We start from the raw sequence: 72089 nt of genomic DNA, 5'->3' as shown, positions 1-72089 counted from the left end.
TACACATATCATAAACGCGAAAATAACCCTGTCTGTTATCTTTTCACGTTTAATCTGCTGAACCGATTTAGATGAAATTTCGTGTTGTTTGAGTCCCGGGAAAGGAAATAGGCAACTTTTTTTGATTCATCCCTCGAGAGGATAAACGGGTGTGACGGTTTGTGTGCTATTTATATAAAACTTTACCAATAAGGTTTTGTAAATTTAAATCAGGGTTTAGCTAGTATTATATATGTGACGATTATCAAATGTTATCAAATTTAAGTAGGTATTATAGGAATTAAACTTGTGATTGTGAGTGTGACGTATACGTATGACGTGCTCGTTTAATTTATGTATGCGTGACCTTTTGGCACGTTGTAAACGTAGCTACGTATGATAAGCTTAAATTAAACGAAATGTACTAAATTAAATGTAATTTAAACAAATACATATAATATATATTTATATATATATATATATTGTAACCGATCATATTGTAAATATATACGTATCATTAGTATAGTTTCATATATAGTATACCGTCTTCAAAAAAGTGAAAATATATTGATAGAATATTTTGACTCTTTCTTATAAACAAATCAAAATTTAATTTTAAATTAAACTTTATATACTGTAAATATTACAAGGTATAAAATTATATACACTACTGATACTACAGTACTTATTCAACTTTAATTCACTCGAATCAAAGTTTCTTACATTTTAAATGTAATTTACACAACGCCTTTCTACAGTAAGCCCCACAACGGTACGCCAACTCGTAAAACATTAAATTGATCTTAAATAATTCCTCTCGTAGCAAATTTTAGATCCGTTTTTCACTTCTTTACCAACGTTTTTGCCCATTTGGATTCCGGACGGTATCCAACTGAGCCTGTTATCCTTAACTTTGCGTTCTCGCTGAAAAACTCCGGCTATTACCGTAAATATCAATTTGTATGAAACTAGAGGGTGGAGTCGTATGCCCGTCTGCAGCGTACACAAATTGAAATAGCAACTTATAAAAATATATAGCTTATATTACATTTAAGAAGAAATTATTTGTCTCTTTGCTTTTCTTAAACTCATCTCTTAATATATAATCATAATATCGTTAATAAGTGTGATTTTTAAATCGGACTTTTTATAACATACAGTTTCTGTCAAAAATTTTCGATACAGCTCTCGTGCTTGCTTATTTACGCCAGAAACCTTCACGCAAGCACGAATCAAACGGTGAAGGGTCACTATCTTTGACGCTCAAAACAGCAAAAACTAAGGCCCAAAAAAATGTCTACACCCTGAACCTTAAACCTGAAAATTGAACTCACACACTCATTAACAAACTAATATTCAGTATTAACTCAATTCGTTAATCAATGCGTAAATCGTAAACATATACGGAAGAATACGAAATTACAGCCTTAATCATTATTTTATACCGTAAGATTTCACTAAAATATTCATACACCCAAGCAAAAAAAATAGGTTATAAATACAGTATGTTGTTAAGCCTAGCAGTTGCTGCAATGAATTTTATCTTAGTCAGTCACTAAAGCTATCTAAGCATTTAATGTAAGCTGAACGATATCAAAGAGTATAAACTTATGAACACGATACATGCAATCTGCATTTCTAATTTAAAATTCCATTTCAAATGATAGTACATTTACTTGTACGCCGTGATTATTTTAATTGCGCAGCCATCGTAAATATAGTACAGATAATACTACACTTTTACGTAAACAAAGTGTACTCGGTAATTTTGTATGGGAAACGTTAAAACATGTAATACTTTTTAATGCTGACGTATTTTACATATTTGATGTATGGGGTAATATTTTTAAAGTTAAAGGATTAACATTTTGCAGTTCCCTTACATTTTAAACGTACCGCTAGAATTGTGATCTTTGCGCGGTCAACTTTTCCACTTAATTTAAGTTCTATACTTAAATTGTTCATAATGGCGCAAAGTTGGGGACTCCAAAAAGAATTAACAATGCTTGTTTTGAAAGGTCTTTTCCTTTCGCTTTTTTTATTCATTTCGAACAAAGCTTTTGTATTACTGAGACGTTATAGAATTTTTAAAATGGAAACGATAAACTCGACCCATTTATATAAAAATGAAACGATTTAGTTTTTAATTTAAGTAAAGTAATTTTTACTCTTAGTAAATTTTCCTTTTATTAATGTTATCCGCCACAACTTAGACGTCAATAGATTGTAGCATTAAATTTAATAAGGGTAGCGACGAGAGTAATTTCAATAGTATAATAAAGCAGGATTGCCATGTTTAATTATGAAGTTAATTAGGTTGGTAGATGAAAATTTTTAATCTTCACTTGAGTTAATTTCCTTGGAATCTTACGATCCATTTTCTTCTTACTGACAAATTTAATTGAAGCGCAAATTCTTTGAAATTATTCAAATTACATTTTATATTGTATTAAGCGTACGTTAATATTAATATATTTTGTACTGTACGTGTCAATTTAAAATTAATTGTGGTATATGTGTGGTGTAATGTGAATAATTATTGCACTTTCAATAAAATTACTGGTTGATGACAAAAAAAAATATTAAAATATCTAGAGAATTGCTTAAAATATTTATCTTTAAAATATATTTATACAACCTTTTTCATTCAAAGCCTTATATTATCAGGGGTAAGATATTTTTTAAAATATTTAACAAGAAATAAGAAGAGCTGATGGTAAATTCCGATGAGCAGAACTAAGATTATCCGCTGTTCCTGTAATAATTATACTAACTCACTCTGCCTTTAAACTGTAAAACGGCTACATAAATTAGACCTTTGGCAAAAGTTGCGCTTTAAATGGTACCTACCAAAACAGAGCCGAGAGCCGAGAGCCGAGAGCCGAGATGGCCCAGTAGTTAGAACGCGTGCATCTTAACCGATGATTTCGGGTTCAAACCCAGGCAGGCACCACTAAATTTTCATGTGCTTAATTTGTGTTTATAATTCATCTCGTGCTCGGCGGTGAAGGAAAACATCGTGAGGAAACCTGCATGTGTGTAATTTCAACGAAATTCTGCCACATGTGTATTCCACCAACCCGCATTGGAGCAGCGTGGTGGAATATGCTCCATACCGTTCTCCTCAACGGGAGAGGAGGCCTTAGCCCAGCAGTGCGAAATTTACAGGCTGATTATGTTATGTTATGTACCAAAACAGTCTCGAATAAATCCCAAAACAAGTAATACACGAAGTAATCTAATTCATCATCAATTATCGTCACTTATTTTACCGCAAAACAGCAAACCGTATTTAGAATTTTTATGTTCCGTGTTGAACTATGAGTGACCCAGTATAATTATAGACACAGGGGACATCACTTCTTTAGTGGCCAAAGTTCGTGGTGCATTGACGATATAAGAAATACGGTCTAAGTATCCTGGCGGTGGTGGTCACCTACCATCAGGTACCTACCACCGATTTGCCAGTGCACTTATTCTATTAAAATTATAGGATACGGATATGATAGTTTAAAAAAGGCCTTTAGTTGCACAAAATTAAAGACAAACTATATTTACTTATAATAAATATATTAACTCAAGTAAGTTATAGCAACGCTTTACGGCTCAAATAGACTTTTAAAAATAGCTATATTTGTAAAAGTCTATTTGATTACATTTGTCCAATTGTGAAATTTATTTGCAATGAATCGTTTTCGTTTGGGGCTAATTAAATGAAGTTCAACATTTTTTACAATAATATCTGTTTATTTCTCTATGTTTATGTCTCTCTCTCTCTTATTATTCTACTTTCTCTTTCTCTCCCTTCCTCTTTGAGTGTAAGTATCGGTGTAATCTATGTATATGAATCATCTACTTAAACAAAATAATGTGGAAATATTTTTTTAACTAATAATATTCTAGGCTTTATTTGGTCAGTATATAATGTGACATTATATCAGCATAATGTTTAGTAAATGCAGTGGATCTTGCATTTAGCATATAAACGAGCAATTCCACGCTTCATGTATTTTCAGGTAAGCCTGGTACATTAGGCTACAAGATTTATACAATTATAGTTCTTAAATATATAGACATAAAGACTACAATATGATATACCGTAAATCCTAAAGGTAAGTACCTCACGATCATGTCTACAAAATATCCTTTAAGCTAAGCTTAACTAAAGCCTACTATAATCATATCGTATAAGTGGTATGCGGAAAGCGACCCTTCAAAATCTTTGATTCTTATAAACAGCCAGACAGAAAACTTATTTATATAAGTTACATATTTACATCATATGACTTTAAAAAAACATTAAATATATTCTATTAATAAAATAGAACAGTTTTATTTTCTCAATCAGGTACATCTGATTGAAAAATTATATTGTTATTTCGCCGTACATGAAAGTGTTCTGGACTTTTCTGCAGATCTTTTTGAAATCTACAGTTTTCCAATACAAAGTTTTAGTGAATCTTTAATAGTTTTTCCATTCTACACAAAAGCTTCAGAGTTACTATTTATACCAATAGTGTGCACACGTATCTGATTTTCATCCGGCACATGCAGGTTTTCTCACAATGTTTTCAATATCCGCTGAGGACGAGACGAAAATTTTAACTACAAATTAATTACAAAAAAAAATTGATCAGGTTCGACCCCACAATTATCGGTTAACATTTACTTGTTAAATTTACTAATGTGCCATCTCAGCTTTTGAATATTAACTACGTTTTAATATAAATAAACTTAATATATTGAACAAATATTATGTTATATGGAGCTTAAAAATAGAACGTCGAGAGAATATACATTCGAAATTAACAAATTACCTTTAACTTTTCTTACACCCATCTCACAGCATCAACACTTCACAACGGCAACGCAATAAAAAAATATATCGACTGTTCAAAAACGGGTTATTACACGAAATTAATTCAACTGGGGCTCATATTAATTCAGTGTAACGACATCTTTATGAGCTGTGACTCAATGTAGGACGTGGATACGAAGAATAAATCTGTCACCAGCGTTAACGCCCGGTTACAAATTGTAATTTACCGTCACGTGTTCACGAATCGTTAGCGTTTGAATTGTTAGACTATTAGATATTAAATGACGTTAACACTATCTATTTCGGATTATAATTAACTGTTATATTAAATATAAAACGAAAACATATATTTCCGCATTGCATTGCTAGTCATTGTCTTTTTATTTTATTGTTCGCAATTTGATTTAGGTCTTACTTTAAATAACATTTAATTGATCTGAATTAGCCGCATAGTATAATTTTCTTGATCGCACCGCCAAAAAGAGGAATTATCTACTAGCACACGTGTTCCACTCCTTCCTCTTGTAACCTGGGTTCCTTCAAACGTGGCGTGAAGAGGCGAAGGCGAGGCGACATGGCGATGGCGTCTAGTGCTCCATTCTCCTTGACTGTACTGGCCGTCTACGCATTTGGACTCCTCTACCACTCATGGTAAGTGTACCATCACGTGCAATGGAGTCATATGCCGACCGGGAAAATATAATAATTTTAATGCTTTTATTAACTTCTAATTAAAAGTATTGTTGAAAATCTCATATTAATGGATCACACTAGACTACTGTTCTCGTCATTGGGTTTTTGTGGCTAATTAATTGGCGTTTCTTAAATCAATAAATAAATTAATAATATAGTATATTATTATTCATACCTGCGACTTCCTTTACTTACATTTCAGAAATAAACGCGTACATTATACGTAGTACATTGTGTACAAGTGCCTTTATGTCATGCGTCGTAGTCTATAAATTTCTGTTGTTATTATTTTCGATATTGCCCTGCGACGAGTCTGAATTATAACGAGATAAATTTATACTTTAAAATATTTGTCAGATAGTCCCTTAATTATTTAATCACTCGAACTGAAGTTGAATTTATATTTCAAGAAATTTTAAAATATTCCGAGTCTAATATTATATTCACTGAAATGGAATATTATAACGTCGCAACTGACACACGACAGATATACGTTTGTTAAAGTAGATTGAAAGTATATATATTTTTACTCTAAGTATCACTTTATGATACTCGTATATTCGATATAAGAAGTTAGGATCTTAGAAGCAGAATTTACTTTTAATCAACGCATCGATTCGAAACTTTGCAAGTGTCATTATTTTGAAGATGTATCCAGAACGTGAACAATGGAACTCAATATATAATAACTATTAGTAAATACCCGGCAAGATCGGGCCTGGACAAATACAATACAAAAATTGATTACAGACGAGTAAAACATATCATTCAATAAACTATGATAATATATTATAAAAATATAAAATAAAAAAAATAAAATAAACTAGATATAAAAAAATGGAAATCAATTGCAACCAATTCTACCTAATTTAATAGTAAGTTCTACAAAAACAAACATGATTAAGAATGAAGTTAAAAGGGTTCGCATATTTACTATAAAATAAAAAAGATATACTTTATTGTAAATCAAAAGAAAAAATACATACAATTATTAACAAAATATCATTAATGTACAATGAATAGCTCTAAAGTCTTTTTACTCGGAGAACGACGTACGAACGAGTAATGTACAATGAATTTGCATAAATGTACAGTTCGTTATAGATAATCATTATAAAATAATAAATGTTATAAGTATATATAGTATAGTATTATTATAATTAACAATGAAAACTTGACGTATCTAAATTCAGCATCTGGGATCAAATTGCTAACCAATTGTGAAGTGTCATTTCATCTAAATTGAAAGATAGAAGGAAATTGGTCGTCTTGAATCAAACGACCACTACACTTTGATTGTAGTTTGTCAACTTCAATATTTAACTTGGACCTTGCAGTTTCAAAGTTTCTTCTATCAAGAACACGACGGTTTTGTCAATTGTTCGTATTTTATTGAACTTCTTTCAAAATCACGATAGATACGGTTGTTTAATGTTACATAAAATAACATATGGTTTGATGAAACTGATTTACTTGAAACATAAGATATGTCACTCTGGGTCAAAAATTCATACAATACTTTTATAATATCATGCATTTAATTATACCTATTTACTTTTTTATTTTTGATTGGATTAAATATGTGATATATTTAATGCTTACTTTTCGCTCATTTCATTTACTTACAGTAGATTTTCCATTACTATATTTTAATTTAAAGCATCTATTAAAATACAGTATTAAACAGTGTGTTCTCTAAATTTAAATAGCAGAACTAGCCAATACGTCATATTGTAAATTATAAAACGTCTGGCATTCATAGCAATCCAATTTAAACTACAGTTATGTTTAAACGATAATATAATCGTCTGTACTAATAACTTTAATATGTCTGACTACACTAACAGTTTATACTTCAGGTAAGAAAATGTATACTTGTTTAAATTGATGAAATATGAACCGGCGAAAGATTATGTGTTTTAATATTTACAATTATCACTATTAGACAGATACAACCAGGAGGCAACCAATGATACACAACGACTATCAAGTCTCGTACGATATTACTCCATACAGTGTATTGTATCGAAGACTAGACCACTAGTAATTCTCTTGACATTATGGCATCAGAACTTCTCCCCCATTCGTTTTGAAATCGATGCAAAAGTGAAACCGGCGCGGTCCCGTGCGACATCTAATGAGCTCTCCAGGGAACCGACGCTTCCAATTTTCAGGACAATCACAGTTTGAAATTGTGAAAGAACTGATTTATATCTGCATCGCAAAAATAGTTAGGTTTTAATTATGTTAACAAGCATTTTAACGATTCATTATTATTATTTTTTTTGTTTCACACCTTACTTACAACATTTTAAAAGATTTTGAGCTCGGCTGGTGGACTGGCTTGGCCAGGGTTAAGCCTACATATTGTGCAATGTATATTTTTGTGCATCAAAGTGCATATATAATATGTATATAATAAATATAAACAACACTGTTTTGAATTTTAATTTTATTATACTTAATAATTTAGTGTCATTCCATTTAACTCAGATATTAACGCATCATGACTATAAAAAATCTAAATAAAAAACCAATATCTATATGTAATAAAAATAATAAAACTGTATAAGTCGAGTTGAATGGTGGCTGGAACGCTAGCAGCATTTCCCCGTTGAATTGCAATTTCGATTCTCTGAGCGAAAAATGAGCCAGCCCTCCTGTCACCAGTGGAGCCAATAAGACGGGGGTTAAATCAATAGTAAAATATTAGTAAGTTAATGTTTAGTTCATTATGATTTAATAGAGATAAGTTATGACAATATCAATATGTATTTGTATTAAAAAATATATTCATACCTACTTGATTTTTCACATCTTTTCTATAATTTCAAAAAATATTGATTATCTTGACCCTTTACGAAACTTCACTTCGAGGGTTAATTGTTCTTTAAGCTATATTAAGCTACATTTGAATAGAAAATAATTGTACGTACAAAAAGGCTTCTTCCATAATTGAAAATAAGAATAATATCAGAATAGTCATTGGATTAGGGCTCGGTAGGTTACAAATGTTAAGCAATTTAGATGATTTTATCACACAGTTTTTAAAGTTATTATCTGAACAAGACACAAATATAAATTATTTAATAAATTAACATTTTAATATTTTTATCACTTCGATTCAATATTAAAATGATAATGTCATGGGGTATGACTTACTTCCTCCACCGCGCTTAATCTTATTAGAGACTAGAGCAATACTGCAGAAGGTATGACCTTACCTTACAGACCTATGGACAGTAATACATATGTGCCCAACACACGTGCGGTACATGCACATCTCTCTCTCACTCTCAAGGCCCGATAAGACCGCCATGCGAATCGATCAAAGAGTTCAGGCGCACAATAAATAGCTTTCCTTGCTTTCTGAGTAAACACTACCAACTTCCAAACTCGAAGCTAATATTGACTTTTTTGGTAGCAAAACTGGGACATACGGGACAGATCTAATTTGTTTTGAACTGATGACATGTTAATCACTTAGAATATGGATGTAATTCAAAACAGTGTGGGTTCCTCCCTTCATAACTTTTCTGACTGTAACATTTAATGCTTTATTTTGATCAAAAATAACGTAAAAGAAATGTATATAACTTTTCCTTTAAAAAATTACATAAATATTACTTCACTACAGCAAAGATATTAAGGGCTAAGATGGACCAGTGACAAAACAAGTTGATAATCGAACGCCATAGGTTAAAGTTCGTACAAGCACCACTGAATTTTTGAAAAAATTACGGCAGTGAATGAAAACCATCACAATGAAATCTGAACATTTTGGAAGAAAATATCTGATGGAATACACCAAACGTTTTCGTTAATGTTGGATAATCACCAGACGAGGAACATTTACGACCTGCTATTGGAAAAGCATACATTATGATGCTTCGATGACATAAACTTTGACAAATAAGATTTAAGGAAAGTGAAAGTTCATAAGATATAAAACGACATCATATTTGTCACAGTATTATATAAAGTCAATCAATAAACCAACGAAGCAATAATCTATAATGAATATCGAACATATTCATTATATGACAAATCAGACTTAACGCGATCTCTTGTTATAAATTATGATTATTATGATATCTTAATAAAGATTTTAATCATCATTCTGATATAAAAATCATCAAAGTCAGCACGCTGAAAGGCTGTCAAGACTCAATGAATTCACTGATCCATATTCACAGAGATAGACAACAATGATCTCTAGAAATAGTGATCCAGGAAATTTCAATCCTTTATTTACCAAGTCGATATCAATGCTGATATTACTCTGCTATTGTATTCTTAGAAATTCATTCCGATCTGCCTTTGTTTTATAGTAAGGGAGCATTTAAACAAAAGAGTATAGATTTTCATCTAGCTGTATTGTGATAAAAATAAACAAGTAACTCTCGGCTCTCTTATCTCGTCCCATCGGGTATTAATATTATATATGGGGCTATTATCAAAACTCACGATTCAGACTACATGCCGAGGCGAGAAAATAACAGTAACAATTTTAGTATATCTTCTTGCGTACTGTTTGCCTTCTAACAAGGGAGTTGTTTTGTTAACATGTAAACTGAAATCACTCTAATATAAGTTTTCGCCAACTCAGTAAACAAAATGCTAATAAAAATGAATTGTAAAATACTACGCTTGAGTCTGAGTTATACACGCGGTGTATGCAGTTTTATTTTCAAATTTTAAATTATTTATTGCGAGCTTGGGTAACAGAAAATTTAGATGGAAATAATGAAATGCGCAACTGAAATTATATTTTAGTTCCAATTTTAACTATGCCATTATTATCTAAAGCTCTGTGTAAAATATATTCCTTAAATTTGAAAATCATTAATTATTTATTTTAATAAAATATCTATTTATACATGCAGTAACAGCCTGTTAATTTCCATTTTCTAGACTGACGAAAACTTTCTGCTTCAGAAATAGATTCATTCTCCCTAGGATTAACGTATGATAGAGTTTCATTTCCTCACCATCGAACAAGAAACGAATTATAAACAAAAATGTATTTAAAACTGAATAATACTTTTTCAAGTATGTATGCAATCGTTAGTTATGGTTTTCACTCATATAAACAAATTAAATGTTTCTTTGCAATATGGTATTTTACCGCCAAACAATTAGTACTATTATGTTCCGGTTTGAAGGGTTAGTGAGCCACAAGAGACATAAAATCTTATTTCGCGCTCTATGTAAGGAATGATTAATATTTCTTACAGCTCCGATGTCTATGGACGGTGGTGATCACTAACCATCATAAGGCCCATTTGTCGTCCGCCTACCTATATCATAAAAGAGTTATATCTTAAAAATGAAATCTCTGCATAGCCATATCTAAAATTCCGGTCCATTCTAAAAAGAGGTCAGTCGTTGTAAATTCATTCCGGAATTCAATAAAAAATTCACGTATGAATGAAAAAAGCGAGAAACAAAACGTACTCGTGTCCCAACGGGGTCAAAATATACACGAAATCAATTCCGTATTCTATATACGAGATCAGAGAATGAATCGGCACTCCATTTCCCCAGGGTCTTCGTTTCCTATCGCGGAAACGCTCACCTCCGCAATCATTTATAATCAGAAATGAAAATTGCGAGATATAATTGAAAAAAAGTTTAACGCAAATGAGGATTCTTTCATTCGTATATGCAAACATGGAATTAATCTATATGTTAAGAAGTTAAATAATCCAGGAAAAGGTTAATAACGAGATCCGAAAACTGATCTGCAAGATTATTGTTGAATTTCGTAATTGATATTGACAATTAATTTGGACTTATGTAAAATCACCTTGCTTATTTATTCTGACATTGGCCGCGTGACCGATTATTATGTGCGATTCGATTTATTGACTATCTATCGTTTATAGGTACTACACCTACTAACTGAACTGAAAAATTAGGTGCATTCTCTGTAATGTCCTACTGTAACAGTTACCAAACCAATATACATATAAACTTTTCCAATCGAAGATGATATAAAAAACCTTCTTAACCTTAAATATCCTATTCCATGCGATTTTCTAATATTTCAGCTGTATTATGTAAACAATTCTTTTATAATATTTTTATTAATATAAAATCAAATCAAATTATACTTTATTCAAGGCTTTTACAAGCATTTTTGAATCGTCATTTAACAAACTATTTTATGTATAGCTACCACCGGTTCGGAATGTAGATTCTACCGAGAAGAACCGGAACTCAGTAATTACTCTTTTTGAACATCTAAAAATGTACTTACAGTCATAATACTCTAAAATTTACTGAACTTCTTTTATCCACATTAATGTTACTTTTACAGATCTTATAACATTCAAAAAGGCATATTTACGCAAATCAATAAGGAATATCATTGATTATTCAATGTCTCGACCAATGATGTCGCGTCAACTTGATTACAAATGTTGTTCATTTGTCTTTTGTCACTTTGTGGTTGGAATAGACCGTTCAGAAAAGATTTTTAGTACTTAATATTATACGTATACATAGCTGCGCTTCACAGATTCATATGCTTAAAATTTAGATTATTGACTTGACAAGCGTGACTTTCATGTTGTTGCAAATAATAAACACTTAACACTCAAAATCTTTCAAAAGAAATGTAAGGGTAGTCCGGAAACACACATTGCATAAACCCAAACATTTATATAATTACATTACATAACATCAAACAAACGCATGGCCGATATCAATATTTTTTATTAGTGGACGTCGAAATCGTGGTCGTTAGCATGAGACGGCTCTATTACTACCGTCCCAATACGTACGTCGCAGCTAACTGGTCAAATTAGTCATTCAATGAAACGCCAAGCCACTTTACTAATCGTTACTGTTCAACCTGAATGGCATTAGCCAAATCATCTTTCGTTCATAGAATAATGTAAATTGCTTTACATTCTCCTTTATTTGTTTTTTTTTTTTTGATTGGTTATATAAAGTGACTGTAATAGTTCTTAAACTCTATGTGATCTTTTCAGTCTTACCCCTACAGTGATATTTAAGACACCCTTCGAGGAAAAAGGTAATTCAAAGTAAAAGTAAAGTAAATTAGCAACTTCTAAATATTCCACTGCTGGGCCAAAGCCTCCTCTTCCTCTTTTGAGAAGGTAAAGGGAAAAATTAAATTTTAACAATAGACTATTTGACAATGCGAAATTAAAGTGTCAATAGTTGTAATCAGTATATATTATGAGTTTAAAAATGTTTATATCAACGAAAGTTGAAAATAAAAATTAATTCATTCAAAAATCCATAAATAAAAATGCATTTTTTAAACGTTTGTCACGTGACACAAAACGCTCGTGATTGGTCGGGTTTATAATGACGTCACTTGCTTGTTAACCTCATTTGCCTACTGTATGTGGATTATATGTACCACAGATTACAATACAGGCAAGTGACGTCACCGACCCCATTACAGCGCCGTATTGTAAAAGTAACGTTTTCGCGCCCTATTTAAATGTGGAATTTATAATTTGACATTTTTCAGCAAACATGTACTAGAATTAAAAAAACAACTTTTACTGGGTTCCTTAACCTCTACTAAATAAAATAAAATGAATTTTAAAAATCAGTCAATTAGCCTATTACGAGTTTTATTTCTATGTAAGAACAGTAAATACATAAAAAAATATTATAATAGAGGTAGGCTGACGAGCAAATAGGCCACCTGATGGTAAGTGATCACAACAGCCCATAGACGATGGCGATGTATATTTAACCATTGTGCTTGTAGTTGGCTTACTCACCCTTCAAACCGGAACACAACAATACTGAGTACTGCTGTTTGGCGGTAGAATATCTGATGAGTGGGTGGTACCTACCCAGACGGGCTTGCCTAAAAGCCCTACCACCAAATATTATCTTAACTGGAATTATTTCATATACAAAACCTACATCGTTGACTTATTAAGTACATATGTACACATTTATCTAATGTATTGTTTTCAATATTGGATATCACGTACGTACATAGGAGTACGTTTCGCATTCAAATTCACAGTTTCGAATTTATTAATTCGGGACAGCCATAGAAATAGTAAATAATGGCATGGACATTGGCAATATCAGACATTTGGATATTGTTAGCGTCGTGTCCCAAGCGCTTGTAATTATACTGCACGTTCGTCCTTCACACAAGAATATAATTCCGACCATATGCCGAGAGAAGTAATTGTTACTGATATTATACGAATACTAGCAATTAAAATATTAATTCCTAGTTATAAAAGTTGAAAGATAGATTTCGCAATTGTGTCATAAAATCAAATTAAGCACACAAAGATTCAGTTATGTTTGCCTGAGGTTGAGATCTTCGGTTAAGATTTTCGTAACTTAATTCCATTTTCTGACCACTGGGCCATCGCGACTTTCGGTTATTTCGCACGATACGAACTAAAATCCTCCCTTTATGAAGGACGTAGGCTACATTTTCAGGAACGATTTCCCAAGATATACTTTTATTGCAAACAAAGGTGATTCATTTTCATACACTAAAACTTAATAGTATCGGGCCTATCTCCGAACGCGGTCTATTCATTCTTTATCTTTTACTACCAAATTTCGTCAGCATAAAAAGCGCTTTCTTGCCATTTGGCGCTGTTTTCATCCTTTTTTTACCTCAAAACCGTAGCTATAACACCTCTCTAGGGTGCGGTAATATTTGCATTTAGAGCGAACGACTGATATTCTGACCTTATCAGAGGAAGATTGTATTTAGGGGACGAATTCTGATGACGTAAGTAGAGTGAATCACTTGAAATGGGAATAAGACTACTATTTCCAATTAAATGTATCACTTCACAAACAATTATCATAATTCAATAAAAAATTTAATCGTATGTGAACGAAACATTATTAAAAAAAGGATTTTTTTTATTTAACAACGAATTAATCCTCGTTTATTGATTGGTCGCGTTTAAATAGATTTAAAAAGTAATATTAAGAATATATTATTCAAATAAATTACGACAAGGATAAAACTTTGTTTCTATAGTTTTTTGCAGAAGTAATAAACAATGAGGTTTAATTAAATATATAATATTATTATTTTTTTAATTTAAAATTACTGTTTTATTACACAATATATACGTTTTATCTACATTATTATAAATGCACTTACAAATATACTTGTACATTAACAGTAATTCCGTCCATAGCTATTATTATTCTTTTTAAATTATCTAAACCATAAATAAAAACATAATGAAAAATTTAAACCTAAAATGATATCAGTACAAAGTATAATAAAGCAATGAAAAACGTGGACGACACTAAAAAAATTTAAATTAAATTTCCACATAACAAAAGAGATAAGTAACAAAAATCTGAGGGCAAATTTTCTAGCAAAAATAACAAGCATTCAAATTAACCACGAAACAGGATGCTCGTTACGTGGGGGAACAGAAACTAAAAACATAACAGGTGAGGAAATTTGGAGGGAACAATAATCATTTCTCGATTAAATTTTTATCTCGCAATGTGTTATTCTATTTCAATTTGATCGTATTATAAATTTAAATAAACGAACAATAAGTAAGTTCGTTTCGAATTCTAAATTTAAATATACGAAATTATCTAAAAAGTTTTTATTTAAATTAAATGTAAAGTAATTTATTTATTATTAATAAAAACCGACAGAAACCATCGCTACTTTTCAAGGATCAAATTACGTAACATATAAACTGAAAACAATTACTTGAAAATCAACCCATTGGCTCCATGCTTTTTATAATACTTATATCATACGTATAAAGTACTACAAATGTAAATTATACAACAGAATTCAATACAATTATAATGATGATGCTCTCCGTCTAACTGCACGCGGTCTATTACAGCGGAAAAGTGTGTGTATGCAAACACAAGTGTACTCTCTGTTCCTTCACTCTCATAATATGATGGAAAGGCTTCAGTTGCTTTCAGATTCACGAGAGTGTAAACACTGCCTACTTCCAAAATCCGGGCTGCTATAGAGAATCTCTTGACAGAAAATCCAATAACTTTTTTATACGTGCGACCGGGATTGAAGCGAGCACCTCAATATTTAAAGCCTTATAAACTAACCAGCCTACACCAAAAAGACACTTAATTTGTATAAGATATACTAAAATTTAGCCTTGATATTCAAATATTCATGCATCAAAATTTACGATGATGTTATCTTTATACTTATTCCACTGTGTTGTAAATATTACCAACATTGGTACCATAAAAACCCGAAGAATATCAGTTTATATGAAGGAAAAAACCAAAAACGATATCTTTTAAATACAATTTTTATAAAATAGTCTAGCTATATTAAATAACAGTCGAAAGACAATTTAATAAAATATCTCACATATAATGTACGCATGCAAAATTATTTATTAAACAAGTAAATCCCACTTCTAAGCATATTACTAAAAAAAAACGTACACGGCCGTCTATCATACAAAACTATATAAATATTATATTGTTACCGATTGTAATCTGCATAGCTAAACATTTATACAAGCGGAATTTGAAGGAGGTCATAAAAATTTAGTACCTTATTACCATAGAAAAGAGTAGTCATAACGTTTAAATTTATGGCATAGTATTGTTTCAAATATCAGACGTAAATCAGTCGATAGACGATTTATAGTGTTGTTATTGTTAGACGTTTGAAAACGTGTTTTAAAAAATGTCTGACTCTCTGAATTAGGTCATTTTCGATAATAAACGCTGATTTGTGATGACAAAAATAATCTGTCAAATTCAGACAATCCTCACATCAGTAAAGAAACTAATTTCAACCGTATGTATAATTTATATAAATAAATACATAGAACATTACTGACACCTAATGTTTAAGGGACACCATACATTACAATAGTTTTAAATATATAGACGTATTCTGTTCAGCTTGAACGTACTTTATATTCGTTTAAGACGATATTTTTATCCAAAAAGTTGCAGATTCGAGAAATTTGCTTAACATGTCGTAAACGGCCTTACGTCTGGCATACGAAATCTGTAAGTGGTAATAGTGTATTTCGTATTCCAACCTCACCTCTTAGAAGTATTGCGAAGAATTTATTATATGCATCTCACTAGTGATCACTTATCGTATATAAACGTGACAGTTTTATCGATATAACAACTTGACTATTCATTGATAAATAATCATTGTTTAGTATATTGTGTATTATCTCCCATAGATTCATTGGAGGCGACCAATTCTCATATAATCAACAAATACTTAGGTAAACGTTCAAATACTTAATGGACAAAAATCTAATATTTGTTCAAAGGATATTCTATATGACCGATCTTATAGTACAAGTTTTCAAGAAAAGCTCAGTAATACAAGATTGTAGTATCCTACTCTATTTGATTCTATTTTACCTTTCCTCTACAATAATTAAGTTTACAAATTAGCCTATGTTCAATTACTCAATTAATTTAGAGCAACCCTTTTTCTCAAAATTAGCAGACAAAAGTGGCAGTGGACTGGTCAGGGATATCGAATAATAATTAATGAGCACTGGAAGGTGAAAAACTGGCATTGTTGACACTATGTCCAGTAGTGGCCTGCAATTGTCTAAATAATCAAATTATTTTAAGAAAGATATTACTTTTCTATCTCGCTGGATGTTAAAAATCAATAATACTATATTTTTCTTTTCCAATAATTCAAGCCTACATAAAGATATGATCTATATTATGAAGAATTTTATCTACCAAACCTTGTGTTTCCTTTATTAGATTAGAAGAAGAAATTAAACGCTTATAAAAACAAAACTATATTTAAGCGTATTAATAAAAGAAATATTATGTGAATACATTTTAATGAATTCATGAAAATGTAATACATATTAAAATGACGGGATAGCGCATTAAAAACCGCGGTGAAAATTTATTATAATCATTTCAATTTCATAACGAATTGCGATAATTTTCATTATTGTTGTATCGTTTAATTTTTATTCATTAACGACCTCAATGGGTCTGTGATTCGAGTCAATTATTAAATTCTACCGCAGTAGTAATTATTCATTGGAAAATAGGTATAATTACTGTATATGTACAAATTAATCAATTAGTTTTATTTAGGAGAATAATATAACTAGAAATAATAACAGTAAAACGAAGGAATAATCTGGGGAGATGTTTTTCTTTTAAATGTATCTGATGTATCCAAAACTGAAAATGGTTTGGGAATTGCTACTACAAAGATTTGACCATAATTCAACTATGGGAGATTTTGTCTTTTTTGCTCACACTGCTTGACGACGTACAATCCTCTGGAGACGGCTTCAAACTTATTTCATTACGCTACTCCAAAGTGGGATGGTGGATACACATGTTGTAAATTCACATGTGGCAATATTGGAATACTTGGTGAAATTTTTTTTCTTCTTTATTTATGCTTAGGTGGCAAAATGAACGGGAGGCTTACCTGATGGATAGTGACTACCACCGCCCATGGACATCTGAAACACCGACGGCTGGCAGAAGGGTTGCCGGCCTTTAAGAAATGTGTACGCTCTTTTCTTGAAGGTTCCCAAGTCGGTGTTATCGATTCGGAAAAAACGGCGAACTAGTAGTAACTTATAGTAGCATCCTGGTCATATGCTACCGCAGCAGCAAGTAACAAGGTTTATGTTTATGAAATTCAATTTTTTTATTTTTATATTTGTGTTGATTGAAAGAAAAGTAAATTGCGGTTTAGGATTTATGACGTATTGAAAAAAAAACGACTTACTAGATTTCGTTGGTATGTTACATGGTAATGGTAACGGTACATGGTAATGTACATCATATATTTTTTTTAGTTTTATCATTCTCTTATTTTCGAAGTTACAGGGGACGGGGACACATTCTACCAATTTGGAAGTGTCTCTCGCGCAAACTATTCAGTTAAGAAAAAAGTGATATTAGAAACCTCTATATCGTTTTTGAAGACCTATCCATAGGTACACCACACGTATGGGTTTGATGAAAATACATTTTTTTGAGTTTCAGTTCTAAGTATGGAGAAGCCCCAAAATTTATAGTTTGTTTTTTCTATTTTTGTCTGAAAATCTTAATGCGGGTCACAGAATACATCTACTTACCAAGTTTCAACAGTATAGTTCTTAGAGTTTCGGGAAAAAGTGGCTGTTACATACGGACGGACAAACAGACAGACAGACAGACAGACATAACGAATCTATAAGGGTTCAGTTTTTTGCCATTTGGCTACGGAACCCTAAAAATCATTCGACATGTAGGTTTATTTACTATGTTTTAAACAAATGAACACTCAATTCTTTTTAATTGACGCCATGCTCTTCGTTTAAGAACCTCATCATCTTGTTAACCGAGTTCAAAAAAGGAGAAGGTTAAAAATACGGTTGTATAGACATTTTTTTTATGTTGTTGACCTGCGAACTTTGTGAACCGATTTGGAAAATTATTTACTTGTTTGTTAACGTACGCTTCTCGTTTGGTCATCATTTGAACAATTAAGAAAAAAAAAGTCGAATATTTTTTTAAAATTGAAGTGCTAAAACATTTACCACAGTATTAATACATTTTAGAAAATTACATTGTTGGAACTTATATTTTAATAAATGTAACTCAAAATGCTCTGCATTTGAATTATCCAAAGACGTCCCCTTTTCAAAAGAATAGCGCCTGCATACGTGACACTATGCCTCAATGAAAAAAAAAATTGTACACAAAATATAACTTAGCTTGTAGCTTTAGTTCATTAAAATATGTTAATTAATTTTAACCAGAAAGTACTTTAATTAAAAGTGAATTTTTAAAAATTATCTTTACCTAGATACATCTTTACTATTAAATTAAAACCTAATTACGTAAATTGCTAATATATAAACGTAAGAGGCATAATATAATTTGATCTACACAAAGAGAATTATAAAACTTTACGCCCAAAATGTATAAGCTAATTAGAATACCTCGTTTTGTTTAAAAATTAACTTACCATTATTTCAAAGAATATTTGTAAATATTTGTGTATTAGTAAGTGTATACACATATAGATATATAATATACTGAAATTGTCATGTTATTTATATTATATATAAATTATGGAAAATAATAACTACTGAGTTTCTAGCTTTACATCTAATTTGTTCTGTAACATGACGATTTAAAAATACTTTTATGAGCCTACTTGAATAGAGAATATTTTGATTTTGATTACATAACCATTAATCATGTTCTAAATATGATTAACCAATTGCATCCATTTGACAGTTACAAATGGTTCCAAATGAACATTCCATCGAGAAGAACTAACAAGAAACACAGTAGTTACTCTTTTCAACCGATTGTTTTTTTAATTAAGCACGAAGTTAGTGCTAGGGTTGGGGACAACCCTCTGAGTGCGTGCGTAGGTTTAAAGCGGGGGAATCACTGAAGGGTTCCAACAACTTGATGGTAGAACGGTACACGCCGATCTTCGAAGCGTAGATAAAAAGTGTCATGGTTACCTGACCACTTCCAGCTAAAAAGCGAATGTTTTAGCAAATATAATTGTAAGATTGAACCGAGGTGACAATTATATAGGTGTCTAGGGGTGTGAACTGGTTACCACAGGATGGAGAATTTATATCAGATTCCAATCACTTTTTCTCCAGAATAAATCTTCTCTGCGAAACGATTGAAATGACGGAAGAACACTGGGCATGCTTAAACAATCCATTAGCCTCTCTGATCTCGGATATAATAGTTAATAAGCAATAAGTCGGATTTTTAAAACCATTAGTTAACCCTAGTTTTAAAACCCTTGTTTTAAAGGATAAAAAATCTGCCTTATTTCAGTTGCTCCCAGGAGCAGAATAAAAATCTCCAGTAATTAACATTAGTTCAAAATTTCGTGGTACATTGGCTTTCTTAGCCCAATCGTATTTAAAATCAAATTATTGGTGGTAAACTATTTTTTATGGTTGATAATGATTACTATCTATTAAAACATCATGATTTTTACAAACAAATAATACACAAATAATCCTAATAAAGAAAAAGATATCATTGAATATTATTTAGGCATATGAAAATAAGAAAAAATATTTTAATTTCATAGAGGACTTAATTCTATTTATAGACAATGGTTGACTCCGTTAATTAAGCTATAAAAATATTTCATTTAAGCGCTAACATTTACAACTGTAATGTTTTACGTGTTCTCAACAAGTTTTGATTGTTGAGCTTTAATTAAATTATTAAATTACACGACTAGCGTTTTGTGACGTCTCCTTTATATCGTATTATGGCTAATTAGCATAATTATATTTATAGCATCACATCATTATAAATATCTCGTGTGGCTTAACAAGCGTTGTCTGTAACGCTATTGATTTCAAATAAATAAAAAATTTATATATTAATTTGAATATTGGATTTAGTCCAATTTGTTCTAAGATTTGGTTAATGACAAAAGCATTAGAAGTAACACTTGGATATTGTTTCTAATGTTAAAATGTTAATACATTTACTGATATTTAATATATCAGAAAATTCCTCTTTTTACCTATATAGTGAAGTCAAGAATTGTTGAAAAAATTTGGATGGCTAGACCGAAGTTTTAAAGTCGGCAGAATAACACTCATTTGTCTCAAAATGGTCGTATTGGTTTGCCGTTCCATCAGTGAGACAGTACACCTGTTTGTGCTGTGTAAAATGTCATTGCTCATAGAACATATATTTTCGACGTATTATTGAAATAAAAACGGCTTTTCCTATTTTAAGTCATATAACCTTTACTTTTTGTGTGTAACTTTTATTAGTTCGTATAATATAAGTAAGTAAATATTACTTATCTAGTGTAATAAAATTATAAATAAAACTGAAACATTTCACAACAATGAAACGATGAATATAGACTAAATGAAAGTACAACCGCATTCCCCATCGTGGGTAAATTACGGATTTGCGAATTTGATTCAATACATAAAAACTAGAAGTGGTAATATAAATATTAAATTTAAATTGAAAAAAAAAATCTTGGTATTATTTTTGTCCTTTGGCATTAATTAGTTTATGACGTTCGTATAAATATATTTTCTAAGAATTTATTAAATTATTAGATTTTTATTTTTATTTGATGTCTATATCAATACATGTTAAGTTTAAATTAATTACTAAAAAAAGGTATAATAATATTAAGATTCGTAACACTTCCAGTATTTCTTTATAGCTAGTTTTATCCCATCACGATTCTCTCGGACGTCTGCTTGTCTCAATTCAATACGGCTCATATGCAAATTGTGTTGAATTGTTGATTGTCGTCTGGATCGGCAAATAATCGACCAGAGACTTCCTCGATGCTTTCCGAACAAGCTACTTTGTATCTAGTAACGATTCAATACATTAACTGATAGCAAATTAACATAAACATTTGTGATAAACTTGAAGTAAAAATAGACATATGTCTGTAAATTAAGTCAAATTATTTAATTATCTAATACATCATTATAGTCTTGAACTTGATTTTGACGCGGATTTGGTCATCCTTATCTTCTCAAATCATGTAACAGTGTAAAAAAAGTCGGATTAGTTAATAATGTACATTGGACTTAATACATTATTTACTGAACACTGATATAACACGATTCTAATTACTAAAATAAAAACTATTTAAACATTTACAAGACCTCATTCGTAATTAGATATTTAATTAAATATTAACTCAGATTATTCGTGTTTAGCAACTTGTACGTTTACCTTAATATTTAATTTAAAGAAAAGCAGTGTTACCTAAATGGATTTACCCTTCTAATCAAAATAGCGTGTGTATTACGAAGAGTATTATGCAACATCTTAAGTCCCTACATGCTTGTTCACGGCACGTATCTCTTATGAAAAGGATCAAAATTTTGAATAGGTCCAAGTTACATGAAATAATTATCGCCATATATATTCACAGGGGGAATATAACAAAAGATATTCTAAAAACTAAAAGAGTACACGTCTTATTAACTATAATTATTTCTAATAATATATAATTGTGAAATACAATCCTAATCTACCCTTAAATTGAAACTCTTTTCAAGTTTGACCTAAGTCCCAGCAAAAGCCCAGCATTGGGAAATTTACTGGTTATTACTCAACCATTACTTTTATTAATGTAATAAGAAAACTAAACTCTTTCTTACTATTTTTGTTCATAAAATAAAGCGATCAGGCGTCATTCAATAGTTCTTCTAACACTATTAACACTTTGAAAAGTAGATTTTCCTGAGAAAAGCCAATTCAGTTCGTTCTTTTCTTCAGACAGACGGAACACTCTATATCAATTTCATACCGCTATTCTTGTGCAGTTTATTAATAATATTTTTCTTGAGCACAATTCATCGAATACCGTTATTTTATTTGTTGGATATGTTTTGCGTTTCAATAATTTCTATACATTAAACATTATATTTGAAAATGATTAAAAATATACAATACTTAGTGTCATACGTAGTGAAATTAATCTGGGTCGAATCTAGATACTGAAATGTATCTAGATTCGATTTTAATAAAATAAAATCAACTTCTTCTTGAAAGTGTCTATCATAAAAGTGTGTATTTTTATAGTTGTTATAAAGAAGTGTTAGTTACGGAAACGTCGTATATGTGAGATAGGTTACGGTCCTTTTCACAGAAATCAGCTATTTTAACCATCTGGGCAGATTACTGTAATGATCTCTGAAGATTTATATTCCCAAGTACTTTTCTCTCGTAATCCAATGGAAAAGCAACACCACATGAAATAGTTCAGGAGCAACTTTATGTACTTTCTAAAGAACGGGAATGTAAACCGGGCTACTTAGAATTCCTTAGCAGAAACACCCAATATTTTTTTAATGGTATCACGCGGGACTTGGACCCAGAACCTTGCGATCTGCAACTAGATACTAGACCAACGAGGCAGTCATTTTATACTACGTATATCTATTGATAAAGTCACACTAAAATAAACTCTTTCAACGCATTCAAATAACGCCTCATTTTAAATTTTGATTGAAAAATAAGGCACTTATATCTTTTCTTCATTAGCAACGTAAGCATTATTCTTATAACTTACTCCACACTATGAAGGGTATTCAGCTTAAAACGAGCTTAAGCTTCCTGCATTGTTGTTTATCTCATTACTCTTAATAGAATTCAAAAGCATTAACGTCTTTAGGGAAATTATTAATTTTGAACGTTTATCTAGCGCCAATCAATTTAAATAGGAAAATTTAATACAAAATTATTAATAATATATTTTATAAAAAATATATTTTTTTGAGGTAAAATGAGAATTAGATTAACAAAAAAGCAAAAAGTAAGAATTGTAATCCTCTAAAATAGTCTACATATATTTGTGTTCATTTCATCAATATACAATTCTTATAAATGCAAAAGTCTTTGTGTTGGTGTCTTAATCACGTTCCATATGAGCGAAAAGTATTTATTGATAGTATAACAATTAATTTTGTCGTGAAATAGAAAATATTATAATAAATAATTTATTTCTAATTTTATTTATCTTAACGAAAGTTCGCGGCTTCAAAACCGGGCAAAGACATTCGGTAATCATTATAAAGACCCCTTAATGTTTCAAATGAAATCAAATAACCCGTAATGGAACAGCTATAAGCAATCTTAGTATTAACAAAAGAGAAAGCGCTTTCCCAACAGTAGGATAATTACGGGTTGTGACTGAAAAAAAAAAAAGAAAGTTTGACTGCTACCCCAATTTGATTTTCACCTAACGAAGCGGACGAGTAATAGCTATTACCATTCTACGTACAAAAAGTAAATTCCTAATGTGACTTACTTACATTTCAGACTATTTTGTACGAAGAAGCGTTTTACGATAAATTCATGTGCCGATTTAATTGACTCCTCAAGCGCATCCGACAAAACTTAGTTCATAATTGGAGACCGAGTGGAGCGCTAACGAGGTCCGCGCATGCCAAAACACGAGTCGAATTTTGTAGAAATTTGAGTGAATGCAAACATGGATCGTGATATAAGGAAGGTATTAAGCACCGGCTTAGAAATGTTTTCTTAGGAAAATAACGACGTATTTTTAGAAAAATCTCAATTTTCTGAACGTTTTATTATGTGGTATTTACTCCTGAATATTGAGCAATATAGCGCGAGTTCAAGCGACTGGGAGCCCCGTAAGAAAGATAGATTTCATACTTAAAAATCAATGCAAGCCATCGGATCTAAAACTTTACATCCCTTGTTTCTGATGGTATATTGACTCACCGAAATTATGTTCATAATAATAAGTTTAAAATGTACCGAGCGTACCCGACGACAAAAATTGCCCTTTGAAAATTACGAAAGAAGTCTTGTCCAAAATTATATTATTCAACAACTTATATATTTTAGTTTAACGTTTAAATATAGTTATTTTCAGACGGTAATTCGAACAATCTTGCTTTAAGGATTGTTTATCCACCAGTACATTAGAAGTAATTATGACACCTTAGTTGGATGTCCAAAGCTTTTAACCAGATCACCAAGATGGATCAAGACTCTTCTAACAATACTTAGTTATTTTTTTTATAATGTAGGAAGTCGGACCATTTGGATCTCCTGATGGTAAGTGGTCACCAAATGCGAAAAGTCGTATCACATCATATCACCATAAACATTGGTGCTGTAAGAAATATAAACCATTCCTACAAAGCCAATGCGCCATCAACCTTGGGAACTAAAGATTCTGTCCCTTCACTTATCCTTTAAATCAAAACACAACAATAAGAAGTATTACAGTTTGACGATAGAATATCTGATGAGTGGATATTACCTACCCAGACGGGCTTTGTGCATATCCCTCGGACTAGTATTTATATTATTTTGTCTAATTGTAATAGATAGTTTAAGTGTTATGAAAGAATAAATAGATTTACTTAAACACAACGCCTGCTGAAATCATAAACTCTCCTCGTTTCGCCAGCTTGGACTGAAAAAGCAGTAATTCTTTTACAACAGTCTTAAATTTATTTTTGTATATTTAAAATCGTATAACATTTAAATAAACTCAATTTGTATTAGTAAAACATACAACATAAATATAATTAATCGAATATAATGATATATATATAAAGAAAATAAATTACTAAAAGAAATAACAATTTAATATCCACTTTTCTCTCGAGTCCCTTTGCTTTAAAACTTATCCGATCGGATATTTTTTCCACTTGCAGTCGGCAAAATATTTAATAGGCTTAGTAAGGCCGGCACGTAGAAAAAGAAAAAATAGTATTGCATTCATCCGCAGCTGGAGCTTAGCCTAGTTAACTTTGAGTGGTTTAACTTTAATCTAGTTTAAGTCGAGATCAACCTGGATCACCTTTATTTTTTTTTTCAATTTTCCTTTGCCTCTCTCCAGTTATTAGCCTTTCTATAAAAAATACTTATACTGCGCGATTTCAACTATGCTAATGCTCTAAAGCTATATAGGTAAAAAATCTCTTTGTTTTTAAATTAATAAGCAAATTATACTTATAAGTATTTAAACATAAAACGAATTCATTTCCCTGTGACAGATACATCGATTCAATATCGGCGGCAGCATGGTTTAATAGGTTAGACCCTTAGTTTTCGTTATAATACAATAATATTCAGTGATTCTTCCAAAATAATAAATATAAATGTAATAAGCATATAATAATAATGTAATTATATTATTATGCAATATTAAGTACACCCCCCCTTAACTCTCGAGCTTTAATATTATAAATAGCCCCGATAACTTATCTTTGTAGAATTAAAACAGACAATGATAATGTATTGCAAACATCTACAATCTACATACACAATCTTTTAATACAACGAAACGTCATTTATATATATGAAAAAAAGACAGAAAAAGACCTACAATTAATCGTTTTTAAATACCTATCTTATATAGATCTAGTGAGTTTTTAGCTTTTACATCCCAAGTGTTCATGTTTTGCTCAATATGAAAATACTCATTTAGACATGAACATATTTAAAGATTATTAAATTATTATTTTTTCAAAATTGTTACTCAATTGTGATAGAATAAAAATATTGCTGATATTTTTTTTTAGTTTAGAAATGATAACAATGGACGAGTGGTCATAAACTTGTTATACATAAATACAAAGCTTCATAAGAAGAAATGATATTTTATACTTTTATAAAATAATGTCTCCAAAATAACCATAGGCTATATAATACTATAATAATATTTACTGCATGCATGACTATGTAAATGGGAAATCAATTTTGCAACTATATATAAATAATTTAATACTATAAGTAAATAATTTAGCGGCAACCAATGGAGATGGAGCGATATTATTTTAGTTAATATATTATGAAAAAAATGCAACAAAATTCGCGTGTATTGTTACTGCTTTTTATTTGGAATATATAAATATATATCTGATACCGATTTTCCTTTACCAAATCGTATAACCTACCTTTAGGGTTCCAACAAGAACCATTACATCACACACCACAAAGATTGATTCTATCAACCTGATTGCGTTGTGGATATAAATACTACTGAGATTTGGAAATATTTACAATTACGTGCCTTGGAATGGACGGAAAGCCGTTGAATCTGCGCTTGACCTCTTTCCGCTCATGTTTTATTTCCAATCCCATAGGACTATAAGTGTTAGAGAATAATTATGTGCACTATAATATGTTCCGCGCTTATGACTAGTTTCCCTTGAGAATAGTAGCCGAGGCCGAAATCGGTCAGGAGAACATCCAGCAACACACACACTACAACATTTAGACTTCACATACATGCAGTATGCAGTTTTAAAAGTTTTAATAAGGTAATCTTTTGGTCACAGTTCTATATTTCACAAATACAAAACAGTGTCAATCAATACAGCTGAAAGTCTAACTGTATATTCAAGTTCATTCTGTTTGTTTGTATATTTACGTCTTAAATTAAACTTTCACAAAACTTATTTTAGTAGGGAATATTAAAAACGTCATAAACAGCTGTAGCGAACAGACAGACTTATAAAACTATAATTATTGTCTGTTACTTAATTACAGTATTCAATACTGAAACAAAACAAAAAATCTTGTATAACGTAAAAAGTCATTATATTATTTGAAGACAAAAAACAAATAGGTTCTGCAAAGTTAGCCTTCATTAAGACGTTAAGCGAAGTCGAAACTCGGGCCAGGAAATTGAGCAATTTTGGGCATTATGTAGCGTGCGCCTTCTGATAGCATTTACGAGCAAAAACAAATGATTTTCAATCAAATAATGTAACAAAGGAACATTAATGATCTCTTATTTTATCATGTAGGTCGTTTTTCTTAATAATTCTTTTTTTCTTTCGATATTTTTCTAATAACAACCTTGTTTCTGGATCGTCAGATTTGGAAAACATACTGATATTACAGTTCATCAAATTATATTAATACTGGTTATGTACAAGGCTCATCAAAGGTTTGAATGGGTCATGAGATCGAACCCACCGCCAAGTTTCATTACAATCAATAGAATTGTTTGTACTGTTTGTCTGTTTTCGTATGTTTGTGACCATGTGAGTTCTACATGATTTGGTCGGTTGAATTCATGTTTACACAATACCATTGACTCGTCCTGATAAATGATATCGGCTGTGCTATGACCGGGTGGACCTTTAAAATTATATATAAATAAATTTATTGTGATAATTTAGAACTTAGATGCTATGATACCTATCTTCGGAATCAAACTTGCAAAGTACAGTCGGGGTAAGAAAAGGTTCGACACCTTAAGATATATTTTCGTGTGCTTAGTATGAGCGATAATCTGCTTCACCGATTAAATATGACAAATTGGGTTAGAAAAGTTTTGTCACCTTAAGATCTATTTTCGTGTGCTCAGTATGAGCGATAATATGCTTTACCGATTGTGTATGATATTATGCGTCGCAATGTCATAATAAGTCGAATCTACTATAAGAGTAAAATAACGTTTAAAAGCTATAATAATAACAAGAAGAAGAAGATAGAGTAAAATAATATATACTAGCCTCTAGTAAGCCTCTAATTGTTCCAGTCAACTGTCGGCCGCCTTCAATCGGGATGACAATTACCAACTTTTCACGAAACCTCATAGCCCTTCGTGAATGCTCGTGTAATATCGGAGATTAGGATATTGTATTGTCTCTTATAAAAGAGTGTGCATAGTAGTAATCTTACTTCTTACTAATATTATAAACGCGAAAGTTTGTGTGTATGGATCTGGCTGATTTCTCTGAAGTATAACATGGATGGGATAGAGGTTTGTTACTCTTTCACATAAAAATTACTGAACGGATTTGGATACAATTTGGCAAACAGATAGAATATGTACTGGAAAAAATATAGGATACTTTTTATCCTGGAAAAACATAAAATCTCTCGGAAATGCGGGTGAAACCGCAGGACGGAAGTAGTAAATAAAATAGTAAATATAAATAGTAATTATGGTAAAATTTATTAATTTAAACAAATCTTATTTATTTTATTAAAAACGACTATACCCGCCATTCGTATCAATCACAGCTTGTAGTCGCTGTCGCATTGATCCAACAAGGCGAGAGTATATGTCGATTCCTCTGAAGCCCTCCCAGACACTTCGGTAATGTTCTACAACAGCTGCTTTGGTTCTATCGTTATTATTTATCCACCGCTGCACCATCAAACCCCATAGATGTTCGTTATTGTATATCCGCCGCTTTTGCAGGTCAAGTAATCACCACCACTTCCCGGTGCCGATGGAACCACTCATCACACGTCAAGTCCCGTCACTTAAAATAACGGCGAATAAGATAAAATATTACAATCGTTTTTATTCTAAGATTGCGTGATATTGCAAGAAAATATATGACACTGACAGACTTTGACAATTCAGTAGAAGATATCATATCTAATTTAAATCTTGTAATAACTAACTGGGCCATAAAAAAGTTTTTATGTTGATATGACACTAGACGTAGTCCAAAGATGTCACTATTTTGAACCAAGTTATCATACTTGTTAGTTTAATTTTATATGCAGTTGTCTGTTTAGTGCTTTAGATTCAAAAGGTACTAAGAGCTTACGACTTTATAAAGGATTGAATTTGAAAACTGACGAAGGTTTTCTTACTCTGACTGTACATTCACGAATAAGATCCCTCGTGTAAATTACACATACTTCAAACTATATTGGCAATTTAGAGAAACATTAGGCATACCGTACAATGCTAGTATACTATAATAACAAATCATATAAGCAAAAAACAATGATCAAGCTCTCTTCATAAATTAAACTACTCGAGATCAGAACGAGACCCACATCAGTGAAACTTTGAACGGCGAGCCAAGCCCGGATCAAACGTTTTTGTTGATCAAATAATGCTAGTAAAGGTCTCATAATGTCAGCTCTTTGTTTCTTGTCTAGTTTCAATTTTTTGTTTGAATTTAAATAAACCAAATAGTACCTAATAAGGATTGCATGATTTGTAGGGTAAAATATGTTTTAATAAATAAAATGATGAGAGTTCTTTTCTATAATACTTATGGCTCTATTCATATGCTTTTCTTATAGATACTTTACGAATATAAATCCAACAGTCTGGCATATGTAGTCATTTGGTATGTAGGCATTACTTGATGGCAGTACTTTGTGCAAGCCCTTTTTCGCAAAACAGCAATACTTAGTACTGTTGTGTGCCGGTTTGAAGGATATGTGAACTAGAGTAACTCCAAACGCAAGGCATATAGCATCTTAGTTCCCAAGGTTGATTTCTCATTTGTTTTAATTACATCAATACATATTACAGTAGTAATGTCTATAGGCAGGGCTGATTTAACATCAGGTGGCTCATTTGTTTGTCCACTTATCTTTATAACATAAAACAACGAAACATAAATGTACAGTAATGTATCTTTTTTTTTTATCTATTTATTTTTTAAAGTGTCCGTTTTTACTTGCGCCGCCTAATTCACTTGAATGATACTATGCCAAAAGCATCACGCATGAGCCAATAACAACTATTATTATTTTTTTACATTAACAGCCTGTAAATTCCCCACTGCTGGGCTATGGGCTTTGGGGAAAAGGTTTGGAGCATATTCCACCACGTTTTCACAATGCGAATTGGTGGAATACACATGTTTCGTTGAAATTAGACACATGCAGGTTTCCTCACGATGTTTTCCTTCACCGCCGAGCATGAGATGAATTATAAACACAAATTAAGCACATTAAAATTCAATGGTGCTTGCCTGGGCTTGAACCCGAAATCATCGGTTAAGATACACGCGTTCTAACCGCTTTAAATTCGATATGACATGCATGAAGTAGTTAAATAAAATAAAAATAATCAATATTTTTATCCTAATTAATATTATAAAGTGAGTTTGTAACACTCTTGCGTTTAAACTACTCAATCGGTCATCATGAAGTATTACAGGCACATTTTCACGGAAACAGACAACCCCTCCACCCCCACTTAAACACATCCTATCATGCAGACGAAGACGTGGGTGGACTATATAAAATACAAGAATTAATTTATACGAATCCCGTAATGTTACTTAAAAGTATATACCAAAATTTTGGGAAAGTATTTTTCATTTGATGTCCAAAAATAACTTTATTATAATGATTGTATCAAATTCCAGTAGCCATCATTATCTGAATACGACTAAATGTAGTAATTTGGATAATAAAGACTTAATTAATTATAATATTCTTATGAAAATATAAATAAGGGGACAGATAGACAGATAGCAAGACGGTGTTGAACAAAATTTCAATTATATCAGCGGAGCGCAAAGCAACGCTCCCCCGCCTCTAGAGTTTCTGTTTACATTTTGTTAAGGGAATGAGAATTTAAAACGGAATTTCTCAGCTGCAAATGTAATGTAAATCGTTGCGACATCTGTTTTAGGCTGTACTTTCTTAACGAATTGTAATCACGCAACCATATCATTAAGTATTAAGCGAAACGATATTCATGCTTCAGGTCTAAGTTAATCTTGTTCAGTATTCAAATATTAAAGTGAATTAAAATTAAGTTTTCAGAATACTGGAATTGTTACTTCACAATAATCATTCAGCATATAATTTTAATTAGAAACTAAGTACTGGCTTCAAATGGTTTATTCTGTAATACCTACTTATAACTCTATTGGTTTACACGGCGCACGCTAATAAAGTTCCCAGTCGGCGGGATTTTACCCACATTTGCAACAATCATCATCATATATTAGCTCTTTATTTATCGCACCGCCAAAAAATTAAACTCTTTACCAGCACACGTGTTCCCCTCCTCTTATAATCTGGGTGCCTTCAAACAAGGCAATGCGGCATCTTGCGGACTGACATGGCTAGGGTGACTAGTGCAGCTCATTCTAGCTAACTGTACTAGTCGTCTTCGTGCTTGGACTCCACTTCCACTTACCATCAGGTGGAGTGGAGTCATATGTCTGTCCGGACAATAAAAAAAAGGAAGCTAATTTACACGACCTCTATAAACTATACACCCAAACCTTCATTGTGAACTACTCCGTCCACGGCGAAAACCGTTTGGTTCGGATAAAAATTAACGTCAGTACGTTCCAAATCCAATTTTATAATTCTGTAATATATTCAATTTGAACTGTGAACTGATTGCAGCCATCCATGCGTTTTCTTTATAAATGAACTATTCTGTAAATAAATCACGAAACTAACCACAGCACACGATTGTGAAATGTTAGAAAATGATGTACGAGATGGACTATAGTCATTATAACATTTTAAAGATACATCCATCAAAATAAGGTATCAGTGTAAGTCGATTTTCAGCATTACATGCGTGTGAGATACGTAGTGAATTCTTACAGAATGGCCTGACAGGCGTTCAGTTATAAAAGTCATTGTGTGTTTTTTTGAAGTTTTGCATATGTACCTGAATTGTAAAACTTTAATTATATATATATTATGAATATTAATTTTACGAAGACCAGATTCAATGTTTTTCTAAAGGAATTTCAAGTAAACAAAAATGTATATACTACTTTTATGTGAAAAATTGGATTCAATTAAAGGGGACAACGAAAGTGATGACGGGAGCATTTCGAACGCTGGCCGTTCGGAGGTCGTTAAAAGTTTTACCGAAAGCTGTTACATTTTTTGTTCCCAAACTAAATCTAAAACTTGTTCCGTTCCTTTGTACATTTAATAATATATAAATAAAACACCTTATTTATACCGTCATACTTTATTTTTGTATAGAAAATCTTATGTTATTATTATATGAATACTTTGCTTATTGCTTTTTTATTTAAGTTTGTACAGGCAGATTGACTAGCAAATGGTAATCGTTCACCACTACCCATAGACCTTACCACTGTAAAAAATATTATCCATCCCTAAAATCACTCTCAACCTTGGGAAATAAGATGTCATGAGCCTTGTGACGGCAAAAGGCCTACCAACAAATTACATACTTTTTAATAGAAACTGTCGCCCATATTATTTATGTTCATACAATATATATTTAATAACGACGGCCTTATTATACGTCTGAGAAAAAAACAAATTAGGTACTTTCCTATAAAAAAACAATTACTAGTCAGAGATTAAGCCCAGATGATATTTAAGTAAACGTAATATACATTTAATTATAGAACAAGACGTAATTGTAAAAAATAGTAAACGTTATTTCAGTAAAATAACTTTCAGAGAATCCATTAAAGTATTTTAAAAGTTGAAATGTAATAAAGTAAATTACGTTTCACAACGCGAGCTAAGAAATTTCAGTGGTTTTAAATTCGCCATAGATGTACATAAAGTCCAAACTTTTTACAAGATTAAAAGATTTCATACATTATTCACGGTGCTAAAAGAATTTTATTCCAAAGAGATATTACGGCTTGTGATACCTCCTACCAATTACTTTAACTAATTAATTGCTTGTTTTCCTCTAACGTAACATCAGCATACTTTTTGCTTAATGAACCAAGTAATAAAGTACGATCACTTGTTAGTCAGGGTTGGAACAATTGTGAAAATCAAAAGCTTCTATACCAACAACTTTCAATGTTTCTATCATATATATTTATATATATATCAATATCAACTAATTACTTTAGATAATGTTACGAAATTCATTATATAAATAGTGATATTTTTATATTAATTAATTTTTAACTAAATATATTAAAAGCGTTGTTCAACCCTATATCACATGGCAATATCTAAATGAGTCGTTTCTCGTGAGTCCCACTGTTTTTCCACCGTTTTAACGTAAAAATCCAGATAATTCGCCCTATTTGGCAGTATCGTTGAATGGAATTTGCCTTTCCTTGCCAATTCTATATTGAAGCTACAAATATGTTAATTCAGTGAGTGATAGCGCATAAGAATTGAATACCCTATAAATACTAGAGGCTTAATAAAATAGGTATTGATTGAAGAATAGTGAGATGCAATCAATAAATGGCGAAATATATATATTAAATAACTTTAACACCTTAAGTCTTGGCCTTATAACAGATTGATCGTGATTACTATACTATAGTCTTCCATAAGACATTACGTTTAATACAAAAATTAAAAATAGTTAAAGTAAAAGCATGCAAATATTCCACTGCTGAACTAGAACCATTTTTCTTTTAGAAGAGGTTTTGAAGCATGTTCCACTATACTTTAATGCTGGTTCGTGGATACTGGATTCACATGTGGCAAATTTTCATCCGATACATATGGGTTTCCTGACGTCGTTTGCCGTCACAACCAAGGCTGAAATTAAATATAAACACAAATTAAGCGTCTGAAAATTCACTGAATCATGAACTTAAACAGTTATCGGTTGTGATTCGTGTATTTGTACTACTGGGCCATCATGGCTCTTAGGATTATTCGGGATATATTTCAGGGACACATTCAACTCGCGTAAAAACATAAAAATGCGGTAACATCAAATTTGGTACAAATTACAGACTTTTCCTCCTCACCTTTTATCGCCGTTGTAAAATAAATTTGTAACAAGGTCTCGCCCAAGGACAAATGCAAACCGCCATGAAATTAACAAAGCTACACGGCTCTCGTTTCACCGGACAGCGTTTAACGGTTGATGACAGCCCACGGGCAATGCTTCCAAACAAAGGACTACTGTAAACTGGACCGCAAGGGAGCGGAGGTGTGGTCCAAGCATTAATATACGGGTGCGCAAAGGTGAGTGACCGGCGATATTCGCCCAGCGGTTTTAATATATTCCACAAGTTCATCTCCTAACTTTAGATTTAGTTTTTTTAGATATATCTTAAATGTAATTTATCTTAATTTATTAATGTCACAAAGTTTTTATTTGTTTGTAAAATAAATAAAATACTTTTTTTGGAATTTGGAAAGATATTTTATTTCAGTGTAGCATTGCAGACACAGATAAGTGTATAAACGCAGATTTTTTATTGTACTAGCTACATATATCCGCGTGGCATTCAATTTTAAAGAGAGTCTTGCTTTACAAATACCATTATATCAGACTGAAATATTATTATTATTTGAAAATATTACAGTATATAAAATATACAGATAGCTTTCTAACGGTTAAATTATTTCCTTTCAATAATATTAGTATAGAAATATATTTTGCAAATTTAATAAAAATATATAAGTCACCATTTTAAGGTGGTCTACGTAATATATAATTTTCTTTTTTATATACGTCAACATAGCTTTGCTGTTTATAAACCTATTTTGATAATACTTTTTTATTAAAAATAGTATATTAGAAGGGTTATCTAAACTACATTTCGAGGATATAAACTACACCCCTATGACAAATATGGATGGGGAGCTATTCGTGGGGATTTGTCACATGTTGTGTGTATAAATCTAAGCCATATATATTTTTTTCAGTATATTAATTTAATTTTAAAATATCAATTTAAAGTTAAATAGTAAAATTTAAGTCACTAAAAATATTCGAAATAAAATTAATATAACTGTAATTAACACGTAAAAGTCACTAAAATTAAACTGTAAAATATTGAAAACTTATTAATTTTACGAATAACTCATTCAAAAACCAAAAATTTTAAACTCACAAATTTTTTTTTGGCTAATATCCACATTCTATTAGCAGAGCTGTCTTGGTTAACATTTTTTTTTATATATTTCTCGCTCTCGCTAGCGCCTCTTCATTGAACCACTCTATCACAACGATGAGGCCACACCTGGTGGAATTTTACCGCTGTCACGAGAAAGTTTTAAGGGTAAAAGCTGTATTTGTTAGGGAAATTAATATTTAATTATGTATAAATACTTTTCCCTAAACTACCCTTTAATGTCAGAATTCGTTGGCTTCGAAACGATTTCACCTATTATATTTTAATGTTTGATAACCCAGTTCGTCAAATTATATAAATTTGTAAGTTAAGAAATTCTACCTTAAAATGTTTTTTCCAGAAATTCCTGGATACCCATGATGAAAACAAAAGTCAAGTTAAAGTCCAAATCTTCTTTTTATATCATATTGATTGTACCGCCGAAAGAACCGGTGAGAAAATCTCTGCATTTTCAGTATCATAATACTTTACTTATGCTATCATAATACTCGAGCGCTTTGTTTAAGTATGAGAATGATAAAAATAACAGTTTAAAACCATTTTAAATGTCAAAAAAAAAATAGCATATGCTTTTGTCTGTCTATCCGTCGCACTGCAAACTGTTTCAGCGCTACGATTTAAATTAAAAAGTTCATTTTGTACAAATAACAGTTTTAACTTTAAATTGCGTTTAATTTAGGTCAGCTGAAACATTCATTTATTACAGTGTCATAATGGCGATTAAATTACACGGATGAGAAGCGACACGTCGAGTCGCCTCGTAAATACATCAGTGGTACACCGCAGCTCAGAAACTTATGCGCCACAATACACAATAAATTATAATGTACAACAAAATTACATATATATCGAAATTAATAAAAGCAGCCTAGCTTGCAGCAAGAGCCGGAGCCAAACTATTCGTATCGTAAAGATCAATGTAAATGTTTAGGTATAACTAGTTATCGGTCTTGGCTTCGCAATACCTATATTCCTTAAATAATGATCTTCATAAAACGAAATAAACTTAAATATAAAGCACACGTGCAAAGAAAACAATCTTGTTTTTTCTGGGCTAGACCCTTCCCTGGCATGTGCATTTCATCTCACGCATAGAGGAGCAACATACAAACATTATTTTTGTATGATAAGAAATTTTATATTAGTTACCACGGAAAGAAAGAAACTCAATGAGATATATTCATAGTTGACTTATGACTCGATGTTTTATTATAAGTTTTTTTTTTAATTTAGATTAAATATCCTTAATATAACCTATCCTTTTTCATAATTTTAAATTTAAATTGTGATAAAGGGTAAAAATAAAAAAAAAATACTTTAAATTGGATATTCTATTTCAATTAGTCTTTTTAATACCAACATTTTATTTGTTATGTTGAAATAGAAGAATACGCAGATCATAATGATCGCAGGTTCATATCCAGATAATAAGATATCTCATGTTCTGCGGTTAAGGATGACATGTGTAAAATTAAATTTAGTATATCCACCAACCCGCAATTGGGCAGCGTGATGAAATAAGTTCCAACCCTAAAACATCCTAAGAAGTCTTTGCCCGACAGTAGGATATTTATGGACATTAGTTATGTTACTGTTACTATACGTTGTATTTATATAATTTTTTATATGTTTAATTAAACAGAACTACTAAATCGTAATATAAATGTACATAAAAAACAAAACATATGAGTAAGCCATTGACAACGTAAAGCGCAAAACAGTAGTTGACTTTAGAATGGCATCAGAATTCATGAACGGGTACACTGCAATGCATAATTCAAATATGCAACAATAAAATTTTGTCATATTTTCTGCTTAAGCGTGCTAAATAAATTTTATTATTTTAACTATATAAAAGCGAAAATTTTACACCGAAGTTAAAAACACATTTCGTGAGAGCAATTATATTAAAGAATATATTTAACGTCTATAATTTAAATTCGGTACACGTATTAAATGAAATGAATAAATAAAGCAATTACGGCATCAAATTAAACAAATATCGTGACTAACAACACGAAACTTCGTATTGATTTTGTGACGTTACATATTTATCGCTACTTTTCTTATTGCACTGAGGATAAAATATGGGCAGCGAGGGAATTAAGTTTCAATAATTCTTTACGACCTGTGCAGCGGAGTATACTTAAGCTCACAGTATTATTGGCAAAGCAGGTGCCAACATAGCCTTTCAATATGGCCCCATTGTGCCGTTATTGGTAATCGGTATACGTTTTGCACGATGAGGTATCGTATTTATTACTAGTGTACTAAACTCTATTATTTGCAGCCTTTGTGATATACATAGATAGACTATGTGACTAAGATATGGTCTGATAACGAATATTTAAGTAATATTATCATTTTAATTCGCACTATATATCAGGTGTGATATTGTAATAAAAATATATTCAAAAAAAACTTTTATTTAATACTGTATTTAAAATTTCTAAAATTGGCAGTTTCTAATTTTACAATAAAACTAAAATCTCTTGGGCAATTACGCACGTATAAACTTTACGAATAATTTAATCTAAATATACCTATACTACCTGTTACCCGCGGCTTTGCCCGCGTAGAATACGAATATATTTACAAATTAACTTAAAATATTATGTAAATGTAAGACCTCTTTGTATACCACATTGGTGTGTATTTCAGCGCTTATCTCTATTTCTCCCCTTAGGCGTAAAAAATCCAGAAACGCAAAAATAAAGTTTCCTACTTCTGACTTCAAAAATGACGGTCTTCCAGACTATCCTATATACGAAACGTCATCCGTAATTCCCTCCTTAGGCATAAAATACCCAGAATCGTTTAAATTCCTATCAACTCATTTTTAATCAGTAGCCCAAAAATAAAATTTCATGCTGCTAACTTCAAAAATGACAGACTTCCAGACTAACCTATATAAGAAAAGTCAACCCCTATTTCTCCCCTTAGGCGTAAAATATCCTGAAACGCTTAAATACGTATATACTCATTTTTAATCAGTAGCCCATAAATAAAGTTTCATGCTTCTAACTTCAAAAATGACGGACCTCTATACAAACTTTCAACCCCTATTTCACCCCCGTAGGGGTAGAATAAGCAGAAATACTTAAATAAGTATCTACTCTTTTTTAATCAGTCTCCCAAAAATAAAGTTTCATGTTTTTAATTTAAAAAATTACGGACTTCCGTACAAACGTTCAACCCCTATTTCACCCCTTTAGGGGTAGAATTTCCAAAATTCCCTCATTAGTGGGTGTCATGATATGTTAGTTTATAAGTGTACAACCAAAAATGTAACTTTAAAGCTTCTAGTTCTAAAAATTCTAAAAATGACAATACTTTCAACCTTTCATCCCCCTTTTCAACCCTTTACAGCATTTTTTTTCAATTAAATGTAGCCTATGTCCATTCTCAGGCTCTAGACTATTTGTGTACCAAATTTCATTTAAATCGGTCCAGTGGTTTTGGCATGAAAGCGAGACAGACAGACAGGATTACTTTCGCATTTATAATATTAATATGGTATTAATTTTTGCTGTCGAAAGGCTAAGACAAAGTTTAATTGCTATAATATTTAAGATTAAATTGATACATAAAAGTAACTAAGATAAAAAAAAACGATTCGACATACAAAATTGAATCACAAACAGAAGAAACACACAATTCCATACAAGAAACAATGAACAAAAATTTACGCTTTGTTTCGAAGTACGGCCAAAGCCGTACGCATACAATATAAAATATGTAATATGTAGCCCAACCAGCTATGTTTGCATGACCTAACGATTACGCTAGCGCTTTCAAATAAATTTTTATAACACCTTGCTTTTTCCTTTAGTGTTTTGCTTTTAAACTTTATGTTGAATCCTGAGAATCTAGGACCCTTAGCGTAGGATTTATTTTATTCGTAAAGTAAATAAACAATAAACACACGCGTTAAGTTTTTATGCTGTCCGTATACCGATATATTTTTTAAGTATTTCAATATGAAAGATAATTAAGGATGCTATAAAACGAATGTTATATGGTAATTTAATTATGTTAATGATGCAATAATGAAGAATAATTACGTATTATAGGTTGTTATATATTTATTAAATAAACGCGCTTACAGAACTATCAATATGGATTTCACTTCAATATTGATTTTATTATAAGCCGAGATGGTTCAGTGGTTAGCACGCGTGCATCTTAACCGATGATTTCGGGTTCAAGTCCAGGCAAGCATCACTGAACTTTCGTGTTCTTAATTTGTGTTTATAATTTATCTTGTGCTCGGCGGTGAGACGGTACTGAGACGTAACTTAGTAGTCAAGTTTTACCGTAAGAAAAAGTTAAGAAAATCTTACAGTTGCGGCAATGTTTTAGCGGTAGCTTTTTGTTAAGACTATAAAATACTTGGATGAAATAGATTTGGGAAGCAAAACGGGATAGTGCGGTTATAATTAACAAAAATTTTTGTTTATATAATTACTCCCACCTGATATCATTTACACGTATGCTTGCCGATTGAGTCTGATATAAAAATAGACCTGCTATTAAGTCTAATATACCGTTCTTATTTGCAACATAAACATTAATAACTTAATCGTAGATATATTTCAATAAAATAGTGTTTGCGACATATTTACAATGTACATTAAAAACTCTTCGTTAATATAATAGAGAAATCTTATCGAAAATGGATATAATTTTCATACTAGACAAATATTTTTCAATTAAATTTTCCCAACTTTATTTGAAAATATTTTTACTTTAAACTGATCGTTATTCATAGAATAAACGTTAAGTCAACGTTAAATAGGTTGACTTTTACTTTCGATAAAATGGAGGGGAAAAAGCTGTGCTTAAAAATATTACAAATCAATTTATACTTTTGTTTTTGGAATTATTTAAGAATTATACAAACAAACGACTTCAACTTACAAAGTGATTTTTGTTTTTTATTGTTTAACTTTTTTTTTATTATTAAACATTTTCATTTGTATTAGGTGTGAGTAAAGTTTTTACTTTTCTCATAGTGAATTTTTTCGTTCACCTGTTCAAGTCTTTCTGTAATGGAATATATTATTAGCATAGGTATGCTTGGATGGCTAAATATGTACGTGGGTAAACATATAATGCGTGGGTGTAAGGTAAAAACTATCTATTTTCAATGATAAAGCATACACCTGCTTAAAAATCTTAATAATCACAATATATTTTACATATATGTTCGTCTTAATTATCTAGACCAACGTTAACCTTGGTTTATCTCTATTTTTATAAATCTAAAAGAAAATAAAACTTGATATAAATATTATTATATGTTGGGTAACTTTTTTACACTATTTAAAAAAAAAACACAAATCACTTAAAAGTATAACCAAGTGTAACCACATAAAAGTAAAATCACTCGGGACAATAATATAAAATTTTAAATAGAATATTTTGTAGGCAATGAATCTCAGAAAGTTCGTAAAGCCTGGTCCTACTAGATACTGCGACTGAACTCTCTCTCTCTGATCATGTTGGATTATATTATCATCAGACTATGATGTGAAGTAAGGGAATAGAGACCGCATCGTGATTATTCTCCGTTCTCCAGTCAGTGCACATTATCCACAACAAAATTAGCACCATTACTTCTAACATCTTATAATAATACTACTTAACTTTTAACATATTTTACTCAACACTAATAAACTGTAAAAGCTAAATTAATTTACCCGCACGTGTCTTGAAACAAGTTTAGTAAAAGTCGTAAAGTAGTGACAGTATAAGGATTTTAATTGCTGTTTCATGCTCCTTGAGGTAATTGAGTTGTCCCGGGACAATACGAGTAGCAAGGCATTTGCATTCTGAAAACCATTGCAGATACGAACATGGCCTTAGTAATTACAACCTATAATATTATCATCAATACCGGACTTTTAATGTTTATTGCAATACGCACTTATACGCAGATCCTTAATGAAGCAATTTAAGAGTCAATTCAAGCAATTAAAACGATAATTAAAAATCATCTCGGAATAATGGATTGTTTAAGTGTGAAATTAAAGTGTATCCATAAAGTTTGCTGTTGAATTTTAATTTATAATAAGTGGACTACGTACTCGTTATAAAATATAAATTTGATTATTTAAGTATAGCTTGATTATTATTTATTATGTATAAATACTATGCTTATAGGAACAAATCATTACTAGAAGTTATATCACATTTCGCGTCCAATTATTTCACAAATTTATATTTATTATATAAAATATGTTTAAACTAAAGCTATATCTGAAATTATAGGACTATTAAACAGTTTTATTATCGTCTGTGTTATCCGCATTCGCACTTCCTTTATATAAGGCAGTTACTAAAACGTCGGTAATTATAGGCACAAGGGCGAACAAATAATTCTGAATGATTAATTTTCTGTGACGTCATACTGTTCTACAGATAAATAAATTTTCAGTATAATAAGTTTTGAACGCTTTTATATATTTTTATTATTATTATCTAGTGTTTTTAAACTATTTATGACTCTGTAACGCATACTAAGTTATTTGTTATAAAGTTATCTATCTACTTTATGATGTTAGGATATACTCGACTAGAGAACTGCAACTAAATTCAATTAATTTCTATTATACAACCGACTTACCTATATAAAAAAGTGATCAACTAACTCTGTATGAAAAATTTTAGCGTTGAGCAAAATCAATTTTATAACAAATAACCATATTAAATAAAGTAAAGTATGTTATTAAAATATATGGATATTATTTTATAATTTTATTTTCTTTCTCTTTTTCTTCTTGTATTTTGTTGTCAAATATATATACAATCTCAAATATAATATACTAAAAATATTTATCAATTAAGCGAAAGTAAATTTTCGTGAAATATTCATACAAAGTTTATAAATACATAAACCAGAACGTTCACTTGTGTCTCGCGTGTAGAGTCGACTTACTAACTTGCATACATTACACAGGAAGTTTATTGGCCACCATACTTAGACAATCATCGTATGCTTATAACTAAATAATTTATACAGCATAAAACAGAAACATATTGATCAGTAATAGTTGTAACTTCTCTCCATTTTGATAAGGTTTGGACCTTACTCCACAACGCTGCTCCAGTACTGATTGGTGGATACACATATTTGGTTTCCACACGATGAATTATAAACACAAATTATGCACATTTATTCAGTGATACTTACGACGGACTTGAACTCAGAATAATCGGTTAAGAGTGACTTGTATTTACATGAGAATTATTTGCTTTGAAGACTTAAATAACTATATACAAGCTAAAGTTAAAAACAGCTGCTGAATAAATCATGACCACTTGGAATGTTGGCAAGAATGCTAGCTACGTTTTCCAGTCCATCGCAATACCGATAATCTCAGCGAATAACAAATCAGTATAGTCAGAGTATAATCAACATCCCCAATAAACCAATTTGTTACAATAATGGAAGCTAATATTTTAAAATATCGAATTAATTTACTCGTGATATCAATAATGAGCAAAACAAAGCTATGTATCTCCCTTACCGCAGGAATGCTTGCTGTTTGATCAACAAGAAACTCGACGAACTATGTACCGAGTCCACGCTAAGCAGAGGACAAAAATAAAATATGGACCACAAAGCGTTCTTGCGGTCGCTTTGTATCGCTTTCAATCTACGTTATGAAAGCGTGTAACCAGCGGCCTTTCAAAGCAATATCGCTGAAAGCGTAATAAGTATTAAGTAGTCGGATCGATGAATGTGTTTCCACACAAATCATTGTAAAGGGTTTATGCATGTAGGATTTTATAATATACAAATAATGTTAGCATATAGGTATTTCAATTAGTTCTATTTTTATTACTATAATGCAGTTTACTATTCAATAGTGTTCATTAATATAATATATACATATATAATATTTGTTCTTACAGATCAATTTAACAATTTTAAGCAGAAGTCTTTCAAGGTTTATTTCATTTTATTATTTTTTTTGTTATTTTTCTATGACTACTATTTATTTACAATATTAAAACGGATTATAATATTTTGTGTTTCGAAACTAATAATTAATCACTGAAATTCCTTCTTTTTTTTTTTTTGTTTTACGAGGAGAAAATTCATTTACGCATTCCGCACGGTCGATATGGGGGACCGGGGCGGATATATGGGACTCCGGGGCCCTGTCCTGCCGACTAAAGCAAGGCGGCAGACCTACGGGAACGCGCGTGGCTCACCATCGCGGCCCTGCCAGCGGCAGTCGCTTAAAGGCGACCCGCCACGAAAGGCACGCCAAGGTGTTACGGCGCACCTTCCGACTCCGCCTCCGTCTGACCCGTGACGGACTCCCCCGAGTCCGTTACTGGAGGCTGGACGTCAGAGTATGACGCCCCGCAGCGGACCTGGTGGAAAGTTCTGCTGCCAACCACACTATGCCTCATTCAAGGCATCTGGCCTAGATGGTCGTGGCGCCGTCGACCCGGTCTTCGTTGACGCAGCGGGAGGGAGTTAGTGTCGTCCTCCCGCTGCCGCTCCGCCTCCTCCTTTGCGGACATTACGGCTTCACTGAAGACCCGTAATGCCGCCCACGCCTCTGCACTCGCGACCAATTTTCGGACTGAGGCCGGAAGCGAGGTGTTCCCTCCAAACGCCGTCGACAGGGCTGCGCGAGGCAACCACTGAAATTCCTAAATTATCTTACTTTACTATTACTAGCTATAATTTGAGATGTGATACGTCACTTATCATAAATTATGCCTGATTTTTTTTGATTGCATGATTTTTCGATACACAAAAGAAAAAGACAAAATTCTCATAAAACCTTAAATATTTTTCCAAAAATATCATTGTTCAAAAATTTGCCTGACTGTATACTTAACCAGCATAATATAATTATTACAACTATATTTCTTATAATAATAAGAAAACTACAAAAACAACGTACATAATCATACAATTAATATAATTTACATGTTACCAGTACCAAATTGGTTACTTTGAAGTTGATATCAGGCTAAGCAAGGCAAGCTAAACATATTTCGATCGACTTTTTTTTTTCATTAATTGGCACTGTCTCCTCGCATTTAATCTATTGAAAATTTATCAAATCATCTTAAATTAAATTTGAAAATGGAAGGTGTTCTTTTTAACATACAATATTAAAAATAAACTCGTTAAAAACAGTGACATCTCTCTCATTACAATTTCAATTGTTATAACATAAAACGTCATTGCGAAGTTTAATCGTAAAAGTTGAAATAAATATAGTTTGTTTGTTAGCCACGAGAGAAAAAGTTTCTGAATAGTAACTGAGTTCATACCTAGTTTGTTAGTTACTACCACTCACATACGATATCACCGTTTACCTGACGTGCTACTATTTTTGTACAACAATTTATCAAATCATATATATTCCTATGTATTTATAACATCATATAAAAACCGTGAAATATGGGTCTTGTACTTTAGCAGTAACAGACCGGATGTTTTCTTTTATGATATAGATAGGCGGACGAGCAAATGGACCACCTGATGGTAAGTGATCACCACCGCCCATATACCATTATACCATACGTACCATCTGTATTATACCATATTAACCATTCCTTACATCGCTAATGGACCACGAACCTTGGAAACTAAGATGTTATGTCCCTTGTGCCTGTAGTTACACTGGCTCCCTCACCCTTAAAATCGGATAAACAATACCGAGTACTGCTGTTTGGCAGTATAATATCTGATGAGTGGATGGTACTTGTCCAGGTGGGCTTACAGAAAGCCCTATCACCAAGTAAATTTCTACTAAGTATCCCACATCTGAACGAAGGCCTCCCCAGCTAAGATTTTTTTTAGACTTGAAGCGTATACCATCATGTTGCTCTGTACTGGTTGATGTTCATATGAGGCAGAATTTATTGCATTTATCCTTATCACTGTCGAACTCGAAATTAATGATAAACACAAATTATCCACGTAAAAATACCATTGAGTTTTCAAGTATAATCCATACATTCTATATACTGAACGTAATGGTTAAACTTTACCTTCAAATTTAAATAGCTTTAATTTACAAAAAATAATATACTTAGGAAGAATAGCAACTAAAATGTGTTTAATATTATATTATACATAGCTGAAAATATAAACTTGAAAACAATATACCCGAAGAAATCCCGAGGAAACTGCTATTACGTTTCCCTCCGAGGTTTAGTGAATACCTACGCTGTGAGTAAGAATTCATAAAAAATAATGAGCGTCATCAAAGCGGGCTCTCCCTTTGTACTCAGATTGTCTTGCGGCCATTTAGACTAACACGTGTCAAGACTGACAGAGGCTTACAAAGTAAATTAAACCACTCTTTGTAGTTTAGAACATAGTTATAAATACATTTAATTACTTTAATTTTTATGTATTTTTTAAAAACAATTCATAACGTTAATATTTTAAACCAATATATACAACCAGCTTTGTCCCGGTTTGGAATTAACGCTGAAAGATTTACATAAAGTGTGTTTATTATATCATCATAATAATCCTTTTCACTCATTTGAGTCACTTTTTATAATACTGCAAAAAAAGGTTGCACTTGTACGCTAAGCTTCTTGATTTGGCTCGAATATAATCGAGCATTTCTCTGGCAAGGTTAATCTGTAATGACCTGAAACCTAATCTTCAAAAAATCAAATAGTATAAAACTGACACCTAATATTTGTCCACCGTGGCCAATGATTATTAGATATTTTTCATTAAGTATATAAAATATATTGTTTGTAAAATAATTAGTTATCATTTTAATATTATCTTCTATTCTATATCTTTTAAAATAATTTATTACTTTTAATAATATTAAGTGCTTAAATATATATAAATATGAATTAAAAATAGTGACTGTATAAATCACGACCGCGTGGAATGGTGGCAAGGATTCTAGCAGCATTTCCCCGTTGAATCGCAATTCCGATCCTCTGGGCTAAAAACGAACCAGCCCTCTTGTCACCAGTGGAGGCAATAAGGCGAGGTGTTATACTTTTGATGAAGCCTTTTGCACCACTACTCCAAGGGCCAAGTTTTTCGACAGCAAATGGGACAAAAAAGTAATTTGACATAAGACACGAATATTTAGATCGTTTTTAGCTTCAGCTTTTTCCACAGCGGCTCCGGTTCTTAACACTACTATTATTTGAAACTCTAAATTAATATTATCATCAACGGCCTTTCCACGGTCTAAGCTTTCTATTGTCTTAACGTTCGATGGTCAATTGGATCCACATAATATGGTCTGCCGCCTGAAGTGTTAATCATTGATGGTATTTTGTATGCACTTCATACACGGAATTTCGTACTGGACTAATGAACGTACGATACGATAGTAGAAAAAAAATAGGTGTTTTTTGGACCATTTTTTACGCTATCTACAAAACTACTGTGAGATCGGACTGATCTGTAAAGCCATGTATTCAGACGAACGTATCACTATTTATGGGTATGTCACACGATATATTCATAGGTAGTGAATTTATTAATTATTTCTTGTTATATAGATTATACTATGGGTGTAAATATAAATAACAAAGAAAAGAAACAATCCATGGGTTGGAAACTAAGGAATTTATCAAAATGATGCGTATGTTACTCTCTGACGCCGATATCGATGTTGTTTGTTTTTAGTCCAACATCGAAGACAATATTCCATACCTTAGGTAGGATAACCCTTATTCTTATCCTTAATATAAATATGGCATATGAGTAGTACTTTCAGAAACGTTATCTATACTAATATAATATCTGTCTGTCGGTCGGTTGCTCTTTCAGGGACAAGCCTCTGAACCGAACGTTTTTAATTTTAAATTAAATTTTTACTTATATAGAATACAACTATCTATATTTAATCAAATATAATAATATTTTTTAATAAATTTGAAGAAAAGTTTATTAAATTTTCTTAGAATAATATACATATTTATTATGATTTGTATTGAAATAAAATTAATTGAACTTTGAGGTGAGGCAAAATTATTTGAATATATATAATAGATCATAATATTAATATATTTTGAGCCATCTTTCTATTTCACTTTGTTGGCATAAATTAAATGAAGATTATAGATCATAGAATAGATTTTATTACAAACAGTAAATAATATATCTTTTAATACATAAGATGCCCTGGAATTCTCGTAAATGTTTCATTAAAAAAATCGTTTCGAAAACAAACGCTGGAAGGCTACACAATAAAAATTGTTGCGAACATTTAATGATATTTTAGCTAACGCTGAGTTAAAACTTTTAAGACGCGTTTTCTCGTTATGAATTTTCCGAGGGAAGAGGGCGTGGGACATCAAAGTGAATTAACGAATGTTGTCTAGGGGCGTCCGTTTGTAAGCCGCTTTGAAGTTTGACTACCTGCTGAACTCCTGTGAAATGTGCTAAAGCATAGGATATTTTATTTTGATACCACTTAAAGTTAAGGGCCGCTTGAAATTTAAATAATTAAAAATATGTGTTAGATCTTTAAGCCTTTATTTTTTATAAACTATATAGTTTAAATAACAAAAATAAAACCAAGTATAACCAATAGGTAAAAGTAAAGAAAAAATACTTTTTTATGTTATAGGTTATTTTTATATAAGGCGGACGGGTGGCAAAGTACTGCTGTTTGGCGGTAGGATATCTGAGAGATATGATGAGGTTAGAAATCAAATAAAACTGCCTGTTAATGACCCATCGCTGGTAAGCAGGTGGTTATTTTAGGATACAGGCTAGAGCTTATCCAGCCACAATTCTCTAATGTAAATTTATGAATACACATGTAGTAAAAAACCATCAAATACATACCCTTCACCAAGTTCCCTGAGCACGAGATAAAAACAAATTAAAAACGTTAAAATTTAGTGTGACATGACTTGAAACCGCAACCTTGAGTTAAGATTCACGAGTACCATCTACTGGGCCATCCCGGCATTTATATTAAAAATATTTATTTTGTAGAAATATAATTGTAACATAATTATAATGTATGTATATTTATATTAAAAAAAAAAAACATTCATAAATATATAATATATACATTGTATGTACTCAAAATGTGCTGTAATTGTATATTAACATCACAATAGAGCCTTTGAAAATGAAAGATATTCTGATCGCGACCCCTTAGCTTACGAACTACTTAGGTAACGTTTAAGCTGGATCCGTAAGATAACGTCCGATGTTACAAGCTCTCTAAATGCAAATCATACCGCAACAAAATTCGTAACAAAGCGTTGAACTTCTCCCATCAATAGAGAAAAAGCTCTGAAGAAATTACACTTAAGGGTATTTTAAATTTCAAGCCGTTCTTGAAAAACCGCTTTAAAATTCCATTATTTAAGGATGAAACGTTAAGTATTGCGAACATACAGATCATTTGAATTACTAAAATAGAACTATACTAGTTTTTCTTCCAAAAAGTAAAAAAACAAGTTATTACAAAGATTTGAATACTAGAATAAGGAATTTTTAAGAGGTGAGATGGCCCACTGGTTAGAATGCGTGCATCTTAACCGTTAATTGAGAGTTCAAACCCAGGCAAGCACCACTGAATTTTAATGTGCTTAATTTGTATTTATAATTTCATCTCGTACTCGGCGGTGAAAGACAACATCGCGAGGAAACCTGCATGTGTCTAATTTCAACGGAATTCTGCTACATGTGAATCCACCAACCCACATTGGAACAGCGTGGTGGCATATGTTCTTAACCTTCTCCTCAAAGGGAGAGGTGGCCTTAGTCTTGGGAAATTTACAGGCTGTACATGTTGTATGTTGATAAATTCCTATATGAAACGCTAAAACAAATGCAGATCAAAATTTAAAAACACTGTTCAAATTTTGACCGAGAGGAATGGCGGAAAGAATGCGAGCAGCATTCCTTGTTAAACCGCCATTCCGATTCCCTGGACCGATTCCCTGGATTATTAACCGCCATTCCTATATTCTTACTATGGAAATGTATATTGCAAAACTAAAATCCTTTATAGATTGAATAAGTTCAATCGATTACACAGCTTTTATAAAACGTTTAGGTAATAATATTTTTTTTAAATTTACATTTAATATAAGAAATTAACTAATTTATCAATTAATCTTATTTCATATCATGAAATAAGAAGAAATATGATTAATTGATATATTAGCTTATGCTATCAAAACCGGTGGTAAACATATGTCGTATCGGAAGAGTTAATTTTATTTAAATATGACTAGACTTTGTTCACGTATTACGTAAAATCCGTGAATAAAATGTTTATAAGATTTTCAATAATGTTTTCAAAATCAAAATCAAAATATACTTTATTCAAGTAGGCGTTTACAAGCACTTTTGAATCGTCATTTAACAAACTATATTAAGTGTAGCTACCGAAGATAAGAAGAGAAGAACCGGCAAAAAACTCAGTAGTTACTCTTTTTCAATATCTAAAAATACAGTCATGTTAGTTAAATACAATCATATATGTATGTAATATATCCTACCTGGAAGTAAACAAGCAAGTTAAAAGTTACTTTAGATGAAAAACATGATACGATATTATATACTATACGATACGATAAAAAAGTTGCCTACTTTTTTTTAATCATCCCTGGGTTTCATTGCTATAGATAGTTTTTACAAATTTCGCTTGATTAAAGCCTCGGTTTCAGCTATTATACTATATATTATAGTTGTGTTTCTGTGTCAGTCTGCCATCCGATTTTAATTTAAATAAATAAAATTTTAAACATAATTACACTGCATAAGTAATCTTATTATAGAAAATCCTCAGTTTTGAGGTTAGTTAATATTAACTTCATTTCATGTTATACAATCAACGTACAAAAATAACTGACATTATAACATTTAAGAAACGATTATCAATAATTAAAGTATCACAATTTTAGCTGAAATAGGTGACCTACATCATTTACATTCGTTTTTAAATGTACCTAATTATGCTTTCAATTTCATTCAAATACGGAATAAAAAGTGGACTTAAAAAGAATGTCATGAAAAATGAGGTCATACTTTTGAAATTCGTTCCGAAATATTTCTATTGAATAACTGAAACACCATATTTGAGATTTGTGAAACAGATTTTATTTCTGAAATTCCAACTTACGCTTAATTTTTGTGAGTATGTGAACTCAAAGTCATATCGTATGAATTTGAGTTCTAATAAACTCAAACTAATTGCTAAATGCTTACAAACCTATTATTTGATTTATTATTTGTTTTTTGGACTATTTATCTCCCAAATAATGGGGCAAATATTCCAGTCACACGGGTCAATGACCAAGTGTATCTGGGGAGTGAAAAAGTCAGTCAGTACAGTCAGTCAGCCAGCTCATTATTAGATTCTAAAAACTTACGTACTATTCGACAAGTATTTAAAATAGCAGCTTTTTGCATGGTGATGTATGTGAGAGGTGGTAAATCAAGAATTTTTAAACTTTGGTGTAAGTGTTTAGGTATGACTCCGGTAGTGGAAAGCACGATAGGGACAATAAAAACCTTATTTAAATTCCAGATTCTAATTATTTCTTCTTTTAATTCTGTATATTTATTGATCTTTTCCGTAATAGTTTTTAATAAGTTATGTGTGTTTGGAACAGAAACATCAATTAAGTAAGCTATTTTAGATGATTTGTTAACTAAAGTTATATCCGGTCTATTGTAATGAATCGTTTTATCAGTAAGAATTGCTCTATCATAATATATTTTTATTTCTTCATTTTCTAAAACGGGGTTGGGTTGGTATTCATAGTAAGGTTTTAGTGGAGTATTTGAGAAGTTATATTTGTGTGCAAGTTTTTGATGTATGTAGTGAACTATTTGGTTGTGGCGATGGGTGTAATCTGTTTGAGCTAGAGTAGGGCAAGCTCCTGTAATATGTTGTATATTTTCTGGCATTCTGTGACATTTTCGACATAAATCTGATACTATTGATTCTTTAAGTATATATTTTTTATAATTTCTTGTATTGATAACCTGGTCTTGAATAGCAATTAGAAAGCCTTCTGTTTCGGGGAACAGGTAACCTTTTTGTAACCATTTATTTGACGCATCTAAATCTATGAAATTTTGCTCTAGATCGTGGATATGCCTACCATGTAGTTCTTTTCTTCTCCAATCTTTAATTTTTTCATTTATTTGTTCTTGGATAGTTTTAAACTCTTTATTCTTATTTTTTAGGTTTAACGGTGTGAAATTATCATCAACTTCTACTATAGCTGCATGTATCTTACTAGTATTTGCTTTATTGTAGAAAAAATTTTGAATATTATGGATTTGGTTTTGCCAAAGTATTTTTAAATCAACTACCCCTCTTCCTCCTAATTGTCTTTTCAACGTTAATCTTTCTATAGCTGATTTCGGATGGTGATAATTATGTTTAGTTAGCGTGACTCTAGTTTTTATTTCTAACTTCTTAATATCTGTCTGAGACCATTTGATTATCCCGAAGGAGTAAGTTAGGACCGGAATAGCAAAAGTATTTATTGCTCTTATGAGATTTCGCGAATAAAGATGTTTTTTGCACAGCTGGTTTACTCTTTTGATGTACTCTGTGGTAAGATCTTGTTTTAATTTTGAGTGATTAATATCCTTAGCTTGAAGTATACCCAAATATTTATATAAGTCCCCTTCTAACATCTCGGATATATTTATTTCCTCACTTATTTCATAATTTTTCTCAATTAATTTTCCTTTCTTTATAGTTAAAGTTTTGCATTTATCTAAGCCAAAATTCATATTTATATCTTTACTAAATTGCGCTGTAATTTTTATCATTTCTTTCATTTCTTTCACAGATTTACTAAATAGTTTTATGTCATCCATGTACATCAGATGAGAAACCGCTATGTCACGTGTTAATTGGTATCCAATTTTAGAATCTGATAGTATTCTAGATAGAGGATTTAGGGCGAGGCAAAACCACAAAGGACTGAGAGAGTCTCCCTGGAAGATGCCATTTCTAATATGGATTTCGTCACAACAGATTTTAGATGTTTTTGTTGTTAAAGTTATTGTGGTTCTCCAATTAGACATGGCCTCCTCCAAAAATTTAATAATATTAGGATGAATCTTATATGTTTGTAAAATTTGGACTAACCATGAATGTGGGACACTATCAAAAGCTTTTTTGAAATCTATATATGTGACATACAAATTTCTATTAAATTTATTTGAATGTTTTAGTATGGTTGAATCTATAATTAATTGCTCTTTACATCCTCTGTGGTTTCGCCTGCATCCCTTTTGTTCCTCTGACATTACATTATGTGCTTCCAGGTGTGAGACTATCTTATTGGTAATGCAGGATGTGATTATTTTATATATTGTTGGTAGGCATGTTATGGGACGGTACTGTGATGGATCGTGGGTGTTTTGGTTTTTTGGTAGCATGTAGGTCAAACCGGTTGTTATAAAATTTGGGAGTGGAGTTCTACAGTTAATTAGGTCTGAAATTATTTTTGTTAGAATATCATGTAATGACGTAAACTTTTTATACCAGAAATTATGTATCTGGTCTATTCCAGCAGCTTTCCAATTTTTCGTTTTCTTTAAAACTTCCGTTAAATCATCCAATTTTAATTCTATAAATTCCATCTGTTCCATATAACCCCACTTCTGATTCTCTTCTTCAATCCATTTTGCCTGTAAATTGTGGTCACTCCTTTTTTCCCAAATCCCTGCCCAGTAGTTTTTAAGTTCATCTTTATTTGGTATTTGTTCTTCATTATTTGTATTATTCGAGGTACAACTATTCAATGACCTGTAAAAAGCTTTTTCGTTGGTACTATATAATTTATTATCTTGTTTTCTATTAAGTGCTTTCCTGTATCTTGCAAGTCTATGTGATTTTAAAGATAGTTTCTGTTTAAGAGTGTCGATATATTCTTCTGGTTTCTTGTTTTCTCGTTCGTGGATAGTGTGCACTTTGGTATTTTTAAATATTATCTCTACTTTTTTTACTACTTTTTTAGATCTATTGCCTTTTAAATATTGAGTTAACCTACCAATGTCTGCTCTAAGCTTTTTTATATCGTTTTCTAATCTATGTTCCCACGCGGGCTTATGGCTCTTTTTCTTCTGTATGCTTGAATCTTCTATATTTCCTGACTTAATTTTATAGCCAAGTTTTGTTATTATTACTAAAGCTGAACAATAGATTAATGTATGTAAATGCAGTAGGTCGGAATCTAATGAAAAAAAGGTAGGTAGTATATGAGTATTGAATGTGTAAATCAGATCATGAAGTAGCTTACTCTCTTTTAATCGCGGTAATTTTGGTCGGGTTTTAGGATCAGTACCTTGAAATTTAGTTAGTGCTGTTTCTAAAAGATTCTTTAATTCTTCAATGTTTTCTTGTTGTGGGTTTTCTAAGGTTGTAGATTGAGTATATTGTATTTCTGTATCGTGAACTAGGGATGTTAAATTTGTCTGTGTAGAAGCATCAGATTGTGTAATATTGTAAGTTGTAGGGCTAGTAACTATATTGTGTGTCTGAATTAACGGTTGTGATTGTAAATGGGGTGAATGTAACGATGTATCTGTTTGATTATTTAAATCCGCTTCCCTTCTTAATTGTTCAGCAATTTCTGATTTAAGATGTGCTATTTCATTTTCACTTATTAATTTATTTCTAATTATTACTCTTCTTTGATCTGCGATACGTTGTTGACTTACATTCCAATCCGGATATTGTGTTTTAAATTTGTCGAATAGCCGTTTAGGGTACATAACTTTATCAGTTTCTAATTTTGTAATATAAAGATAAGTACGCATAATAAACAAGTTAACTTCTTTGTCCCACTTCATGCGTACTCTGGGTTTACCAGCCTTGGTGGTCGCAGGTTGTGAGCTAGCGGCTCCCTGCGAAACATCCTCAGTTGGCCTGTTAAAACTAACAGCAGAATTTTGACTAGCACTAATAACGGGTAAACTATTGTCGGCTGTAGATAATTGTTCGGGGGGAACCCGCCTGCTCAGTCCCCCACCGCCAGTGGATCGCATGCTGTAACACCCAGCACTGGCTCCAGGTGTGCCCCGGCGACCCCCGGGTAGCGGCCCTATACGTAATCTCTCTGAATGTTGCTCCATGTTTGATGGGTTACCATAGCCTTGTTTGCCGCATAAGTTTCAGATGTATGCGTGTCCGCCCCCCACGTGGTCTGGTGTTCGACTCGGACGTAAGGTTGGATTTTGGGGGGCTTATTTGATTTATTATTAACAAATTAAGTTCGATATAACCCGTTACATACTTATTTGAAAAAAAAGATTCTAGAAGAAGAAAATTCTATTTTTTATAAATTCAAAGGTGTGAATAAGATGTTCTTATACAAATGCATGTAAAGAGATGACATTTATTTAATATAGTTAGGGGGAATAGCCAATGGGCCACCTGATAATAAGTGGTCTCCACTAGACTATGGCGCTATATGAAATGTTAACTATTCCTTACATCGTTAATTCGGGACCTAAACAACCTAAAATCTAGGGAACTTTGCTTTATAAAACAATCATCCTAAAGATTGTTTATTTTTTTCACCACACTAAATTACTTTTAAATCTATTTAAATGCTACGTTTTGATATGATATGTAATCAAACAACATGTTAATCTTAATCAAATAGACGTCATTATCTTTTTCAATTTAAACTGATAAAATATTTTTTGTCAATCATTTATCTTTAAAATATGTGTGTGTTTTATAATTTTAATCATGTTATTGGTACAATGTACTCTGCGTCTAGCCCCCAAAGCAGCCAAGAAGAAATTTCAGAGCATGCCCGCCGGGAAAGTTTTCTGGATAGCGTAACACCAACCGCCCCGAATGCAAATCCAAACAGTTGGTCTCTATCACAAGGTAATCGCGATTTAATTGAAAAAAAGTCTAATATAAGTAGTATCACAAATAAGGTTCATTCAATTTAATTTTTAAATACCCTCAATAACAATTTGATGTGATATATATTAAGAATATTTACCAATAAACTTAATATACATTACGATTACTAAAACAACGTCTATATAATTTTATATCATTGCGCGAAACAAACAAATAAGATCGATTTCAAAATTAAATACAATTTTATTTAACAAACTTATATTTTCCTCCTAAATCCTTATCTCTTGGACCAGATAGTGCCGCGGGCACAACATACGCGTGGGCTCCACTAGTCTTCATTTTTCTTCTTTATGCTTTGTAAACAATATCGGAACGTCCTCAGTGGTGCAAACTTGTGTTTGTATAAAAATCAGAGTCAACTGCCCTCCTCGCAATGTTTATGTTACCCATAAGGCGTTTATCTTCGAATATTGTAAGTTTTCTTTTGTTACATTTACATTTTTATGACCCCCGAGTCAATACTAACATACAAGAGTATCCAATCTTATTTTATATTTTTAAAAGTACAATGTTGATACAAAATAGGATTTAATTAAAACAATTTGGACATGATCATAAAAAAATCAATTAAAATTGTAAAACTTATTTTAAAAGCCCGAGATTATCCAATGGATAGGACACGTGGACCAGCAAAGACTACACCGATAGGCGAGTCTTCATCGACTGACTTTTTATTTTTTATGTAATAGTTAGGCGAACCGGCTAAGGACCACCTGATGTCAAGTGGTCACCATCGCCTATAGACATTGGCGCTGTTAGAAATATTAACCATCCCTTACTTCGCCAATGCGCCACCAACCTTGGGAACTAAAATGTTATGTCCCTTGTGCATGTACTTACACTGGCCTCACCCTTCAAACCGGACCACTACAATACCAAGTATTTTTGGTTGGCGGCATAATATCTGAGGCGTGGGTAGTACCTATCCAGACGGGGTCGCACAAAGCCCTACCACCAAGAAGTTTATGCTTATAGTTTATCTTGTTGCTATCTGGTAACATTTTATGAAGAAACCTCATGTAGTGGATGAATATCTGCACAATCATATCCACCTACATTGGGAACACCGTCCAAACATTTTTTTCAAAACGAGAGGTTGCTTTTGCCCAGCAGCCAGCTGCAACATCTGTTACTATAATTCATGACATAATTATTATTAGAAGCTTTGGCAGAATATTTTGCTATCTTTGATTTAACAAATTAATAAGTTTATAAAAAACTCTTTGATCAATCAAATAAACAGAAGCAGAACAAACGACTATGTTATGTTTACTTTGAAAACTTATAAGCTTATTTTCATAAATAAATAAAGTAATATACATTATATTTTTTATGTAACTTTACAATTAATTTTTACGATTTCGTTTATTATTATTTATGTGATAAGTTTTATAACTAAACGAAAAGAAAACATTTAATATAAACAATATTTTGAAGGCATTGTTTAAGAAGATTATTACATTTTCCTTGTAATACATATATTTTCAAAAATAAATGTTATAAAGAGAACCGTTCCATGATATTAAAGGTATTGGAGTAGAAAATTCTTAGGAGATAACGAGCTCCTTATACCTATGACTGTGTCATCTTATTACACAGATATTACTATATATAATATTACTGAATGTATAAATATAAAAAATAAATATATGTAGTGAGATTAAACACACACAATTGTATTTATTTTCATACTTGTTGATATTCTTCGTTGATGATTAATAATTTGTATGAATTATTTACAATAATTAAAATAATGTCTAATAAATATTTTAAATAAAATGATGTTGTTGAAATTTCTCTAGATTTCCTAATATAACAAGACTAAAACGGGAGTCTCAAACAAGGTCAAATTCTAATTACATACGCCAAATCATTTAATCATTTTTGCTAACCTACAAACAATCAAACACCATTATATTAATTAATAAACATCCTTTAAAAATATAAACAAAAATAACACTGATAAAAATCTGAATTATACTAACGACACATACAAAAATATGCACAATTTATTTTAGGAAGACGCTGCAACAAGCGTAAGTTATATAATCTGAAAGTGTGCTGCCGGCTGTAATTTCTAAGATATGTGTCACTTACGTATATAAAGTATGGCTTTTAATTCAAATCAAATAACATTAACAAAAAGCATTGCTGACAATAGAATATCTGGTAATTGGGTTTGCATTGCAAAAGAATAATAACAATACAAAAATAACCATCCAGATAACGTAAAAATAAGGAACCCAAATCACAGTAATAACTACGAAGGTTTACTTATATTCCACAAAAAGAAGATTCCGACATGCGTCTCTCTAAGCTATATAGTTATACCACGGATCCAACCACACTTTCAAATATCATTTGTCAAATTATGAAAAGATGACCAAAAATCCGATCCGTTGGTTTAACACGAAAACGACTGATGCAAACAGTGGTTACAAATCCCGATCTTCCGAATGGCCGGGCCGCATCGTGTATAATGTAATACCACACACCGGCTACGGTTGTTCCTGATAAATTGGTCTGATTTATCTTAAAACCGAACTGAACGTATCGTGCGGAACACGGATCCGTTGAACGATATCTGATGCATCGGCTACTACGAAATTATCAGTGTCGATTTGCTTATATCTTCGTAATTTTTATTTTCCTTGAAATTGGATTGAATATCTGTATTTAAATCAATTGTTTTATTTTATAACTGCTACGGTGTAAATGAAATCAACGACTACATAATCGACTACAAGTTTAACCATTAAAAGTTTTTGAGCCATTGAAGCGACAATAAAGTTACCTACGTTATAGTATCCTTTCCAGTCATACAGCCTTATTATAATAATAATATTTAAAAAAATTAACTTCATAACATTATTTTTAAATACTTAATTATATTTGTCCCTATTTTTAACACAACAGAATGTTACGGCTAATTAAAGTTGAGTATTTAATTAATTAACAAACCCTTTTATGATAGCCAAAATTTATTAAATGTAATACAATTTCAGTCGCAAATAATTATTAAACTTCAAGAAAAATTAATAAACTTTAATAACATCATAATAACACTTTATTATATAATTAACTCGTTAATTACTAATGGGATATGGACCAATAAACATAGATTCCGTCGAAATACCGCTACTTGTACGAAATTTAACGAGAGAACAAATAAAGCAACAAATTTAAAACGATTTTAATTGAAGAGTCCGATAATTAAGCATGAATGTTTAAATTAATTAATGAATTTCGTGGAATCGACGCTCCGAGGGCCCCGATCTGTAGTGTTCGCAAATAACATTCTTAATTAATGTGAACAAGAACAAACGTTTTGCTATTGTGGATGTTCAAAATCGTTCGCCTTTTAAGTCTCTTCACCTTTAGATTGATTGAATCGAATAAAACAATGGAATTAAATAATTGAGTGGTTTATTCGTTAGTAAGTTTGTTTCAGATTTTAATTAGTATTAATGGCATTACATAGTTAATCAATCACTGTGAATAACATGATTAGTCTTTTTTAAATTCTTGTAATAATAAGCTTATTATAATTTTAATATTATTTAAACTAATAAATAGAAACAGTTTTATTTTATTTCATTTAAATTTTATTTCGTTCTTAATCAATTACACTAATTGATCAAATAATCATTCATGCATTTATTAATTCCGAATATATTATGACAAAAACCGTGCAAAACAACTTGTACACGTGAAAGTAATGAAAAATATTATATTTGAATTTAAAATTTACTTTTGACTGTGAAATTTTACTTTTATCCGTCAATACAAGATCCTTCCAAAAACACAATATAGCGACAATGTTATTGTATCAACGTCCTACATTTTTGAATAATCAATGAAATTTAAATTATTCTATTCAAATTATTTTGCACTTCAAAGCCTTCAACCGATCTACTGATTGATATATAAGCCGGTGTGACCAGAAAAAAAGTAACACGAATAAATTTGCAAAAATAAAATTCAACATAAATAAAACGACTACTCCACAGAATTATTTAGCAATCCGTATAAATTTTACAAGCGAGTGAAAAAGAGAAAGTAATTCTGTCGGATACGCGTCAGCTGGGCAACATTAGTCAGACGATGCGAGAAAATTTAATAAAAGTACTGCTTATCGCTTTGTCCCGACTAAACTGGGCCCATTGCCATCCAACTTTCCAGGATACCGTAAGCAAAAACTATTTTTTTCGCAGTATAGTTTTACAAATAAGAGTGAAGGCTGGAATGGAATTATAATGATGATGCTTACACTAGTCCGACTACATTTCGAAAATCTATTTATATTATATAAAGTATTTTTGCTCTGTTATTACAGAGTTCGCTCGGCGGTTCTTCTCTTAAAAATGAAAGGAGATCTTAGCGTAGGCGTGGGACTTTTTTACTTTAAATTACTGAAAAATGAAGGAAAACATACGAAATTTCATGTTTCGAGATTTTTTTGGTTTACGGTCCTTATCATTTTTTTAACATCCAAACAACAGAAGGACTACGATGTAGGCATTTGTAACTATGTAAAAACTAGTACGGTACGGGCCAGTACCACTACCAGTACCAGGGTTTATATGGATAAACCCTAGCACTCAGGTATAATGTAGATTTCTACCAATGATTTTTTTTAGAATTAGATCATAAGCTCTATAAATTACACCTACACCCATACAAACAAAAACCTATTTATAATATCACAATAGATTAATAAAACTTAAAAATATGTAGTCACAAGTCGTTTAATATATTCTGGTATAAAATTTGGACATACATGATATTATTACAGTTTTATACACATAGAATGAACTTATATTATATTCCGAGCATAATAAGCTAGCTAGTAGAATATTGTATGGCGATACAAGAATACAGCTCAAATAATCAGAAAAAGCGGATTTCCCTGACGTGCTTATTATTACCATTATACAAATGTTTAATTTTTTATTTGTGTAGAACTAGTGAGCCAGCCTAAGGAGCATTTCATGGATTGAATTGATTTAACTCATTATTGATTTTTAATAATTTAATTCTAAATCCTTTAAACTAAAACCCTTTTCTTATTTACTTTCTAAACCTTAAAATTTTGTTCTAATGTTAATGACCGTTTTTATTTAAAAGTATATTCTCTAATAATAATAAATTTGTAATCGCCGGTTTTATAATAGTACAATAGCAATTTAAAATTGCTATTTAATCGAACCATCGTCCTAAATACGGCACTCCCTTAACCGTTTTTTGTACGTGGAATGTTCCAGAATGTTTTGACGTTGTCAATATGTGGGGAGCTCAGATAATGAAATTTTCATGCAAATGATATCAGATATGAGAAAGCGCACGAACAGGCTTTGTTTTTGTATTCGAACTAGGGGAATCCTAAATAAAGTTTCTACGTGCTACTTATGATTTGATAATAAGAGAGACAAAAGAAGTCTTGTTTCTATTTAGTAGAATAGTTATATTATTAAAGTAAAATAGGTAGGTTTATATGGTAACTGCAAGTGTTGGTAGCGTTTTGATAAAAAGGATATAAGGGAGGGTTGATATTTCTTACCGTATCAATTTAAATTGATTATGGTGACAACTGAACATCAGTTTTAATGAATAAAAAAGTGTGTTAACATTTATATTAATAAAAAAATTAATCATATGCCATAAATATGAGTTCTATATTCGTAATATTTTTTTCATCGTATGTGTATATGCAAAAAACATATTATTACTATATCATATTTGTAATTAATTCAACATCTTTATCAACCAAAATAAACTTAAATATATAATGTAACAATCAACTGATAAACAATAAAATTAATTTTAATATGAGCCATTAAATTTTATCATTTATAAATAACCACGCGGATATAATACGAACCTGTTTAATGTCCCAAATAAAAATAATAAAAGGTCCAAGCCTCATCTTGTAGATAAGCGGCTAAATGCAGATGTACTTGTATCTTTCATCCTTAAATAGACATTTTTGCACACAACAGAACACACATTTGCATATAAAGTAAATTGTACACCTGTCAAATCCATAGGCAATTAAGTACCACGAGTAAAAGTCAATTAAATACTCTACAAATATATATCATTAAGTTTAGTGATAAGACCTTTTTGCCTTTTTGATTTTTTTTTTATATATTGTACTTATGTATGTTTTCTTTTATTTTGCGCGTGCAATTAATACATTTATTATATAATTAATACTTTTTATTGGTAGTCATCTAATGTACTATACAAAATATTACATGAATAAATTAGAATAACAAGTTTGATAGGGCTAAAACATTAGCTGTTTTATCGAGCAATTAACGTTCCTGCAATATCGTAAGGTAACGGACTACTAAAGCGAGTGATCGTTCAAAAACTGAACGATATGCAAATAAACCTGACTGTCGCATCTCATGCAAATCTATAACGTCTTAAGTACTAACAGCTTTTCGTATCAGTAATTACACTTTACGCTGTTTTATTATTATTCTATAGTGCTTATGCCTTGTCGCCTGTGAGTGCAGCCAGTCATTAGTATTCAAAATGCAAATTGCTCGCTCCCAGGGCAATGCACCCGTCTCAGATCTTACTTTCCCAGAAATAATTTCATTAACATCTGCATACCCCGTGTTCTTGCGAATACCTTTAAGTTGGTAGGAACCTCATACACGTCTACGTCTCGAACTCTGTCTAGTTAAATAAGTGAATTTCGGATTTCATCATTATTAAAATGTTTACTTTACTGTAAACATATGAGTTTAGTATGTACATCAGTTTGTTCCAAGATTGCCCAATATCCTATTTGACGTCAATATATATTATAACGGAGATACTACGGAGCTTTCATTGATTACTTATAATTTCCATTCATCATGTTTCGTCCACAACTGACTTACATAGAAAATTAAAAAATTAAATATCCAACGCCTACATTAGTTATTTTACTCGTTCACTTGTTTATTATTATTATTATATTTTTTACTCAATAAAAATATTTGTAAACTTACTAACGTTTTTAATAATTTTAAAACGCAGATCCATAAAATATTTGAACTAATTTGTTAAAAAACCTTTTTTTATTCACATTTAAATGTTAAACGTTACTCAAAATAATAAATTACAAGATTTAAAACTCAGTAAACTCAAACTCACACTATAGCGGATTTTTTATTTTAATTTAAATATTCTTCTCGTGATTACTTATAATAACAATGTAGATACATATGTTTTGTTTATTACTTTAGCTTAAACATGTCTTAGTGTATTGTGGTTTATTATACTATACTATATATAAATACAGACTATAATACGGTCTACCCCAAGCTGTGGGTGTAAAAGCCGACTTGAGTTTTTTTTCTGTTAAGCCACAACAACAATACTATCAATTACCCGTACTATAGTATAACTTAGTATAACGTAGTATAACTTAACAATTTACCAAGCTTAGAGCAGCTACAGAACATTTTTCGAAAGAAAAAAACCTTTTAATCGCATGACCTGAGATTCAAACGTATCACCTCTAGTACAGCGGTCTTATAAGCTATCCACTAGACCAACAACGCAGACAAATAAATCAACTGGTTAACCAAATTAACATATTATCCTTTATCACTGAGGACGAGATGAATTATTTTTAGAAACAAAAACAAACGAAACAATTAGTAATTAATGAATTTGAATCCATAATTTTATGATAAAATCCGTGTCTTCTATCCACTGCACCATCTGACCTAACAACATAAGCCAGAATAAGCAAAAGTGGTCCAATAAAACATATCGTAAATTGTAAATATATTTTATATTGTGATAAAAAGCCTCAATTTATTATCTTAGTTATAAAAGTAACATTGTATTCGCTATGTTAAGCCATTAGCGTCTTGTATCAGCAGTCTTCTATTTTATCCCTACGAACCGACTACTATACCCTAGGGCCTCGTGTCATCGTCCCTTATAAGATACTTGCATGTACGAGTATAAGTCGTTGCTTTCCCCGCAAATATATAATAATATTTAAATTTATTAATAACTCGACCGAAGACCGAGGTCGAATTAATAATAATTTTGAATAAAATAATTCATAAATCCGAACCCTGTTAGGTCTGTTATTTATTTACCTTATTGATATATAACTAACAAAAAATATTATATTAGTAATATGTGAGTTGTTTAATGTAGATCTTTGAACAATTGTCTCAACTAAACAAATTTACTGCCTCGAAATTCGTTTGATACTAATTAGTGAAATTGATCAAAAGTTCAATCAGTAAAAGAGGTACCAATGATAATTTTTTTTTAGCTATCAGATATATATATATAGCTAACAGCTAAAAAAATACATTAATTTATGTGCGAAACATAAACCAAACTTATAATACCTAATTAGAATTTAACATAAAAATGTTTATAGATAACATATACAAAAAATAAATATTAATATAAATTCATGAATTACTAATGTTTGAATAATTAATCTTACTTAGAAATAAAATCTTATTTACTCTCTACTTATTTTTTTCTTATGTAAATAAATGATTGTAATATGATTATTTAAATACAAAAACTTTTCTTTATCTTCGAAATAACTTAGATACCTTTTTCATTTGTTGTATTAAGTATTTATTTTGCGAATTCAATTTCGTATTCAAAGTTTGCCAAAGAGAATACTTAAACTGTTTATCTGAATCCTTCGGGATGGCATCCCTTTCGTTATATCGAGCAATTCAGGCGTTGTTGTTCCAGTCCACTCAAAATATTTGTTGAGAGAGCTCACTGAGTGGAATTAATACACTTTTCAGTTGTCGCAATATGCTGGCCAAACAATGTTGGAACCCTTTGCTTGGTATCTATTTAAAAGCATTGTTACATGACTTTGAAACTTTAAGGCCTCATATATTGTACAAGGATAACTCATTTAAAAACTAAATAATTAAAATATAGTTAAGTACATGTATAGAGAGCCGAGATGGCCCAGTGATTAGAATGTGTACATCTTAACCGATGATTGCGGGTTCAAACCCAGGCAAGTACCGCTGAATTTTCATGTGCTTAATTCGTGTTTATAATTCATCTCGTGCCCGGCGGTGAAGGAAAACATCATGAGGAAACCTGCATGTGTCTAATTTCAACGAAATTCTGCCACGTGTGTATCCACCAACCTGCAATGTAGCAGCGTAGTGGAATAAGCTTCAATCCAAAGGGAAAGAAGGCCTGAGCCAAGCAATGTGAAATTGACATGCTGTTATTGTTTTATATATATAAAAATGTGGGTGAGTATATCTTCAAAATGTTATTATACAGTGTGACATATAACATACTGAAGCCACAATAGCTTAACGATTTGCGGTACGAAAATCGTTTCATATGTTGCGAGTTACAACCTTAACGCCTTTGCTATTGTCGTGTTTCCACTGCAAACACTACCATTTGGTTTGATACGCGTGAAAGAATTCCTATTAATACTAATTAACTCGACAACTTTAACGTGTAGGTTTAAGCCAACAATCTTTTACTTGTTATATAATTATAAGTAAATAGTATTATAACAAAATCAAACCGAACATATCGACCTTAATATTTTGAAGAAACTGTGTTTTACAGTTTGTTTCATATGCCATTAAAATATTTTTTATATCAAAGTCTAGCAATTTTTTTTTTTAAACTGCCCGTTTAACGTGATATCTATGTTTTATATATAACCTAAGGTTGGGCGTAAAGAAAAACAAACGATAAATTCACCACGAAAATCAATCGGATCTCTTAGCGAGCGATCGCCACTTTAGAAGATCAACGCTACGTACGCACGCGAGCCTTAGGGTGGGTGTATTCCGCATTCATCGTTGATAATTTTCTTTTTAGGATTCCTTAATTGATAAATTGTATAAATATGAGCAATTTTCTTATTAAGCTACTGTTAATTAAAGGCAAGCAACCGATTAGGTAATGTAAGTAAAACGACTTTTTATATAAATTTTTATTATTGTAAAATATTAATAAATGAATTGAATGTTTCTTTGTTTGTCCACTATTCCCAATAATACAAAGGCATTCCCAAAGTATTCATCCGATTGTTATAGAACGTTTTTAAGATATTCTGCGTGTGTCAACGAATGCCCTCGCCCAAAATAAAACAAGAATATTTCTTTGTGTGTTATTTCTTCTATATAAACGTTTTATGTGGATTCTTGTTATACCTTAAACCAGGTCGGGTAGCTAGGTAGGTATTGCAATAAAATTCAGTCATTACAAAAATCAATATTTTTTTCGATTTGTTTACTTATGTTTACCATATCGAATTCATTCATTAAAAAGTATTTTAAATGAAATAAAACCAAGTAGTTAATAACTTCAACTACCGCTTAGATACAAACGCCTATATTGCACGGCTTTGAACATCATTGTGTAAAAGAAGGATTATTTTTTTATTAATTTCGCATTACGGATATCGATTTTAATATAGCTTGTCTGTTTAAAACTTGTGAATTGTTAAATCGTTTGAAGGATAACGAGGTAGTCTATCCAATCGAAATCTTATTTAAAAAAATACTGTTTATAGAAATATATTTTGTGATTTATCGTCATGTTACAGTGTTAAATTAAATTTAAAACTACCACCAGTTCGAAAAGTAGATTCTAGCGAGGAGAACCGGCAAGAAACTCAGTAGTTATTCTTTTCCACCATTTTAATTACAGAGTATGTCAGTAAACAACAATTATTAGTAAGCCCAGATACCCCATTGGTTAGAACCGTAATCGATGATTCCAGGTTCAAACTCAGCAAGCAGCCCTGAATATTCATGTGTTTCATTCATAAACCATCTCATACTCACCGTTGAAGGAAAACATTGTAAATCAAGAACAAGAAAAAAAAGTCGTTATGAGTATTGCATTTAAGAAAAAGATTATATTCTCTATTTGTTTAAATATAGCATATATGTAACTGTAATTTTAACGCTAACTTAGGTCGACTTTAATTTACGTTTGAAACTGTTTATTTACAAAAATATGTTATCCTGAGATCTAAATTAAACACCTATTTCCACGTAAATGTATCATATGATAGATTATAATACAGCACTAAGACGATGCTAAGGACGTGCAATTTATCGATAATTAGGTTAGAAGCTACACGGGAACAGATGATATTATGAATTATACTAAAATCAAAACCCATATTTTCGCTTCACCTTAATAATATTTGAGTTTTTCAAGATACATTTTTATTTAGTAAATCTTCAGTATCGAAATGTGGACAGTAACTGTGGGACTAGGACACAGGTTAAAAGTTACCCAACAGGTGAACAATGCTCGATGTATCTGTGATGGCTAAAATTATCTGAAAAAGAAAAGGAACTATTGTTTCAAGGAGGACTGTTGGCTGTTGGAGCAGACGAGTCATAGAGTGAAGACCTTCGACAATAGCAGCGTAGGGTGTCTTCCAGCAAGCTCTACCTGGCCTGGCGATGCCCTATAGAAAGTGGTGGACTCAGCACAACTTGGAAGAGGTTCGTGTCCAGCAGTGGATTGCGATTCGCTGAAGATGAAGAATGAACTACAGCGCAACGTTTAAATATAATGGTATCTTCATAGATATGAGGACATAGAAGATAACAATTATTAATGAAATGTAATTTCAGAATTTTATGAAACGATCATGAGATTATTCATGTAATATCTAGTAACCGACTATACTCATTAGCTTATGATACTTCTTTCCAAAATCATGGGACCCTTGTTTTGTTTTCACTATAATTTTGTATTTTGTTCTATAGGATATTTTTAAATAAATAATTTGAAATTATCAAAAATAAAAATAAATGTTATGATTTTAGTATTCATATACTATTTTTCGTGTGAGAGAGAACCATAGATGTTAGGTATCGTTTGTCCTTTTCTGTACCCCTGTCAACGTGCATACAAAACTTCATGATGATCGGTTGAGTGGTTAAAAAAAGAGAAAGCGTATAAAACACTTTCGTCGTTATAATATTAGTTAGGTTTACCTTAAGCTGTCGGAAATTATCATTCGGTTTAAATAAATACAATTATCTATTCTATATAATATATATAATTGTATTAAATAGTACATAGGTTAATAGGCTAAACTAAAATTTAATAAACTTAACTTCTTTTCTCTAAAAGTAAAGGGCACAGGTGCGAAACGTGTTAAAATGTCGCATTAACGGGTTCTTAGTAAATTGCATTGCATCCATTGCTGAGGCGAGAGCCGGGGGCAATGCAGTTACGGCGTCATTAGCACGTTATGTGACGTCATAACTCCGTAGCTATCTTCCGCCTGTCGGCAATTACGAGGATGGATGGAGCTACACGTGCCCCGAATGTGCGTTATTATTTTCTTCTGCCTCCAACTATTACTTTACCGAAGTGGCTACAATTAGTGAGTTCGCAAACTTGATTTGTATAAGCGAGAAAACTATATTTTCTACTAAATTTACATAAATTGAGTTAAATATCTTATGAATATTCATTTAAATATTTAGGAATAAATTAAGACTTAATATAATTCAAATTAGTTACAAAACTTCGTTTCCATTAGAAAGACAGATTTCTAAATAATGAATAGCAATCTAAGTAATATATTTCTTGATAAATATAACGTCGTCGTATTATAAATTTGTCATAAAGTACATAGGTAGTAGTGGTAGTAGTCGTGATAACACAAATTTACGCTTACTTGAAATAAAAATAAATATCGGTAAAATTTAAACACAAATTTTTTAAGTTTGTGAATCACATTCATATGATGCCCTACTCTGAGTGAATTAACTGCCTCACCACTTTATGTTTTTTTGTTATTAATTTTATTAATATTGTTACCATGAAAACAGCAAAAGTAATGTGAATATATATTAAAGCAATACAACGATTGAAGCAGTTTATAGTTTTCCCCTGTAATACTTTACACAATTTTTACATTAACCTTTGCACTTACATCAGCAAAATGTCATGAAAATATAATTTTCTAATCGTCGTTATAAGGTCGTCTAAGTGGGTAGCTGATGTATTTACTATATCAATAATAATACCATATAATACATACAATATTGTTAGAGTTTGTGCAAGCTCATCTGTTTAGGTACCACCCATTAGCAGCCTGTAAATTTCCCACTGCTGGGCTAAGGCCTCCTCTCCCTTTGAGGAGAAAGTTTGGAGCATTACATTGGAGCAACACGCTGCTCCAATGCGAGTTGGTGGAATACACATGTGGCAGAATTTCGTTGAAATTAGACACATGCAGGTTTCCTCACGATGTTTTCCTTCACCGCCGAGCACGAGATGAATTATAAACACAAATTAAGCATATGAAATTTTAGTGGTGCCTGCCTGGGTTTGAACCCGAAATCATCGGTTGCGATGCAGATGCACGCGTTCTAAGCACTAGGCCATCTCGGCACAGGTACCACCCACTCATCAGATATTCTACAGCCAAATAGCAATATTTAGTATAATTGTGTTCCGGATTGAATGGTGAGTGAGCCAGTGCACATGAGCGCAAAGCGCCTCTGTCTATAGATGTATGAAGTATTATGATTATTAATAAACCTGCAATTTAAAAAAAAAAAACCATTGTTTTTACTAGTTCTAGTTTATACTAGTACAAGTAATATATATATAAACAACTTCAATTTATTAAAGTTGTTTTATTCTACATTTTATTTAACATTTAATATAAATTATTTGCAAAAATGTTGAAGATCCGAGCAAAAATTATACAAAAACGTTGTTTGTCCACCTTATCAAGGTATTTGGCGCAATAACGTCACACGTCAAGAGGACCACGATAAATCTAGCAGCCGTCTCCGTCTACCTTCATGAATCACTCCGACGAAATGCCAGACATCGCCACAGAAAGAACGTCTTAACACGTTTTATATTTTAAACCGAGAGCCTTTTTCCACAATGCTTATTGCGGATTAAATAATTGATTGAAGTTTTAACTATCTTTTTAGACTTAAATTAAAATTTACTATTTTGTAATTTTGATTAGTATATTTTGAAGCTTAAATAAATCATAATAGTAAGTGTGAAATATCTAAAAATTGTAACATTTAATACCAACTGGCTCATCATCGTTTACCGTTACAACGATAAGGCACTATAACAAACAAGAAAACTAAATAATAGGAATAATTTGTGTACAAAATCCAAAGGATTTTTATTATAGCATAGCAATTTTTAACAATCAATAAACGTATTTTGATTGGTAAGAGTATACGTGGTCATCCTTTTTATCAGTGCGTACTACACTTTCAATCATAAGCTAGTTATTAACGTTTTCAACATTAAAAAAGTAAAATTTAAAAAAATCGTTAAGAAACGTTGTATATTAAAGGATATTTTAAAACTAATGGCTTCTTTGTTTATAAAACATCATGGATATAAAACGAAAGCCTCAAAATCGTCCTAAAAATATATGATAATTGTTGAAAAAAGATATAAAAAAAAGAAAACTCCCGCTGAGTTTCTTTCGCCAGTTCTTCTGGGATTGGAGATGTTTCTTATCTATGGTATTTTTTTTTCTACACAATCGAGTCAATCAAGAAGTACGTACTGTACTTCTCTACTGAATAAAGTTTTATTTTAATACTATACGAATTCAAGAAGTACGGAACTTTACCAAGAAGTCAATGAAATGAAAGAATGAGTCAAAAAATAAAATTGTGCATATTTGAAAAGAAAATGGACACAACAGCGTACACCCCTTGAGTAATTATACCCAAATTAATATAAAGAGTAAGTCAGATTCAAAATTTAAATAAATTAATTCTGCGTCATGACGATATCAAAGTAAATTAAATGCGCGGCCAGAAACAAGTTTAAAGATATAAAGGTGATTACACACGTAGCTCATACATGCAAACGGCGACTAGTACCTCATAGCAAATAAAACAGTCGCGAAGAATACGCGTTGCGTGCGTTAATGACCCCTAAACTGGTTAAATCCGTTTCATGCTCGGTTTGCCTCATTCATGATATTTTGATAATGGCGTAAATTTATGCGGCACTACCTCGAAATCCGAGACTGCATAATGACTTGGTGTCGGGCTTGTTTTATGCTAAGTGCGAGAATGAAAGAGCCTGGAAATGTATGCAGATCGCTCGCGTGGGAAGTGGCAACAAGTGGCCGAGACGTTGATTCCTCGACAAACAAAAAACGAAATCCTTTTAATAGCCGAAATTAACTGATGTTTAATTAAAATGTCGGCCGTGCAAGAATTTGTGGCGGCACGAGAACTACTTACAATGTATTCAGCGTGAAACAGAAGTAAATGTTCCGAACTAAAATATTGCACGTTCATTCGTGAGTTGTGTACACAACAACTTTTGAATGGAGTTATTTTGGTTAAAGACTGCTATTCACTTGTTAATTACTAATTACTAACATTTATTATGCAATATCTACAAAGACGGACTAATTGACATATTTTGATACGTCATAATTAAGACTTCACGTGTGAATAATGTATTCAGTTAAGAACATACAATTTAAAATAATGCATTTATCAACAATTGTAAATAATTATAATAAATTCGATACAATTAATTGTAAGACGATAATGATAAATTTCAATGTTAACGAAAACTAAAAGATAATCAATTTGTTGTTCACCGGATGATAACAAATTAAGAATTACCGAAAACACCGAATCAATGATCGCGCGTACATGCAGCGCGTTATAAAAGATTCGGCGATACATTAGCCCGAGGGCGTGTCCTTCCGATTTTTATCACCAGGCTGTAATTACATACCGTACACTAAATTTTCACAAAACTCCCTTATCTGATCACTGTCAGTATGTTAATAGCACATATCCCGAATACCTGCTGTGCAAAACCTTTTTTCCTTTGCCAAAATTTATACGGCCTATATAGTTACGTCGGATTTAATTATTTTATGCAAATTGTTTAAACTTTTTCGACATAAAATAGTATTAATTTATGAAACTTGTACAGTGGTTAGATTGAAATGTAAATTTTATTTAACTTAAACATTAAATCAATCGAACACTCAAAAAATATATTTTAAATTAATTAAATTGTTATTTGGGATCATTTTATATGAGAAAATTTTTGGATTTATAATTTAAATATTAATGTTTTGAGGTTTCCAATGCGGTTTCTATATATATCTAATATTCAATTTGTCATCTGCATGAGAGTGCGTTATAATTATTTGATAATGATAATTTGTAACGTTAGATTTATTTCGAAATAAAAATCAAACAGATTTCTTGAAAAAAAATTTTTGTATTCATAATATTGCACATAAAATGGAAAACTTAGGACCAAACACGACTCGGTCGTGTAGCCTGATTGACGGAGCATCGAATGCATCATAATTAAAGGACAGTATTTAAGGAAACCTGGTTTTTTAAGTTCCAACTTTTAATTACTAAAACAAAAACTAACAACTGATAAATTGAATTAAACACATACTAAATGTATTACTTCACAATTTTTTAATTGAAAGAAACATCGTTAACGACTTAATTGCAATTTTAATTCCATTCTTGTTTTCGTTCTTTACTCCTTAGCATGGTCAACGACCTCGAGCCAGCTTTAGTCATAATAAAGGGCGATCCACCTCAAATATTTGTCGGCTCCCTCTAG

General features: G+C 31.3%; 1 protein-coding gene across 1 annotated transcript; it reads right to left on the bottom strand.

Moving 5' to 3' along the window:
* Positions 1 to 43977: 43977 nt before the first annotated feature.
* On the bottom strand, positions 43978 to 54652 carry LOC135193665 (uncharacterized). Its single transcript, XM_064217202.1, has 2 exons — positions 50924 to 54652; positions 43978 to 44214 (listed from the first exon to the last, which is right to left on the bottom strand). Exons 1-2 carry the CDS (start codon positions 54650 to 54652, stop codon positions 43978 to 43980), a joined length of 3966 nt encoding a protein of 1321 aa, XP_064073272.1.
* Between the last annotated feature and the right edge of the window lie 17437 nt (positions 54653 to 72089).

Source organism: Vanessa tameamea, chromosome 15 (assembly GCF_037043105.1).
Source record: "Vanessa tameamea isolate UH-Manoa-2023 chromosome 15, ilVanTame1 primary haplotype, whole genome shotgun sequence".
NCBI classification, from domain to species: Eukaryota; Metazoa; Arthropoda; class Insecta; order Lepidoptera; family Nymphalidae; genus Vanessa; species Vanessa tameamea.
The sequence above is the reverse complement of the archived record's forward strand: the minus strand, read 5'-3'. Positions and strand labels throughout refer to the sequence as shown.

What these genes read in the sequence shown, in the direction of transcription:
- LOC135193665 (XM_064217202.1), bottom strand. Translation starts at nt 54,652, where the DNA reads ATGGAGCAACATTCAGAGAGATTACGTATAGGGCCGCTACCCGGGGGT. An exon ending in TTTTAAATACTTGTCGAATA is followed by an intron (nt 44,215 to 50,923) that starts GTACGTAAGTTT and finishes TAGGAATTTCAG; the next exon opens with TGGTTGCCTCGCGCAGCCCT.